General features: G+C 46.3%; 1 protein-coding gene across 2 annotated transcripts; it reads left to right on the top strand.

Moving 5' to 3' along the window:
• Positions 1-30,229: 30,229 nt before the first annotated feature.
• Positions 30,230-60,284, top strand: OTULINL (OTU deubiquitinase with linear linkage specificity like). Of its 2 annotated transcripts, none has more exons than XM_027980160.3 (8): positions 30,230-30,514; positions 52,612-52,771; positions 52,860-52,891; positions 52,991-53,082; positions 53,971-54,120; positions 56,203-56,331; positions 57,213-57,482; positions 58,488-60,284. In XM_027980160.3, the coding sequence occupies exons 1-8, from the start codon at positions 30,232-30,234 to the stop codon at positions 58,659-58,661; spliced, it is 1,290 nt and encodes a 429-aa protein (XP_027835961.2). In that variant the 5' UTR covers positions 30,230-30,231; the 3' UTR covers positions 58,662-60,284. The 2 variants fall into 2 exon arrangements, with proteins under 2 accessions (XP_027835961.2, XP_042089863.1); XM_042233929.2 differs by lacking the exon at positions 30,230-30,514 and adding an exon at positions 31,081-36,592.
• Positions 60,285-65,754: the final 5,470 nt, after the last annotated feature.

Here is a 65,754-nt window from a genome sequence, read left to right as displayed (position 1 = left end):
CTCTAGGAAATATGTTACCAGAATATCCAGTTAGCCAGGGCCTTGGGAGTAGGAAACAAGGTGGCCTTCGCCACCCAACAGCAGCAGAAGGCTTCCCATCCCATCTTTTCCTGTATCCCTTCTTTGCTGAATTGGTGATGAAATTGCAATTAAATGTTTGATAGTGAAAGCCTAGTGCCCAGTCAATTATAACACTTCAGGACTGCATATCCCACTCATCAGCTTGACTTGTACAAAAAAAAAAAAAATTTAAGAAAAAAATTAGAATTTGAGCATTATGTTTTTACTTGGGTAGAAGTCCTATTAATAGCAAGGTGTAATTTGGTGAAGGAATTTTATTAGTTAAGACAACCAAAGAGGGACTTCCCAGGCTGTCCAGTGGTTAAGACTTCGCCTTTCAGTTCAGGTGGCATAGACTCTATCCCTGGACAGGGAGCTAAGGAAACAGATATGATGTTGTAACAAATTCAATAAAGACTTTAAAAATTATTCCACCTTAAAAAAAAAAAAAAAAGACAACCAAAGATTGGAGAGACCAGTCTGTGAAAAAGTGGTGTCAGTGGTTTCAGTGAAGTTCTACAGGAGGGTCCAGGACATGGGGTGAACAGAAGTGAATGGAGGTGGGGGGTAGACATCTTTTCTTTTTGCTCTTTTTGACCACACTGCATGCCGGATCTTAGTTCCCTGGCCAAGGCTCAAACCCACGTATCCTGCAGTGGAAGGATAGAGTTTCATCCACTGGACCACCAGGGCAATGGGGTCATCTTTTCTGTCTTGGTTTCATATTAGGAGAGGACCCGTTTGCCTGGGGTGTTTCCTGGTTTAGCGCCCCAGGAACCCCCTCAGTCCAGGGCAAACAGGCACAACCGTTCAGCCTCCTAACCTCTGGAGTGGAAGTGATCAACCTGTGCACAGAGGAGTACCAGCCAGGTCCTGGCGCCCAGGGGCACTCTCCGACAGTGGTGGGGTCTCGATCTGTGAGTGGGCAGTGCTGGGCCTGACCATATCTGCCCGCACAGGCTTTGGGAGAGAAAACAGGGGAAGGCGGTAGGGTGGGGAAGGGGCGGGGGAGGGTCATTTCCCAAACAGAGCCCCACTAGTCCCCGATGGAAACTCTTCCAACCAGAGTGGTGTTTGTAAAACCCTGCTTTTATTTGGAGAAGGCTCCTTGTAAAATCCTTGAAAATGTTTCCTGTTTTCCATGAAGGAGGTCCCTGGAACCATTCCATGGGCTGTCATGGGGCCCCTTTCCTTTAGATTTTACTGTCTCTCTTCGCACCATATCAGAAGCTAAGCCAAACTGAAACATCACCCCTGTGGGGCAGGAGATAATCACGTGCTTAGTGTGAGACCCTTCCCCCAAGGATGGGGTGCCATCAGCCTGTGTCCTAAGCTGCAGGCTCACTGGCAGGACCTGGGGTCCCCCCTAGCCTCAGCAAAAGCACCACGTGGGCTAGTATGGAGCCGCACACAAGGTGCGGCCCTTCCTCACGTGTCCTCCAGCCATGGGGCTTTCAGCGAAGGCTGAACATGCCCGGGAGTGCCCACCGCCCGGCCTCCAGGTGCCTCAGCAGCCACGAAGGTGGACCCAAGACTCTGCACCCGGTTCCAAGGTCTGAGGTTCCTTCCACCCCACCAAGCAGTTCTCAGACACCTGGGTGTCCTGCAGGTCAGCTCAGTTCTGACACTGTTCACCCTCCACGGGGGATGGGCTGGCGCTGGGCGTTTCTCACATGGACACTTTTGAACATCCTTGATGTTAAAACTCGTCTCTCTAGCTTCATGTCCCCCCTGGGTTTTGGAAGTCACTGTTTGTAAGTTGATAAACGATGATCCCAACACGTTTTGTTCTGTCCAGTTTAACAGCACTGAGATTGGAAGGGGCTGCTATGCTATCATTCAAACACGATAAATACGTTGACTTGGAGGTGGCCTTTAAAAACAGAGTATCTCATGACATGTGCTCCCCAGACTTTCTGTTTGTTACAGCAATCTCATTCTCTGAGGAAGTGAGTTAGAAATGATACGGAATGATCTAGAAGATAGATGATAGATAGGTATTTTTTAAAGCAAGATGTAGAATGGGGTATAAAGTGTTCCTGTTTGCATTTCAAATATAAAAGGAAAAGGGCGACTCTAAACATGTGCATGCAGACCCTGGGGTGGAATTCAGACAGAAAGATGCAAAATGCTGGGGAGGGGACACAGGGGCTGAGTGTCCAAGGGGAGGACTTCCAGCTGTCTGTTCTTCGTGTGTGTTTTGGCTTTTGTAATAGATAAATCCATTTGAAAACTTCATCCTCTTAAATGCAGTTATTCTGGCCTGCTAATTCTGCCGTTATCCCAGTGCTCATGATTTTTTTTAGTCATTTCTCTAGTAGGAGTGGACCAAGTTACTTATATAATTTAAAAAGTGAAGGGATCATGTATTGCAGCCAGGTGCGGTGGGACAATTGTGTATACATCATACATCTACACAAATCCATACAGGGAGACACAGAGACACACACCTCCAAGGCAGAGCAGACCTTGCAGAGAGTCAGTGCTTTGGTTACTGAAGAAGTCCTTGCCAGGGCCCACAGTTCCCTTCCAAGCTGTATAAGAAAGAAGCCATTTCACTCTCTACTTCCTCTATAAATTCTCTATAAGTCCAACCCACTGTTCTTCAAACATGTGGGTTCTAGAAGGAGAAACTGAGATGGATCACCCTAGGTCTGTTCTGCTCTACCACCAGGACCCCGTCTCTCCTGGCCTCAGCTTCATTCATTTCAATAAATGCTACTTTCATTTTTTAAATCACATAAGTAACTTGGTCCACTCCTACGGCGGACCAAGAGGGTCGGGTAGGCTCCTGTGGGCTGCCTAGGACATTATTTCTCCGGTAACATGTTCTCGGAATACCAGACTTCCGGCCTCAGGCAGTTCACAGGTTAGAGGTCTACTTTGTCCCAGTGGATTTTTTCAGTGTTTGTCTGCGTTTCCTGTGGTGTGCTGATGGTTTATAAGCCAGACTCTCTAGCAGTTGCAGCGGGGGAAACACTCAGACTGGCCAAGCCCCAGAGTCTCTAAGCTGTGTGTTATTTATGGTGAGTTCCCATTGACATCATGCACTATACTTAGCTTCCCCTCACGTACTAACGTGATACTTTAAGTGGGATTTATTTCTTGGCATTTGACCTAAAAGGGAAAGCCTCAGGGTTATGCCTCTCACTGGGGAACACTGACAGAACTTTCCTTTCTCCTGGGTTCCCTCACCCTACTGCTCTCCACCAGGGTGCCCTTTCCCAGTAAAATCTCTTGCTTCATCAGCACATGTGTCTCCTCGGACAATTCATTTCCAAGTGTTAGACAAGAGCCCAGTTTTGGGCCCTGGAAGGGGTCCACCTTCTTGCAACAAATGGCAACTCTGCTGGGGACTCTTCTTCACTGTGACTGACATCCTGACCACTCGGGGTACTCAGGGGCCAGCTTGCCTGGACCAGACCCAGCAGCCACAGTTTGGGACCCTTCTGTCCCTGGTCTCCTCCTGACTCGGACAACTGGCCAGAGTGCCCTGGTCGGGTGAGGAACAGGAGACTTTACTGACTTCCCTTCCCTCTCTCTCTCCTCTCCTTAACCCTCTTATCCGCCCCATTTTTTCTAGTCCCTGGGGCCTGGGTGCAGGAATCTGGTCGAAGGGCCTCAGCCTCAGCTAAGAGGATTGGAGACTGATCCCCTCCTCTTGGCAGAGAACTCGAATTCTGGGCTTCCCTGATAGCTCAGTTGGTAAAGAATCTGTCTGCAATGCAGGAGACCCTGGTTTGATTCCTGGATTGGGAATGATCCCCTAGAGACGGGATACCCACTCTAGTATTCTTGGGTTTCCCTTGTGACTCAGCTGGTTAAAAGTCCACCTGCAATGTGGGAGATCTGGGTTCAATCCCTGAGCCAAAAGATCCCCTGGAGAAGGGAACAGCTACCCACTCCAGTATTCTGGCCTGGAAAATCCCATGGACAGTATGACCCATGGGGTCGCCAAGAGTCAGAAACGACTGAGTGACTTTCACTTTTCGTTACTGTACTCAGCAAGCCCTGCCATGCTTGTCTCACGTGGGTGACAATCTCCACTCACGTTCCCTCCCCCAGGCTGATGCTTCTGGAGCCTGATTCAGCTCAGCTGCTCTCCTTACCCCTGTCTCACGTTTCCTTCACTCCTGAAGATCCTTTATGATGAGAAAATGCACCCTCAAAGTGAAGGGGTGTCTATCTGCCCAGTGGCAAAGACAGCAATTGGGTTTCAGAGGGTATACTAAGTACTTCTGGAATTTCTTTTTTTTTTTTTTAATTTCTTTTATTGAAGAATAGTTAATTTGGCTTCCCTGGTAAAGAATGGTAAAGAATCCACCTGCAGTGGAGGACACCTGGGTTCGATCCCTGGGTCAAGAAGATCCCCCAGATAAGGGAATGGCTACCCACGCCACTATTCTTGCCTGGAGAGTTCCACAGACAGAGGAACCTGGTGAGCTATAGTTCATGGGGTCACAAAGAGCCAGGTATGCCTAAGCAACGAACATTGTCTTTGTCATTGTCATAGCTGATTTACAGTGTTGTATTAGTTTCTGGTGTGCAGCAAGGTGACTCAGTTACACATATGTGTGTCTTTATATATACACACACACACACATATACTTTTCATATTCTTTTCCATTATGATTTATTAAAGAATGTTGAACATAGTTCTTTGTGCTGTATAGTAGGACATTGTTGTTTATGCATTCTGTACATAATAGTTTGCATCTGCTAATCCCAAACTCCCAATCTGTCCCTCCCACCTGTCTGTTGTCTATGTCTATGAGTCTGTTTCTCTTTCATGGGTAAGTTTGTTTGTGAACTTATATATATATATGGCTATGCCGTGTGACATGCAGAATCTTAGTTCCCTGACCAGGGATCAAACCCATGCTCTCTATAGTAGAAGTGCAGAGTCTTAACCACTGGATTGCCAGGGAATTCCCTTGTGTCATATTTTAGATTTCACATATAAGTGGTATCATATGGTATTTGTTTTCCTCTTTCTGACCTACTTCGCTTGGTGCAATAGGCCCATCCTTGTTACTGTGCATGGCATATTTTATTCTTTTTTGTGCCTGAGTAGTACTTCATTGTGTCTCTGTACCACATCGTTATCCATTCACCTGTTGATGGACGTTTAGGCTGTTTCTACATCTCCGCTGTTGTGGATGTTGCTGCTATGAACACTGGGGTGCATGTATCTTTTCGAATTGTAGTTTTATAGGGACATATGCCCAGGAGAGGGATTGCTGGAGCATATGGTAACTCCATGTTTAGTTTTTTGAGGAATCTTCATACTGTTTTCCATAGTGACTGCACCAACTTATATTCCCACCAGCAATGTAAGAGGGTGCCCTTTTCTTTCTGGAGTTTTTTGACATGTCATCGGGCACAACATAAATTTATACTTCAAAGTCTGCCACAGAAATGGATTATAGATAAACAAGTCTTGAAGCAAATCTCAGACAAGAATATCTATAGTCTTAAAAGCAATCAGTGAGTGATTACTTACATTATGAATTTAATCTTTCAAAAAATTGTGTAAAAGTAACACAGTATTGCAGAAACTAAGAAGGAATTCAGTCACTAACATGACCCCTCTTGACATTTTGGATATTTATGATCATTTACCATTTATCCTATGCACATTTTGTATAGATGAATTTACAATCTGATGTCTTATTTCCTAAACTCTAAGTTGCTTCCATGTGCTTTAAAGTGTTAATATTTATAATTAGAATGGCTGTTAATTAGATTGCCTGTCGAACATGCCCTAATCTGTTGTGCAAATTGTCCCAGCTCTAGTCACTGGGAGCTCTTTTTGCTTGGCTCCTGTGTCCCTTTGACATACCCCTATGTTTGTTTGTTTTGGACTTGCTTACTTTCTGCTACTAAAGATGCTTCAGGTTCATCTTGTGTTTTCCCCACCCCAGGCGTTTCTCTAAGGCATTCTGGTTCCTTTAATTGGAGAATGTTTATTTAGAAACAAAGACCTTCGTACTAGTTTCATTGACTTTTAAAGAAATGTTTATTTACCTATTTGGCTGCATCGGGTTGCAGCACGCAGGATCTTCGTTGCAGAAAGGGCTTAGTTACCCCAGAGCACATGGGATCTTAGTTCCGCCACCACCACCCCTGCATTGCAAGACAGATTTTTAACCACTGGACCATCAGGGAAGTCCCTCCCTGACTTTCATCTAATGAAAGAGGTCCTATAAACCCAAGTGATACTGACCATTTTCCTAATTTGTTGTTGCTGCTGCTGCTGCTAAGTCACTTCAGTCGTGTCCGACTCTGTGTGACCCCATAGATGGCAGCCCACCAGGCTCCCCCGTCCCTGGGATTCTCCAGGCAAGAACACTGGAGTGGGTTGCCATTTCCTTCTCCAATGCATGAAAGTGAAGTCGCTCAGTTGTGTCTAACTCTTAGCAACCCCATGGACTGCAGCCTACCAGGCTCCTCTATCCATGGATTTTCCAGGCAAGAGTACTGGAGTGGGGTGCCATTGCCTTCTCCAAATTTGTTGTATAGGACATAATAAAGATAAAAGGAGAAATGCATTAAGAACAGAAAGAAAAAAAAATTAAAGTGAAAGGCTGATGATGACACAGTTAAAATACCAGACTCAGCCATGTCTAAAGCCAGAAGCTTTAGACAAACCAGTCCATCCTAAAGGAAATCAACCCTGAATACTCATTGGAAGGACTGATGCCGAAGCTCCAATACTTTGGCCACCAGAGGCGAAGAACTGACTCATTAGTAAAGACCCTGATGCTGGGAAAGATTGAAGGCAGGAGGAGAAGGGGACGACAGAGGACGAGATGGTTGGATGGCATCACCGACTTAATGGACGTGAGTTTGAGCAAGCTCCGGGAGTTGGTGAAGGACAGGGAGGCCTGGCATGCTGCAGTCCACGGGGTCACAAAGAGTCAGACACAACTGGGCGATGGAACAACAACAACAAAAGCCAGAAGCAACCCAGATGTGTTAGTAACATGAGCCATGAATTCCTTTTTTGTTAATGGCAATCTGAGTTATGTCTACGTCACTCCCAACTGCAAGAGTCACATACTTAAATAAACAACAACTTGCACAGGTTATTCAGTGGGGTTCTGTTATAAATCAAACCAGTGGTCTGATGGCAGCCAGTGTGCCCAGAAAAAAAACTCTCTACAAAACTCTATTTTGGTCCAGTCTGTACTTTTTTTCTCAATGCTCCAGACCCCTGGGTTTGCAGGGGGGTCTCTCCCCTCTTAACACTATGGAAATTCTGTGTCACGTCCCAGGTAGACCCAGTGAGCATCCTCTCAACAGTGAAGGCACAGGACACGGCCACGAGCCCAATATTTTGTCGGCTGCAGTGTTAACTAAATTTACAAATGCGTTTTGCCATCACAAGAAAATCATCAGGCCATGCTTAAACTATAGATGACCCCCACTGGGATGCTTTCTCATAGCTGGTTCCTGTATTTTCTGCCCTGTTTTTCAGACACTGTATGGCATAATAGCAATGCCCATCTGGACAATTCCAGCCTGCACAACTCCCACCAGCCTTTCCAGGCTCCAAAATCTCTGTAGAAACAGTGCCCAGAGCTCCTCCTGGTATCGTAACCGCTTACCAGCAGGCAGTCCTAAGAAGCGATGCCACAGACGACATCAGAGAATGGTTTCCTTCCAATGGACACTGGCCAGAAGGCTGGGGGTGGGAAATCCCCTAGCAGATCTGCAGAGACAGCTTGTCCTGACCACAGGAATAAACCAGAAGCTTCTAACAGGGCGGGAGTGGGGAGCGGAGTCCAGGGCAGCATGGGACAGTGAGGACTCTTCACCAGCTTCACACAAAATCTACTTTTGATCCCTGGCTGAAAGGGAAAGACTGGGACTAAGCAATGTCCCCCTCCAGGGTTAAGCACACAATGACACGTGTTAGAAATTCCAGTCCTCATTCTGGGGTCTCACATTACTAAGGGTCAGAGTGATCAGTAGCTAACTTTTGGGTGTGGGCAGTGGTGGAAGGGTGGTCCATTGTTTCCCTGTGATTATAGTCTGGGGGTCAGTACGGCTGTCAATGCCTGGTCGCCTTGGCGGGCTGCCCACAGAGCTTTCCTGGGGGCACAAGAGGAAGACAGAACATTCCAGACAGAGGCAGGGCTCCCGTCACCCCTGGCTTGTTGACTTCTCCTTCAGCAACTAGGAAACAAAACGTTTCCATCATTATGATGTAACGAGGAAGCTGTTTTTGAAATCCTGACTGATAAATTCTCCTCTTGGTCCCCCGGGGGTTGTTTCTCTTATTCCTTCTCCTTCTGGCAGCCTGGCCTTCAGGAGAAAAAAACAAAGAGCAGAAATGAGGCCAAAATAGGGAAGAAGGCCGATGATAAGAGAGGCCCCAACAGACTGAAGGGGGAGGAGAGTTCACTGCTTCTTGGGATCAAAATCCCAGGGGGACGGGGATGAATCGAAACACCAAGTTAGGGGAGAGAAGCGAGGCAGGAAATCCCCGAGCAGAATTCTGGCTCTGGCCTCTCCAGGGGCAGCCTGGGAAGAAGACCAAACGCCGAGGCTTCTGTGGGTATCAGGCTGCAGCCAGCCTCCATCAGCCTGATTAGAAGCTCAGCCTGGGGCATTCGTGTAGGCGGTCCCCACTCCTGCCAAGGCCCTGTTCCCTGCCAGGAGAGGAGGGACGCATCCAGACAGAAGGGTCTCTCTTTCTCTTTAGTTGCTAAGCCATGTTCAACTCTTGCAACCCCATGGATTGTAGCCCACCAGACTCCTCTGTCCATGGGATTCTCCAGGCAAGAACCCTGGAGTGGGTTGCCATTTCCTTCTCCAGGGGATCTTCCCGATCCAGGGATCGAACCTGGGTCTCCTGCACTGCAGGCAGATTCTTTACCGACTGAGCTACTAGGGAAGCCCAGATGGAAGGGGAGAGTGCCAACCCACATGCTTCGGCGTGATGGCAGAAGGACCTGAGAGCCAGCACTGGGACCCAGTGGGCCCGCAGGACAGGAGGGCGAGGACCAAGACCCAGGGCAATGCACACCATCTCCACCTCCAAGCTCCAGGCAGGGCTGGACACGAGGGAGCCTCTGGCATGCAGTCATCGACCCGTCTGTCTGCCAAGGAGACAGCGAGAACATGGAGAAAGGGTCATGGAGGCCCCTGGGCTCCTGCTGCACCCAGAACCCCATCATCTCGAAAGAGAGAAGAGAATGCTCCCAAGGAGGAAGGCATGGCCCTGGTGGAAACTAGAACTTCTACTTAGCATCTACCTGGAAGGAGAGGGAGTTAACCCCGGAGAACTTCATGCTGAGAAGAAGCTACATCCCTTTCATGAGTTCTGAACTTCAGTTCAGTTCAGTCCAGTCGCTCAGTCCTGTCCGACTCTTTGCGACCCCATGAATCGCAGCACGCCAGGCCTCCCTGTCCATCACCAACTCCCGGAGTCCACTCAGATTCACGTCCATCGAGTCTGTGATGCCATCCAGCCATCCCATCCTCGGTCGTCCCCTTCTTCTCCTGCCCCCAATCCCTCCCAGCATCAGAGTCTTTTCCAGTGAGTCAACTCTTCACATGAGGTGGCCAAAGTACTGGAGTTTCAGCTTTAGCATCATTCCTTCCAAAGAAATCCCAGGGCTGATCTCCTTCAGAATGGACTGGTTGGATCTCCTTGCAGTCCAAGGGACTCTCAAGAGTCTTCTCCAACACCACAGTTCAAAAGCATCCATTCTGAATTTAGCCATCAGCAAATATGGATCGCATGCCTACTGCAATGTGTGTGCCAGCAAGGAAAGACCAAGTTCCCACCCTGGTGTGGCTTAGATCCTTGCAGGGGAGACGAAAATATATTCACTATTTGGGAGGATGAAAGAAGAGCTTTTATGGTCTGTGTTAGGTCCCACCCCCAAATTCATATGCTGATGTCCTAACCCCCAGTACCGCGAATGTGACTGAATTTGGAGATAGAGCTTTTTTTTTTAAAAAAAATAAAAGATTTATTTCTTTTTGGCTGTGCTGGGTCTTTGTTTCTCCATGCAGGCTTTTTTCTAGTTGTGGCTTGCAGGCTTCTCTTGTAGATCACAGGCTCTAGGGAGTCTGTCTCTCTGAATTTGATCACTCTTGGTACCTCATGTAAGTAGAATCACACAGAATGTGTCCTTTTGTGACTGGCTTTTTTTTTTTTTTACTTAGCATAATGTCTTCAAGGTTCCTCCATGTTGCAGCCTGGGTCAGAATGTCCTTGCTTTTAAAGATAGTAATTGTCTATTGTAGTGTATATCACACTGTGGTTATCCAGTCATCTCTCAATGGCTAGTTGGGCTCTTTCCTCCTTTGGGGTATTGTGAATAATGTCTCTGTGTACATGAATCTGCAAATATCTGAGAACTTGCTTACTTTTCTTTTGGATGTATATACCCAGAAATGAAATTGCTGGATCATATGGAAGTTCTCTGGAGAAAGAAATGACTACCCACTCCAGTATTCTTGCCTAGAGAATCGCACAGAGAGGAGCCTGGTGGGCTACCGTCCATGGAGTTGCAGAGTGGGACACAACTGAGCAACTAATGCTTTAACTTTTCATGGAAATTCTATTTCTGAATCATATAACAAAAATAGAATTCCATATGAATTGTATGAATCATATTCTGGGTTTTTTTTTTTTTTTTTTTGAGGTGAGCTCTAAGTTTTTGAAAGCTAAGATCCAGCAACATGTTAGGTACACGGTGTGTTTTTTACTGTGAGAGAGGGTTCTACTTATTAAAAACCATGGTGTCATCACCTGCGCTTGCATGACAAACCCAACACACATCAGAGCAAGGATTCTCACCTTCCTAGGGGGACCATCAGTCCCCAGAACATTCATTTTAAATCCTCTACATAAAAATGCTTTTATTTATGGGAACTCAAGTATACCCAAATGCTATATCCTAGCTTAATAAATCTTAATAAAAATCTTCTTTTTGAAGATACTCTTATTTATTGTATGTTTTGCCTATAACTTCTAGCCAAAAACAACAACAAAATTCATGGTTTTTATTTATGATGACTCAGTTCATTGTTGTACTAAAGAGTAAATTATAACCCTTGGAGGAAATGACAGCCGGGTAATGCGGTGAGACGATTACCGTGGTCTGTTCACCCTCTTACATGCCCAGGAGGTGTGCACATTTTTGTTAATCGATTTATATGATCATCTCATAAATGGTGGCCAGCTTAATAGTAGTCATCTGAGTGTCAGTGACTCACCTCCGGCCACTAACCTGGTGATTCCTGAAAAATTACCCATAAGAATGTAAACTATATCCAAGCTTTAGCCCACTTTCTAAACAGAGAATCTGCCCACCAGAATCACCTGGAAACGTTAACCCACAGAAACCTCAGTCCCACTCCAATCTGCATCTTAGAATCTCTGGGGCTGGTGGCCTGGAATTTTGTTTTCCAAAAGCCCCTCGGATGATTCCAATTTGGAAAGGATTTAAACGAAAATAGCTTATAAAATAGAGTTCCAGTCCTTTCAGGGTAACTGGAATAACATATTGTTTAAGTCTGGTCTTTTTGCATTACAGGAGCTACTACTGCCCAGGGGGATTCCCTGGATGTCAAAAGACTGCACTGAGGATTAACCTGACGCCCAAAGAGCGTGAGAACAAGACGCCTTCCATCAGCGGGCAAGTCCTTTTGCCCTTTAGGACATTCTCCATCCATCGCTTTGTGCCCTGGTTCAGGGGTCAGCACGAGGGTCAGAAAGGCCTGCGGGCATCCTAATGGCCAGCCCTGGTTAGGGACTGATTTGCTTGTCTCCTCCTTTCCCACGCAGAAGCCTCAGTCTGCCCCGTGGGATACTGCACTTTTGTATTGGCTGGGGGAGGAAAAAGAGACCCCTACTCCCAGGACCCTGCCTGGCTCCCTTCCCTGGGTGTTGCACCTTGAACTCTCCTTGCCTTTCCTCTTCTTCATCAGCAGAGACTGAAGAAATTAAAAGTCCATGAGGCTCTCCCAGGAAAATAAATACACGGTTGTTGAAACTGTTCAGTTGCTCAGTCATGTCTGACTCTGTGACTGCATGGACTGCAGCACACCAGGCTTCCCTGTCCTTGACTGTCTACATGGGGAACTCAGTGATTGTCAGACTCTCCCTGTTTATATTCAAGCTGCCTGCAAATGACAGAAGCTGCCCGTTGCCTCTGACCTTCAAGTTGTTGCACAAGTGAATTTCCACCAGAAAATTCTCGGATTGCAGTTAGGACAATCTCAGCAGTTCTAAATTTCAACGCTTTCATTTATAGAGATTTGGAGGAAAGCCCTTCAGAAAAATATTTAAAGGGCTTTAGAATATTGTGCACATTTCTGCTTCTGCACACTGATGGTCTGAGTTTTGTCTTTGTACACGGAAGGGCTCCAGTTGCCCATAGGAGGCAAGCCATAGGAGGTGGGCAGCGGGCAGAAGAATGAGTCTGGAGAGCTAACCCAGTTTGCCATAACAAGCCTGAAATCAACCAAAAAAAAAAAAAGAGAGAGAGAGAAGCTGAATTTCTATGGTCACTGACAGCTGTCTGTTACTATTCTGTTTAAGGAAGCAAAGAAAGAAAAAAGAATGTCCGTGCTTGACTCTAGGGGTACTAGGCAATAGGACAAGGTAACGCTTATTCCATGATCTGTTTCTTCTTTCTGAGTGGCTGCTGAAATGTTTAATGAGACTTGGCTTCAGAGCAAACCAGTTAGAGCCGATGAGTGCCCAGGGTGGTGAACTCAGTTCCTCTCTGGTTTCCTGTGGGCCCTGTGGGCGAGCCTGTCGCTGGCACTGCTACCTGCTATAAAACTAATCTGAGGTCCTTCATCTTTGCCTTGTGTTTTTAGTCGGAGGTAATTAGGGTTCTTTCCTGCCCCACCTGCCCTTCTGCTCTGTTTGCCCAAACTGCTCCTGGGGCAAACAGCAGATGGTAGGGGTTGAACCAGTAGCTTCCCGGCTATGGGGCAGGTGAAGGTGAACTCGCTGCCGTGTGGGAACCGGAATGGGCGTGGACGGGCTTACCAGCAGTTCAAGCTGCCAACCCTAGAGTAAAAACCACAGGAAACTTGGGTTCTACCCCCTCTTCATTCAAAGTTCATTCAGGAGATGGCTGCTAACCATCCCCTGGAACCGAAGCCTGTTCCATCCTAAACGTGTCTGAAATGTGAGCTGCTGAGAAATACCTTGACCTGTAAGTGGGTCAGGAAAGCAATGAGCTAATTTACAATTTCTCTTTAGTTCTTCACAGGGATAAAGAAGACATGTGAAAGGCTGAAAAGAAGTAGAACAAGAGAATCAAGTGAGCAAAGAGTGGCAATTGACACGAAAGAGAAATGGCTGTTATGTGAGTGATGGAGGTGTTAGTTGATGCTAGGGTGGTGATCTACTGCAGTGTATAAATGGATGAAATCAACATACTGTACACTTCACATTTAAATAAGGGTATACGTCAATTATATCTCAGTAAGTTTGAAAAAAGAGGAGAGGAGAAGAAAAGGGATGGGGTAAGGGAGACTGTGGGACTCCCCTCCCTAAAGGATCAGGGCTCCAGGTGTCTTTGAGCTTCACTTTGTGGTGAAAGTGAAAGTCATTCAGTTGTGTCCAACTCTGTGACCCCATGGACTGTACGTAGCCTGCCAGACTCCTCTATCCAGGGAATTCTCCAGGCCAGAATACTGAGTGGGTAGCTGGTTCCCTTCTCCAGGGGATCTTCCCAACCCAGGGCTCTAACTCAAGTCTCCCACATTGCAGGCAGATTCTTTAGTCTCTGAGCATATGGCACCAGTTCAAATATTGCTTATTTTATCCACAGCAGTTTTTATTTTTCAAGATAATGATTTTGAGACAGAAATGTGTAATTCTTGAGTCACTGACCATGCTCAAAAAGAGGCCAAGCTTGAGACCAGCAACTTGCAGGTTCAAGAGACCATACCTAGGAGGAGATTAAGTACTTCTGGAGTCTCATATCCTCATACACTCACTGTGTTCATCTTTGGACTTAAATTGAAGCCAGTTCCTTAGATCTAGCAGCAATATCTGAGATACTTGGAGTCAAGAAAGGCTTCCAAATGTAGAACACAGGATTTGTTTACATTCAGTTCAGTTCAGTTCAATCGCTCAGTCATGTCTGACTCTTTGCGACCCCATGGACTGCAGCATGCCAGGCCTCCCTGTCCATCACCAACTCCTGGAATTTACTCAAACTCATGTCCATTGAGTCAGTGATGCCATCCAACTCTCTCATCCTCTGTTATCCCCTTCTCCTCTAGCCTTCAATCTTTCCCAGCATCAGAGTCTTTTCCAATGCGTCAGTTCTTCATATCAGGTGACCAAAGTATTGGAGTTTTAGCTTCAGCATCAGTCCTTCCAATGAATATTCAGAACTGATTTCCATTAAGATGGACTGGTTGGATTTCCTTGCTGCCCAAGGGACTCTCAAGAGTCTTCTCCAACACCACAATTCTTCAGCACTCAGCTTTCTTTATAGTCCATTGCATTGGCCAAAAAATCCGTTTGTGTTTTTCAACAAGCTGTTACAGAAAAACCTAAGTGAACTTCTTGGGTAGCCCAACACTAAAAATACAACGTTGATTGAATGACAATTCCCACTGGGATTCTGGCACTCAAAACCAAGTGGTCCTTCCCTGTACGTCATATAAATGACGCTCCACAGGGCGGATCCACCCTTTTTATCCAAATCTTTCGCCCTCCTGTGGTCCTCTGGGTGGAAGAGGTCCTCCTGGTGTAGTCAGAGGTGGTTCTTCAGACCAGGAGTTCCCAGGTTATACCCCCTTGTGATTCTGGAGCTCAGCCCGGGCAGACAAGCAAGCAGCAACCCTCTCTGGTGGTTCACACAACTCGGGAATGTTCTCTTGGCTTTCAGGGCAGAACCATGAGCATCACAAATGTCTCGCTTGTCCCTGGCAGGACCCTGGAGGGCTAGGATCAAAGGGAAAGCCATGTAGGGAGTTCATCTCAAGAACCGTGGCGAGAGAAGAAGGCTGGAGACTATTGAGCTCCTGGAAAATGGAAACTTTTTTCATTTTTCTCTGGCACAAACACATCCCCGCACTTCATGGCTGTTATTTTTAAGGTGTTTACATTTTTATGTACTGACATCTCAGCCCTGCCCTTGAACAGGGTGTGCTGCGGGGTATGGGGCCAGATCCCGGCTCCTGCCAGCGCACCGGCTGCCTCCACACTAGCTGGAGTTCCAGGGTCATCCTGAAGACAAACAGCTCTTTTTGCATTATGTTGTAAAGATGTTGATTTTAATGAAAACTGTTTTCCCTTTCCTTGTCTTTTGTCTGTGTCATCGCATTTTACTGTATGATGATTTAGGTTACTGTATGATTTAGGTTTGAGGGAGGCACGGGACTTTCTTTCTTGTGCTTATTTGCTGGCTCATATAATGGAGAAAGATAATTGATTTTTTTTTTTGAGGTCAAGACCCATTTATGGCTTTTCAGGGACTGCTGATAATGTTATATTTTTCCAAAATGCATTCTGGTGGAAATTTATATGTATATATTTAGTAAATAAATATCTATTTACTACATATACAACATAGTTGTATATATTTGTTATTGTTTAGTCATGTTTGACTCTTTGCGCCCCCTCTGGACTGCAGCCCACCAGGCTCTGTCCGTGGGATTCTCCAGGCAAGAATACTAGAGTGGGTTACCATTTCCTTCTCCAGGGATCTTCCCAACCCAGGGATCGAACCTCAGTCTTCTGCACTGGCAGGTGGATTCTTTACCACTGAGCCATCAGGGAAGTGCCCAGTCATGTATATGAAAGAAAAGGGTCTTCCCTGTGGCTCAGCTGGTAAAGAATCTGCCTGCAATGCAGGAGACCTGGGTTCACTCCCTGGGTTGGGGATCTCCTGGAGAAGGGAAAGGCTACCCACACCAGCATTCTAAATATGTATTTACTATTTTATATACACTATGTATATATAACGTAGTAAGTGTATATAACTTTAAAAACCACATAACTTTTAAAAAATAACTTTTACTAGAGTATACTTAATTTACAGTGTTGTTAGTTTCAGGTGTATAGAAAAGTGAATCAGTTATACATATATATCCACTCTTTTTAATTTTTTAATCTTAAAACATTTTTTTTCCCACTTCTTTTCTTATTTTTTTGGCCACAGTATGCAGTCATGTAGAATATTAGTCCCCCAACTAGGGACTGAACCGAGGCCTTAGGCAATGAAAACACAGACTCCTAACCACTGGACTGCCAGGAAATTCCCCTGGCCACTCTTTCAGATTCTTTTCCCATCTAGGTCACTACAGAGCATTGAGGAGAGTTCCCTGTGCGACACAGTAGGTCCTGCTTAGTTCTCTGTTTTATGTAATGTGCGTGTTCAGTCTCAGTCTGTGAATTTACCCCTCCCTGATTCCCCTCTGACAACCATAAGTTTAAAGACCACATCGTTTCTAAAAGCTTGTAGCAACAGCAAAACTCCCAAGCTTCTGGCTCTAAAATTTCAATTTCTTTTCCTAGTTCTTCTGGTATTTCTTTTCCTATTTCTAAATATCATGCCTTTTCAACTGTTTATCATTTTAGACATTATCTTTTGATTTCCTGACATGAGAGATGAAAATATCCGTTACTCTTTCTCACATTTTTATCTCCTCCCATCCCACTGGCTTGGTATTCACATTTTTTTTTTCCACCTGATTATAACAATGTCAATATTGCCTGTTGCTGAGCCAAGGTTTATGATGTTTCCCTTCTCGTATAACTGTTTGTTCTTCCTGGAGCTCATTGTCTCACTTTGCTCACTTGCTTGGTTTCCTACGTGCTCATATTTTATTTTTTTTCCGTGTGTGCCATTCACTCCACCGAGTGCCTACTGTATTATTTTCCAAATGCTCAAATGCATTAATACAAAACCAATTCCACTTTTCTCCCTGGAGGCCTCCCTTCTGGAGGCCTCCCTTCTGGAATCCTCCAGCTTCCTGTCTCAGCTGATCTGCCTGATCTCTAGACCAGCTGCACGCACAGCTGTCATCTGGGAACTTCCCTTGGTCATGCTCAGTGGTGTGATCAAGGCTGTCTTATCTCTGTCTCCATCCCTGGGGTTGGCCTGGCATCACGCTTACTGTAGACCCTTCCCAGTGAAGGCGGGGTACTAGGATATGCCACCCTCAAATGTGCCTCCTTGGCATATGGATTATTTTGTGCTAAAAACTTTGGAGATACAATTGAACTTATTTACAAAACAGAAATAGAGTCACAGATGTAGAAAACAAACTTATGGTTACCAAAGGGGAAGGGTGGGGTGTGGGGGGAATAAACTGGGAGAGTGGCACACATACACACTTCTGCTGCTAAGTCGCTTCAGTCGTTTCCAACTCTGTGCGACCCCATAGACGGCTGCCCATCAGGCTCCCCCACCCATAGGATTCTCCAGGCAAGAACACTGGAGTGGGTTGCCATTTCCCTCTCCAATGCGTGAAAGTGAAAAGTGAAAGGGAAGTCAATCAGTCGTGTCCGACTCTTAGCGACCCCATGGACCGCAGCCCACCAGGCTCCGCTGTCCATGGGATTTTCCATAAAATAGATAAGTAACAAAGACCTACTGTAGAGCACAGAGAACTCTACTCAACACTCTGTAATAACCTATGAGGGAAAAGAATCTTAAAAGAATAGATAAATGTATAACTGATTCACTTTCCTATACAGCAGAAAGTAACACAACATTGTAAATCAACTATTCCCCAATGAGTTGTATTTTTTTTTTTTAAAGACTAGGAATTAGCAGGCACGAGAAAAACCCTAAAGACAGGACACAAGTTGGTTTTTTTGGTAAAAGAAATTTATACGTTAGTAAACTTCCGCTGGTCATGAGGTCTCCCTCTCCTATACCAGTAAGACTCTCAACTCTTGTCAGTGGAGAAGGCATCAATTTAAATCTGCATAACAAACCTTGGCAAAACTCTATTAGTCTTTGCCCTGCTTCATTCCGCATTCCAAGGCCAAATTTGCCTTTTACTCCAGGTGTTTCTTGACTTCCTACTTTTGCATTCCAGTCCCCTATAATGAAAAGGACATCTTTTTTGGGTGTTAGTTCTAAAAGGTCTTGTAGGTCTTCATAAAACCGTTCAAGTTCAGCTTCTTCAGCGTTACTGGCTGGGGCACAGACTTGGATAACTGTGATATTGAATGGTTTGCCTTGGAGACGAACAGAGATCATTCTGTCATTTTGAGATTGCATCCAAGTACTGCATTTCGGACTTTTTTGTTGACCATGATAGCTACTCCATTTCTTCTGAGGGATTCCTGCCCGCAGTAGTAAATATAATGGTCATCTGAGTTAAATTCACCCATTCCAGTCCATTTTAGTTCACTGATTCCTAGAATGTCAATGTTCACCCTTGGCATCTCTTGTTTGACCACTTCCAATTTGCCTTGATTCATGGACCTGACATTCCAGGTTCCTATGCAATATTGCTCTTTACAGCATCTTATTTCTATCACCAGTCACATCCACAGCTGGGTATTGTTTTTGCTTTGGCTCCATCCCTTCATTCTTTCTGGAGTTGTTTCTCCACTGATCTCTGTACCATATTGGGTACCTAATGACTGGAGGAGTTCCTCTTTCAGTATCCTATCATTTTGCCTTTTCATACTGTTCATGGGGTTCTCAAGGCAAGAATACTGAAGTGGCTTGCCATTCCCTTCTCCTTTGACTGTGTGGATCACAATAAACTGTGGAAAATTCTGAAAGAGATGGGAATACCAGACCACCTAACCTGCCTCTTGAGAAACCTGTATGCAGATCAGGAAGCAACAATTAGAACTGGACATGGAACAACAGACTGGTTCCAAATAGGAAAAGGAGTACGTCAAGGCTGTATATTGTCACCCTGCTTATTTAACTTATATGCAGAGTACGTCATGAGAAACGCTGGACTGGAAGAAACACAAGCTGGAATCAAGATTGCCGGGAGAAATACCAATAACCTCAGATATGTAGATGACACCACCCTTATGGCAGAAAGTGAAGAGGAGCTAAAAAGCCTCTTGATGAAAGTGAAAGTGGAGAGTGAAAAAGTTGGCTTAAAGCTCAACATTCAGAAAATGAAGATCATGGCATGTGGTCCCATCACTTCATGGGAAATAGATGGAGAAACAGTGGAAACAGCGTCAGACTTTATTTTGGGGGGCTCCAAAATCACTGCAGATGGTGACTGCAGCCATGAAATTAAAAGACGCTTACTCCTTGGAAGAAAAGTTATGACCAACCTAGATAGCATATTCAAAAGCAGAGACATTGCTTTGCCGACTAAGGTCCGTCTAGTCAAGGCTATGGTTTTTCCTGTGGTCATGTATGGATGTGAGAGTTGGACTGTGAAGAAGGCTGAGCGCTGAAGAATTGATGCGTTTGAACTGTGGTGTTAGAGAAGACTCTTGAGAGTCCCTTGGACTGCAAGGAGATCCAACCAGTCCATTCTAAAGGAGATCAACCCTGGGGGATTTCTTTGGAAGGAATGATGCTAAAGCTGAAACTCCAGTACTTTGGCCACCTCATGCGAAGAGTTGACTCATTAGAAAAGACTTTGATGCTGGGAGGGATTGGGGGCAGGAGGAGAAGGGGACGACTGAGGATGAGATGGCTGGATGGCATCACTGACTCGATGGACGTGAGTCTTAGTGAACTCTGGGAGATGGTGATGGACAGGGAGGCCTGGCGTGCTGCGATTCATGGGGTCACAAAGAGTCGGACACAACTGAGCGACTGAACTGAACAAACCTTACTGCAGAGCCCTGGTTTAGCATGATTCCTAGTCACCGTCTCATAGTACCTCCCTTGCCCAGAAGCTGCAAACCCCTCTTCTTTGTTTAGCCTTGGGTGGTATACAAACCCCAACTCTAGCCACCTCTCTGGGCTACTCATCGCTGGGTATCCCCATATAATGACACATGAATGTGAGAAATCACTTCTGTTTTTCTCTTTTAATCTGTTTTTGCTGGTCTAATTTATAGGATTCCAGCTGGGGAACCTAATATGAGTATAGGAAAAAGATTTTTTTTTCTTGCCCTTTACTAGCAACCTTAGGGTAAAGTGACTTCTTTATTCTAATGTCCATATTCCAAACCCCGGGAAGGCTCCAGTTGGCTCTGTGTGGGTCACTGGCCCCTTCTTGACCCAAACAATGAAGTGCTCTAATGGACCTGTGATTTGCATCCCCTTTAAGACATCATAGAACTAGGGAGGGTGGGCATCGCCTGAGAGAAGGGGCCTAGCTGACCTATCCTGGATATCCACCACAATGCTGAACCAAGAACAGACCAGTGGAGGGGCATTCACTTGGGAGCAGGGGGACCAGACCTCTCTCTTGGTTATACCTACTCAGTAGTTGCAGGACCTTAAGAAAATTGATGGGCTTCTGTGCACCTCATAGTTCCGTCAAAGGAGGGTTCTAGAGTAGAGTTTGTGCTATTATCCAAGATTCTAAAATCTTATCCTCTGTCCAATAAGGGCTTGTAATGTGAATGGTACTCTGTCTTGGAGGCAAGTATAGATCACAAAACAATAATGGAAAAGAAATGTGAAACTGGAAAGTATATGCTCCAAAAGAATGATTTCCTTCATTAAACTTGTACTCTGGGCCAGGCATTGTTGAAAGTTTTATTTGGATTACCACGTTTTTAACATCCAAGAACTCTTTCCTTTTTTAAAAGCTTTTCATTGTGTATTGGGATATAGCCAATTAACAAACAATGTTATGATAGCTTCAGATAAACAGCAAAGGGACTCAGCCATACATATACATGTATCCATTCTCCTCCAAACTCCCCTCCCATCCAGGAATCCGCACAACATTGAGCAGAGTTGCCTGTGTTATGCAGTAGGTCCTTGTTGATTATCCATCTTAAATAGAGCAATGTGTACATGTCCATCCCAGACTCCCTAACTATCCTTTCCCCCTATCCTTCCCCCACCCCCACCGGGAAAAATAATCTCATTGGCAAAGTCCGTGTGTCTGTTTCTGCCAAGAACTCTTTCTTATTCTCCGATTAGTTCTGTTTCTAAGCATCTTGTTATATCCCTGTGCTTCTGTTCCCTCATCTATAAAATAGAGATAATAATCTTACCTACTTGGTGAGATCTTTGATGATAACCAAATGATACGATGTGTGTACCAGAAATATGATAACCATTCAGTATATCTTATTGAGATTGCTAATAACTATGCTTCTCCTTGGTTTCTTCATCGTGGGCATTTCAGGGGGAAGCTTTCTTTCTCTGTTCGTTTATCCCTTCTCTGTCTCCCTTCCCTCACTCAAAAATGTGATGTCATCTTTTTGCTGTTGTTGTTACCTACCGGTGTTTCTTCTTTGATTTTCCATTTCCTTGTTTTCCCTCTCTGGTATGGTTAGGGTAGAAGAGACAATGCCTTCAGGGAACCTGCCACTGTTAAACACTGCCTACCAGTTTTCAACTTCCGGTAATTTAAAATTTTTCGTTTTTATTGGCAAAATACATCACACAGGCCCAGTGTGGCTTGTCCTTACTTGTAGCGTTTGTGAGTTGAAATCAGTTTTCCCATTTTAATTTTTTTTAATTAAAAAAATTACGTATTCATCTGGCTGCACCAGGTGTTAGCTGCATCATGCGGGATCTTTCGTTGTGGCTCACAGACTCGAGTTACGGCAAGTGGGCTTCGTAGTTGCAGTGTGTGGGTTTAGTTACCCCAAGGCACATGGGGTCTTAGTTCTCTGGCCAGGAATCAAACCCATGTCCCCTGCCCTGCAAGGTGGATTCTTAACCACTGGACCACCAGGGAAATCCCAATTTTTGCATTTTTAAATGGTTGAAAAGTAATCAAAAGAAGACTATTTTGTGACATGTGAACATTATATAAAATTCGAGTTTCAGTGTTCCTAAATAAAGTTTGATTGGAACACAGCCACGCTCACTCCTCTATAAATTATCCTGGGCTGCTTTCATGACACAGTGGCAGAACTAAGTGGTTGACATGAAGGGTATGAGGCTTACAAAGCCTCAAATATTTACTGTCTGGCCCTTTAGAGGAAGTTTGCCCACCCTCTTACAGAACTGAAGGCCTGAACAATGACCTGGTCCACAAAAAGCATCAATCATGTATCAAACCAAACTCAGATAAAAGGGCCAAAACAAGGAGGCAAGATTGTCTACGAAATGAAACAGTCCCCCCAGTTTAAATAAAAAATAGCTTTTAATCGTATCACTCAGGATAACAGCTATTAATATTTTGGGGTTTATTCTTCCAATATTATTCTGTGCATAAATTTTTTTCTATAAAATTGGCTGCAAGGGGATTCCCTAGTAGCTCAGCTGGTAAAGAATCTGCCTACAATGCAGGAGATCCTGGTTCCTTTCCTGGGTTAGGAAGATCCCCTGGAGAAGGGATAGGCTACCCACTCCTTGGGCTTCCCTGGTGGCTTAGACAGTAAAGAATCCACCTGCAATGTGGGAGACCTGGGCTCGATCACTGGGTTGAGAAGACCTCCTGGAGGAGAGTGGCAACCCACTTCAGTATTCTTGCCTGGAAAATACCATGGACAGAGGAGGCTGGTGGGCTACAGTCCATGGGGTTGCAAAAAGTCAGACACAACTGAGTGGCTAAGCACACAAGCAGTTCCCTCATGGTCTGTTGGTTAAGAATCTGCCTTACAATGAAAGGGACGTGGGTTCGATTCTAGTCGGGAAACTAAGATCCCACATGCTACATAGAAACTCGGCCCACACATGCAACTACTGAGCTCACACGCCCCATCTAGAGAGTCCATGGGCTGCAATGAAAGACCTTGCATGATGCAGCTAAGACCCAGTGAACAAATAAATAAAAATACTTTAAAAATTTGGTTGTATACACTGTACTAGTATTATTTCAGTTGTGACTGATAGTAAACCTATCTTCATTAGGCTAAAGCTAAAATAGGTGGGGGAGTAAGGGGAGTTTTTTGGCTCACGCAACTGTGAGACACAGAAGTATTACTGCTTTAGGAATGGCTGAATCAAGGAGCTCAAACAATTTACTAGGGTTCTTTCTCCATCTTTTGGTTCTACTTCCTCCATACACATGTATTTCCAGTGTCAGTCAATATCTTTGACACTATGAGTTTTATTTGTTTCCTCATATGTAATCATTTACATGCACCGCGATTTTTTAAGACAACCTGTTGAAGGAAATTTTCATCTCAGAATCATGATTAGAGGAGGAGATGGGATATGAGAAGTCATCCAGCACCTTCTATTCCTTTTACAGTAAAAGGAATCGAGACCCAGAATGGATAAGCCATTTTCCATTATCTTTCAAGTCATCACTGGAAGCTGAAGCTCCAATACTTTGGTCACATGATGTGAAGAGCCAACTCATTGGAAAAGACCCTGATGCTCGGAAAGATTAAGGGCAGGAGGAGAAGAGGGCAGCAGAGGATGAAATGGTTGGATGGCATCACCAACTCAATGGACATGAATTTGAGCAAGCTCCAGAAGACAGTGAAGGACAGGGGAGCCTGGTGTGCTGCAGTCCATGGGGTCACAGGGTCAGACATGACTGAGTGACCGAACAGCAACAGATTGATGGTGGGGAACCAGATCTAGGTGATTCCAAGGTTGACTCTTCCACCTGCTCTCTTTTAAATGTCAACCCTGAAGCAAAATGTCAGGCAGTCAATTAACAGAGGGTGCCTGCCCAGCAAGCCTGAAAACTTAATGATTCAAAGAAAAAGAGCAATCTGGTTTTCTTGCCTACTCCTGGATTTATTTCCAAAAGTGAGGGTGGGTGGGGGCAGACAAAGCCACAAAGGCTGCTGTGTGTTTGTTCCTCTTCAGCTAAATATAAAAATATGCTTTGTTGGCTAATCAGAACCGCAAGCCCAGTAACACATCTAAAAGTTTTTGAGATTGTGTCTCTTCATGTGTTTTTTCTTAACTATCCAATTATACAGAAAAATTGTTTTCTCATTTGTATATTTCATGTGGTAAGGCTCCTGCTGTTCGTGTCATCTCAAAGAGCTTACCAGGCACGAAAGAGGAAGGGCCATCCTTCAGGAAACCAATTTTTCTGACAAGGACGTCCAGAGCCCATTTGCAGAGAAAGAGAAGGAATTTATTAGCAAACTCTGTGAGCCCAGCAATGAGGAGGCAAGTGGAAGATAAGCCCTTGAGAGAGGTGTGTCTGTATTCTGCAAGAGCTCACGTTGTTGCTGTTATTGTTCAGTTGCTAAGTTGTGTCCAACTCTTTGTGACCCCATAGACTGCAGCATGCCAGGCTTCCCTGTCCTTCACCATCTCCTGGAGTTTACTAAAACTCACATTCATTGAATTGATGATGCCATTCAACCATCTCATCCTCTGTTGCCCTTTTCTCCTCCTGCCCTCAGTCTTTGCCAGCATCAGGGTCTTTTCCAATGGATCGGCTCTTCATATCAGGTGGCCAAAATATTCGAGTTTTAGCTTCAGCATCAGTTCTTCCAATGAATATTCAGGGTCCACTAGACACTAAGCAGGAGACCCAGGGGAGACTGAGACCTTGTCCCTGGCCTCAGGAGCTCATGGTTAAGTGTGGACAGACAAGTGCTGGCTGCAGTGGGAATGATGGGAATACAAAGGAGGGCAGTGGAGCCAGTTGCTAACTCATCATGGGTGGTCCAGAAGTGCTCCCCAAAGGCTAGTAGGCTTGAGCAGAATCTGGAAGGACCCCTAGAGTCAGCCAGGTGAAAGCACACCCAGGCAGTGCAAGGTCAAAGGCCAGAGATGGTAAGCAAGTACAGCTCTATGCAAACTACAGGCAGGACCGATATCAGGAATTTGGGAATGAGTGAAACTTCCCAGGTGGCTCAGTGGTAAAGAACCCACCCACCAATGCAGGAGACAAGAGTTCGATCCCTGGGTTGGGACGATACCCTGGAGAAGGAAATGTTAACCCACTCCAGTATTCTTGCCTGGGCAATCTCATGGACAGAAGAGCCTGGTGGGCTACAGTGCATGGGGTTGCAAAGAGCTGGACACGACTGAGAGGCTGAGCACACATGAAGCCATCTAAGTTGCCAAGAAAAAAAGGAAACACTAAGTTCTGTTCTGCTGCTGCTGCTAAGTCGCTTCAGTCGTGTCCGATTCTGTGCGACCCCGTAAACAGAAGCCCACCAGGCTCCCCAGTCCGTGGGATTCTCCTGGCAAGAACACTAGAGTGGGTTGCCATTTCCTTCTCCAATGCATGAAAGTGAAAAGTGAAAGGGAAGTCGCTCAGTCTGGGCATATACAAAATCATGAAGTTCTTCTCCACACCTACCACCCCCGCATCTTTCACTTCCCTGTATGGCTCTCAGCTGACCTCCTTTATCCTTCTCGCCAGCTCTTACACTCTCTTTCCCAGGGGATCTTCCCGACCCAGGGATTGAACCCAAGTCTCTTGGGTCTCCTGCATTTGCAAGTGGATTCTTTACCTTGCGCCACCTGGGAGCCTTAAGTAATACATGCTGAACAATTAATAGAGACTGGCAGTTCATGAGTGCTCAACTAAATTCTGCCATTATCATCATCATCACAATTAACCTATTAACCTCTATACATTGCCTCTATTAGAAAAAGTGACCCTACCTGATACAGTGCAGAATGGAAGTAAAGATAAGGGTTACTCAAATTTTAACTTTTATGGATATCAACAGTGATGCCACTATGTCTTCAAAGACAATAAATTGTCAAAGGACTTAATCATTTCTCCAAAGAAGATGCTACACATGTTTAATAAGCACATCAAAAGATGCTCAGCATCCCTAATCATTAGGAAAATGTAAATGTGAACTACAGTAAGATATCACTTCACACCCATTTGGATGGATATTATTTTAAAAAATTGAAAATAACGTGCCTGTGAGGATGTGGAGGAAATATAATCTTTATGCATTGTTGGTGGAAGTGTTTTCTGCAGTGGAAAAAGTATGACTGTTTTGTGACTGTTCCTCCAAACTGATATGATCCAGCAATTCCGCTTCTAAGTTTATATTCAAAAGAATTGAAAACAGAGGCTCCAACAGTTATTTGTACACTTAGGATCATGGCAGTATTATTTACAATAGCTAGAAGGTGGAAACAACCTGTGTCCATTGAAGGATAAGCAAACTGTAACCTATATATCCCACGAAATATTATTCAGCTTTGAAAAGGAAGGCTAGTATGACATGTGTTACAATAGCAATGCACCTTGAAGACATCAACAGACTAAAATAAGCTAGTCACCAAAGGATAAAGGCTGTAGGATTCCATTTGAGGAAGCTAGAGTAGCCATATTGAGAAAATAGTTCAAAGGCAGACAGTAGAGTGATGATTGCTAGGGCAGGGGCTGAGGGAGGGGGAAGATGAAAGAATTTTGAGAGATGGATGGTTGGTGATATTTGCACAACACAATGATGTGAATATACTTAGTGCCACTCAACTATACACTTAAAAATAATGAAATGGTAAATTTCATGTTATGTATTCTTTACCACCAAAAAAAAAGACAATGAATTTGGATAAGGGCAGTTGGAAGTGAACACAGGTGGGAAAATTCCATGGGTTCTTAGTTGGAAGTCTTATCATTGCCTTCACTCACGCACTGACTCATGTTCTCATTCAGTGACTACTGAATAAGTACCTTTCAGTGCCAAGTAAAGTTCTTGGTGCAGGAATTATAGCAACTCCCTCTGCAATCTCTCAGTTAAGAGGGGGATATTTAACTAGAAGTCAGTCAACCAAGCAAACTCTCAGTAAAAATGAAAGTTGCGATTATTGCCCAAATGCGTCATGGGTTCCACTGTTCTCAGAACAAATGTCAACTTGTCCTAGCCCGAGACTGACCCAGATGTGAATGAGTGACCCTTGAGTAATGTGAAAAGTTTGGCATTGCAATGGAAAATACATTTTGCAATGTCTTCAGTGCTTCTGGACATTCACATTCCATTCTCAGAGTTCAAATGGTCAAGAAAACTTTATGAAAACAAAAAGTCTGAGAAAATATTTGCTACAATTTATTGACCACGCATCTCTCTCTCTCTCTCCACCCCTCCCCTATTTCTGTTTCTTTATCTTTTTTCCCTTCTCGTTCTTTCTTCTGATGTGGACCATATCAAGATCATCCATGTGACTAACTGGAGTAGCCATTGCCCCTGGCTACTCATTCCAAACTCTCCAGCATCACAATCAAGTGATGTGCTTCTAGGCATTGGCTTTGTCTTCAGTGGTTTGAAGGTTGATATTTTGGTGAGTGTAATATATCTGCGTCAACATTTCAGCTGAGATAATTGCTACAGGTATCTTCATGAGTGTGACCTTTATGAGAGTATGATCTCGCACCATACTCTCAATGTACCCATGGAACATATCCAAGCTCTACCTAATAGGTCCATGATATATGGTTTTAATGGGCTTCCCTGGTAGCTCAGCTGGTAAAGAATCCGCCTGCAATGCAGGAGACCCTGGTTCGATTCCCTCAGTGGGGGAGATGCCCTGGAGAAGGGATAGGCTACTTACTCGAGTATTCTTGGGCTTCCCTGGTTGTTCCGATGGTAAAGATTCCATGAGACCTGGGTTCGATCCCTGGGTTGGGAAGATCCCCTGGAGGAGGACATGGTAACCCATCCCAGTATTCTTGCCTGGAGAATTCCCATGGACAGAGGGAGCCTGGCGGGCTCATGGGATCGCAAAGAGTCAGACACAACTGAGCGACAAAGGACAACACAGTATGTGATTTTAATATGCTGGCTCAATGATAGTTATTTTTCTAATGCATTACCAGCTTGGTAGTTTTTTTAAAGCCTATGTATTCAAGCTCTGATATAATGTAGAAGGCAAAAATTGGTGTCAGTAAAAGCAACAAAGTTTTGTCTACATACAAAAAAAAAAAAAAAATTTCAAGCCCTGAGCTAGGCACTAAGGATTCTAGATCATAATTTTTATCTGCAAAAATCTCATATTCCAGGTCAGTAAAAGTTTTGATAACCTTGTAATTGTTAAGACAGGTAGTAAATCACACATGGGTAGGCCAGAAGGTCAATCAGAAACCTCTATGCATAGTCACATCCTTGATTAGATTAATATTTATGTGGTTCTTATTATGTGCCAAGCATTAGTCTAAGGGTTTAGGGCATATCTAATCACTTCATCCCCATAACAACCCCCTAAGGAAGATACTCACTTGAGCTTCATTTTATGATGAACAAACTGAGGCACAAAAAGTTTAAATAATTGAGCAAGTTCATATGGCTAGTATGCAGCCAGACCAGACAGTCTGGCTTCAAGGCCTAGATCTGTAAATACCACACGAAGAGGCTTCCACTTAGCTTTCAGACTATCAGTGAACATGACAGCAAACCAAACCAAGAAACCCTGATTGTAAATTAATTGAAAGGATTCTAGGCTGAGTCCCAACAGCTGTGTTCATCAATTTTATCTTGTGGGAGGAGGGGAAAGTTACTGGCTGATTTGTTTTGTAGTTAAAGGACTCAAGCAAATTTTATTTTATCACAAGAAATTAGTCCTGGTATTTTCAGCCTCTAGAATAGACAATTTGTACTCATCATGGCTCATAACTTTAATTACACACAACAATTTTAAGTCCTTTAATTTGTATGAGTAACAAGGCTCTATACACGCAAGTCATGGTTTATGGCTGTAGAAAACTACCCCTCTAGGTTAAAATCTGATTTGGATAGAAGGATTTTTTTTTTTTCCTAAACATGCAGCAGAATTTGGGAACATTTTTATTATCTTCTGTGAATCATGGGTTGCAGAATGGTGGGGCAGTGGAGAGATCAAACCTAGGTTTAAACTCTGCACTAGCATTTACTGAGCCTCAGTTTCCTTATGTTTAAACTGGAGATATCAAGAGTACCTACCTCATGGGCCAGTGTGAGGATTAGATCAAATAATATGTAAAATGATACATAAAAGGATTACCAAAGTGCCTGGCCTGATGTCAGCTATTGGCAAACGTCCGGCACTACATTAATTGCTGTTTCTCTGATTCAGAATTTCCCTGGAGTTACCAAAGACCAGAGAACATGGGGACATGGATACTTGCAGACATTGCCCTAAGTACTGGAGCTACCTAAAATGCCAGGGTGTTTTCCACATCGTTCTTTAGTTAACGGAGTTTTTCAAAAGGTGCCAAACCATGTCACGTGCAAGCCTGTTTGTCTCTGAAATTGTGTGTATTGGAGAAAGAGGAAGTGTTCACCAAGATTTTAATTTTCTTCCTTTTTCTCCGGAAAAAAAAAAAAAAGTCATGTTACTATAAAATCAGGGATGAAAGATCCTTGTTGTGAGTGCCTCCCTATTGTCGGACTGTTTATTTTTACTATTTGCTACTCCTTTATTTTTTCCTTTACTGTTAAACCACTTTAAGAAGTGATCAATTTTGTCAATAACCTCTCCTAAAGTAAACTAAAGGAAATCAGTCCTGAATATTCATTGTAAGGACTGATGCTGAAGCTGAAACTCCAATACTTTGGCCACCTGATGCGAAGAGCTGACTCACTGGAAAAGACTCTGATGCTGGGAAAGATCGAAGGCGGGAGAAGGGGACGACAGAGGATGAGGTGGTTGCGGGGCATCACCGACTCAATGGACATGAGTTTGAGTGAACTCTGGGAGTTGGTGGCGGACAGGGAGGTCTGGCGTGCTGCAGTCCATGGGGTAGCAAAGAGTCGGACACGACTGAGCGACGGAACTGAAAGTAAACTGAGTTCTAAGTAAGCACATCGCCATTCCACTGAGTCAGGGGAAATAAAGATCAGAAAAAAAACAGCCCAATCTAGTGGGTCAGGCCCCGGGTCGACAGCTGGATTCCAGTCTCGCCCTCCCATCGCCGTGACCGATTAGCGGCTTAACCTTTGGGCCAGGGAAAAGAATCCTGCAACCTTGCCACTGAGGTAACCCTCTCTCCCACATCATCCCACTCAGCAGGCTTCTTTCCTTCCCACTCAATGGGCCTCCGATATAAAGCTCCAGGGAGATAGAGGATCCCGCCAGGTGGCACTGCTAGGATAGTTCCTGAGACGAGGGTCTGCATCCCAGCAGTAGCTGCCCACATCCCAGCGGAGCACACTGCGGCTCTCCGCCGCTCGGGCTGGGGAATCCAGAAAGGCGCGGAGGCCCCGCCCATCCATCCAGCCCCTCCCAGATGACCCGGCCCCCGACGCGGCGCGGCCTCCCATTGGCATTCCGGCGCGTCCGTCGAACCCCTGGGGCGCCCGGGGGCGGGAGCACAGACCGCGTTCCCCGCCCCGCGGCTCCAGCGCCCACCAGCCAGCCGCCGGGGAGCGAGCCGCGGGCGCCGGCCGGCGGCCGCCGCGTCTGTCAGACCCAGCGGGCGAAGCTCCGCGCCGGTCGGCAGCGCGCGGCCGGCATGGCGGCGCGGAAGAGCCCCGCGCAGGAGCGGGAGCGGCCTCGCGAGCACGCCTCAGGTGGGCCCCGGGCCGGCGGGGCGGGCAGCCAGGAACGCGCTCTCCTGGTCGGCGCAGCCTTTGGCGTCGGGAGGCCCGGGACCGGCGGTCCGAGGGGTGGGGAGTCGCGGCGGGGTGGGGAGGGGAACCGGCTGCAGGGTTGGGGCGGCCGTCGGCGGGGCGCATCTCTGTCAGGAGGAGGCAAGGCTGGTGCGGGTCTCGAGGCGGCAAGCGACCAGCTGAGGCGGCGCTGGCCGGTTCCCGGACAGAGAGAGCGCGGGCTCTATCTGGGGTGCGGTGTGACGGGGTTTGGCGGGGCCTCACCGGCGCCGACGAGCGGCGGCGTCCCCTCCGAGCTCTCTCTCTCTCTGGGTCGTTGTCGGAGGGAAGTGGACGAGTTTCGCGCTTTGCCGGCAGAGGATGTGGTCCACACCTTCGCGGCAGTCGAGACCCGATGAACGAACGGAGAAAACTCCCGGGTTTTGAAACAAAAACAAACAAACCCGAAAACTGTCACCGGGGGCAGGTCGCCAGGGTCTCCGCCCTCGTCGGATGAGGGGAGAGGGGTGTCCCTCCCTCCTTTGAGCCCCAAGTTTGAGGAAGGAGAGCTGCCTTTCAGCTTGGAGCACGTTCCCGTTTGCGTGTTTCCCTGGAAGCCACCCCAGGGGTGAGAACCCACCCATCGGTGCATTTGGGGAGAGCGCGCGCCTATTGCAGCTTCGATGGGAAATTGTTAGGACAGTTTCTTAACTGGGGATTCTTGGTCCGTGCAGGAGCTTTTACTTCACACAGCAGACTGTTGGGTGTGGTGGGGAAACAGCAGGGTTCTCAGTTAGGACAGGAGTTTTAGACATCGTTCCGCCCAGGACCGTGTGCCTAGACGCCTACCATTCCGGACTTCTGGATCCTGGTCCCTAAAAACGAAGGCACACCGCTAAGCTGATCATCAAGCCCCTCTCAGTCAAGACATCTGGTGATTGACGTGCCTCCCACTCCCAAAAGTTTGGAGAACGATCTCATTTTTCAACCTTTCTGCACCTTGGATTGTTATAGAATTAGCCAAATATTTCCTGTGGGTGTATTCATCTGAACTTTTTATTATGTGATTTTTCTTCCCTTCTCCGTGGCTTATTTTGGCAAAGAGAGCAAAGATGGAAGTGGAGGTAGGGGTACAACTGGAAAAAGCTAGCTGGAGAGGCGGAAAGATGTCTTACTCTGGGCTTAATGGAGTTGCCAGGAATTTTCCCTGCCAACGCACCAAGTTCAGGGTGTGCCAGCGCTATGAGCGCAAAGAGAATTCTTTCCTCGGCCCCAGCCCATGGATATTGCAGTCCGTGTGTCAGTGGAAGAGTGTGATTCAAAGATCAGGTTATGGAAAACTTTCTCCAAAACATAACCTCCATACTTTCCCTTCTTTGCTGGTCATGTTTGGGGGTGAGGGGATGGGGAATGGGGGACGGACAAAGTTTTAAAACCAGTTGCCAAAGCTGGGGTGGAGACAGGTGTTTTTTTGTTTTGTTTTTTTTTGTTTCGATTTTTTTTTACCTGCCCTTAAGACTTTCGTTTGGTAAGAGACCAAGATTCACTTTTGAGAATAGTGAATGTTAACAAGTATCATCTGCCGGTAATAAAACAGACAACAGCAAAAAACCCACTGAACAGACAGGGATGGAAGGAGTTTTTTGGTAGCCATTTTAAACTATGTCTTTTTAAGTATTTGGATACTAAGAATCATGAACTAAACATGCCAGTATTACGGGAAAGACACTGTCAGCAGCAGAATATTAGACCAGGAAGAGGCACCATGGGTCATTTGCAGAAGATGGGAAGAAGCAGGGAAGCGGGACTAAGCTCACCAGTCCCAGTGTTCCCCTGGTGGATCTGGTGTTTGAGGAAGGGCTGTATGCCTGCCACTCCATGGGGCTCCTCTAGCTTCTGGCCACCATGCAAGGTATTTGACTTCCTGTTAGTTCGGGCACTGCTGGAGTTTCCTGCTGAGGCCCATTTCCATTTGTTTAGTACAAAGGATAGGGAATAAATGAGCTTTCAACGGTGTACTCAGGAGCCACAGGGCTCCCTGTGGTCCCTGGGAGTTGACCTGGGGGACACAAATGTCTGGTGTGGAAAGGGGTGGGGCCCCAAAGCCAAGTCCCCTCACTCCAGCTCCACATAAACAACCTGTGTTTCTTTTCTTGTTTTATGTGTTGTTCTGGGTAATATTTTGTTTGGGGAAAAGAGTCCAGTGCTAAACAAAGAGTTTAGAGATAATGGTAATGGCTAATATGTTTGAGTGCTGTTTGTGTCTTTCTTATGTATAAAGAGCCTAGAACCATTGGCCCTAATAAGCCCTCAAAGGTTAGCTGCTATCTTATAGTGATCATTATACTAGAAAGTAGTTATTTTTATTCCCATATTATGAAACTGCGCCCCGCACAAACTTGTAGATGCCCCCAATTTCCCATTTAACTAACTTTCCTGTTCATTAAAATGTGTATTCCTCCATATCATGGATTCTGTTATTCCAGAGCCATTCAGGGGTGACCTACTTTATGTTTGAAGCAGGTGTTTTCTGACCCGCCCTACGCAGCCTCTGGCCTGGTTCCTGGGGTCATCACAGGTACCACCCTGGGCAGGCAGATGAGTTTTCCTGCAGAGCGTCTCTGTGTTTCACGCGAGAGGGCAAATCAGAAGAGCTGGCAGCTCGACGGCAGGTGGAGGCTGAGGGTGGTAGGGCACACCCAGCCGCTCCTCCTAGCGGACTGCAGAGGGGAGCTGAGAACCGACAGCTTGTCCCATTGCCTGTGCCTTCAAGGCCTTTGCTGTCAGGAGCGGAGCCATGCACAGGGGATCCTGGGAGGGACCGTGGTGGCAGGGAGCAGAGGAGTGATTGGCTCTCATGCTCTGTGAGCTGCTTGTAACCTTGAAGAGAGAGGTTTCCTTTCCTTAAGAAAACAGTTTGAAGGCTGAGGAAGAAGAAAACAAACACTGCAATTGAAAACACATGCCCACACCAGAAGCCCACAACAGAATGCTTAAAATTTTGCAAGTAGTCCACAGCTGCTATTTATGTCGGCCTGTTTGTGTCCCACTTTTATTCTTCTACTCTTCCGTGTCTCTGTGTGTGTGTTAGTCGCTCAGTCGTGTCCGACTCTCTGTGACTCCATGGACTGCTGCCCGCCAGGCTCCTCTGTCCATGGAATTCTCCAGACAAGAACACTGGAGTGGGTTGCCATTTCCTTCTCCAGTGGGAAATTTAGTAGTAGTAAGTTTAGTTGCTAAGTCGTGTCCCATTCTTGCGACCCCACAGACTGTAGCCTGTCAGGTTCTGCTGTCCATGGGATTCTCCAGGCAAGAACACTGGAGTGGGTTGCCATTTCCTTCTCCAATGCATGAAAGTGAAAAGTGAAAGTGAGGTCGCTCAGTCGTGTCCGATTCTTAGCGACCCCATGGACTGCAGCCTACCAGACTCCTCCATCCATGGGATTTTTCAGGCAAGAGTACTGGAGTGGGGTGCCATTGCCTTCTCCGCTGTATCTGTGAGATGGACTAAATACCAAATAAAAGGTAAACTATGGTACCATGTGTTTTAGCTAAGTAGAAACTCTTGATTGGCACAATTGCTGAATTTGAAAGTGACATTTTTTCCCTGGCTCCTGTGAGTGGGTGAGTGCAGTCTCCAGCCCCTAGGCTGTCCCTGCCACAGTAACAGCGGGTATGGTGCTGGACTCAGAGACACTGCTCATGGAGAGTGTTACATAATCTTTACAACCACCACCCTGTGACGCCCAGGATGGTCATGGAATTTCCTCAGAGTTTCCAGCTAGTAAGTGGTGGCCAGGATTCAAATTGGGCAGCCTGGCCCCTCCCACAACAGATTCTTAACTATCCGCCTGCTTCTGTTTCCTGAAACAGTCAGACTGATAACTGGGAGCACTCTGGTTTCTGAGGCTTGTTGTTGTTGCTAAGTCACTTCCAACTCTTTGTGACCCCATGGGCTGCAGCATGCCAGGCTTCCCGGTCCTTCACTGTCTCCCAGAGTTTGCTCAAACTCATGTCCATTGAGTCGATGATCCCCTCCAACCATCTCATCCTCTGTCATCCTTTCTCCTCCTGCTCTCAGTCTTTCCCAGCATCAGGGACTGTTCCAGTGAGTTGGCTCTTTGCATGAGGTGGCCAAAATATTGCAGCTTCAACTTCAGCATCAGTCCTTCCAATGTCCAATGGGCTGATTTCCTGTAGGATTAACTGGTTTGATCTCCTTGCTCTCCAAGGAAGTCTCAAGAGTCTTCTCCAGTGCCATAGTTCGAAAGCATCAATTCTTTGGCACTCAGCCTTCTTTACGGTCCAAGTCTTATATCCATACATAACTATTGGAAAAACCATCACTTCCAAGGTTACCTCGTCACAGTTAAGCTGTTCTAAAGTAAAGCTGAGTTATCATTTTCATACCATTGTTGTTTAAGGGAACTCACAGGTCTATGTACGGAAGAAGATTATGAAAACGTCACCATTTTCGAGCTAAAACTTCTACACGTGTGTTTCTTTATACACAGCTTTGAAGTCTCTATGTACCTTTTAAAAGAGTTAATGGAGTTTTTGACCTTTCTCTCCTGTCCCCTTGAATCCTCTGGTAAATGTTCAGTTACTTAGGACAATCTGTTCTCAAAACAGAGGCTGTATATACATTTATTGATTTGTAATTAGTTTAATGGAAAAACATTTAAATGTCACTTTACCTTAAGTCAACAGGGAAAAACTTTTGTGTATGTACTCATTTTTCCAGTGACCTTTTATACGAGTCACACTCTATTTTTCTACTTTTTCATTTAATCGAGCCAGAATAGACAGGTGGCGTCATGTTTAAAATAAGAGGATAATGAAACGCTTATGTTCATTTTTAGAAGACTGAAGACCATTGTCTGTTAGTACTGTTGCTGGGATTCCCAGGTAATAAACAACAATCCCAGAAATAGCACGTAGAACGCTACGCTCAATAAATTTCTGAATTAAGAATTTAATAGTAAGTATTGTTGATTTAACCAGGTGACTCTGACTTTAAGTGTTTGTGGAATTGTTGATGCATAGTCATTTAAAACACCTTATTATCGCTTTCTCTGCTTATCCTGTAACTGATTTTTTTTAACCTGGGTCATGTTTTTAAGTGTTTATTGAATTTGTTACAATATTGCTTCCATTTTACCTTTCAGTTTTTTGGTGGTGAGGCATTTGGGATCCTAGCTCCCTGACCAGGAATCCAACCTGTACCCCCTGCGTTGGAAGGTGAAGTCTTAGCCGCTGGCCACCAGGGAAGTCCCCGTGTTACTTATTTTTTATTGAATCTTAGTGAGGGTTAATCTTCCTGCGGGCTTCCCAGGTGGCACTAGTGGTAAAGAATCCACCTGCCAACCCGCCCCCGAGAAAAGGGCATGGCAACTCATTCTAGTATTCTTGCCTGGAGAATCCCACAGACAGAGGAGCCTGGTGGGCTACAGTCCATGGGGTCGCCAAAAGTCGAACGCAACTGAAGTGACTTAGCAGCTCACACAGTCTTCCAGCAGATGGAGAAATCAGTTTCTCAGGAGAGTCCTCTCCCAATTCAGAGAGAAGCAGAATCCCAGCCCCTCTTCCAAGCACCAGTAGCCGCCTGGATACCTAGGTTTGGCCTCCTGGGTGGGGTTTCAGTGCCTGCAGCCCCCAGAGCTTTCAGGAGCCTTCCCAGCCTGGCCTGGCCCCAGCCTGCAGGGCTCCGGCACCCCAGGTGGACTCTGTGCCTTGGGCCCCACCTCAAAGGTCAAGGTGGATGTCAGATGTCAAGCCCAGGCAGCTGAAAGGGACCCAACACACTGGGGTTCTCAGTCTCTGGCCCATCAGACAGGCTGTCCTGGAGGCGCTGCCCTGATTGCAGGGGTGGGGGGCAGGAGCCCCACCCATTTTTGTAAATCTTGTTAACTGTGAATCAAATACAGTTGTCTTTTTCTCTTGAAAGGAAGTGAGCCATGCGTCCTGCATCCTGCCTTCTCGCATGTCCCTTACAGTGGACCTGTACTCCTTTCCCACCACGCCTTGTGGGCACAGGCCTCATCCCCAGAGGCTCAGGAGGTGAGGTGGGCAGGGACACAGGCTGTCAACCACCTGTAAACCTGCCTCTAAGCTAGGCCAGAGAGGGTTCCCCAGAACGTTTGATCTTTCAGGTTGAGAGAAGTGAACTGAACTTCTTCCTGGTCTTAGAGTAACACAAAGCACACCGTGGATATGTTTCCTGACCTGTGATTGGTTGTTGAGTTGCCAAGTTGTGTCCAACCTACTCTTGCGACTGCATGGACTTGTAGCCTGCCAGGCTCCTCTGTCCGTGGGATTCTCTAGGCAAGAATACTGGAGTGGGTTGCCATTTCCTTCTCCAGGGGCTCTTTCTCACCCAGGAATCAAACCCAGGTCTCCTGCCTTGAGGCAGATTCTTTACCATCTGAGCTATGAGGGAATCCCATAGAAAGGCCTCAACTATTTTCTTCTTTGGTAAGTTATTTTTTGTTTTAATTTGGCTGCGCTGGGTCTTAGTTGCGGCCCCTGGGATCTTCAGTCTTCGCTGTGGCATGCAGGATCTTTAGTTACGGCGTGCGAGGTCTTTCAGGGGCAGCATTTGGACCCTTCCTTGCAGCGCGTGAGGTCTAGTTTCCTGACCAGTGCTCAAACCCGGACCCCCTGCCTCGGGAGCGTGGAGGCTCAGCCACTGGACTGCCAGGGCAGAGGTCCCAGGAAGGCCTCAGCTTTGCTGTGAGAGCTCTGAACGGCCAGGAAACCTGGATGCTCTGTGTCCTCCAGATTGGCTGCCAGGACAGGTGAGAGGACGGGGGAAGTGGGAGAGATGGCCAGGCAGTGTGCTGAGGATCCTCAGTCAGCATCCAGGTGTGAAGGGCTGCTGGCGCTGATGCCATCGGGCTGGATCAGCTACGTCTCATTCTACTTGCTGCTTGACCGGTGAACTGGGAGTTAGGTTCATAGCTAAGGCTGCCCGGAATCTTGAAATGCAGATGTAGCCAACGGAATTATTCATATCCATGTGGCGTCCCTCAGTTTTTGCACCTGAAGCCCTGAGAGACTCGGCTCTATTGATTCCTTCCTCTGAAATCTGAAGTGGAGAGAAAAATCACTCAACCTGAGAGCAAGTTTATTAGATGGGTTCATCCCTCTGTTTTGTTCCCTAAACATTGGTTAAACCCCATTTGGGGTTCTCAGCTGACTGTCAGGACAAGGACTAGTACAGACACCATTTATTCACCTACCTAGTACTGCCCTAGGAGAAGGCAATGGCGGCCCACTCCAGTATTCTTGCCTGGAAAGTCAAATGGGTGGAGGAGCCTGGTAGGCTGCAGTCCATGGGGTCGCTGAGGGTAGGAAACAACTGAGCGACTTCACTTTTACTTTTTACTTTCATACATTGGAGAAGGAAATGGCAACCCACTCCAGTGTTCTTGCCTGGAGAATCACAGGGACAGGGGAGCCTGGTGGGCTGTCTTCTATGGGGTCGCACAGAGTTGGACACGACTGACGTGACTTAGCAGCAGCAGCAGCAGCAGCAGCACTGCCCTGTTCCTCGTGCTTTGGTATTCCAGCGTCGTCTCCCACGTGGGCCTCACTGATGCATTCACAGTTTGGGCCTATCACATGTGCAGCTGCAGACCCCTCATGCCTGCCCCAGGCTCCTCAAGCTTCCTCTTTTGTTTCTTGCTGCCTTTGAGAAACGGGTCGCCTCCACGGAGGCCTTTGTGGGAAAGGCTGTGCTCTCAGGTCAACGTATGATAGACCTGCAGACCTGGGCACGGGCGTCTTGGGGGCAGAGTCTATGCTGGCATTTGTCGAGGGCTCGTGTGTCTTCTGTCCACGCTCGGGGCATCTTGCCTGTGGTGCAAGTTTTGAGTAATGTTTTGAGTCTGACTTGTTTTTTTTTAAGTAGTGAAAACTTATATTTGAAATTAGCCAGCTGGACTCAGTTTAGATGATCCAATCTTGTTGGCAATATCCAAAGCGTCACAGGCAGGAGCCAGTCGAGCACAGGCCACCTTCTGTCCATCAGGCCTGGTCCGGGTGTTGACCTTAGCCACGTCAGTGTCACAGCCTGTTGAACTGGGTGCTTGTTGGCCCTGATGTCCACAGCAAACACGTGGGTGGTTGTCTTCTCCTTTCTTCACAACTGACTCGGTGGTGAAGAGGGAATCTGATGATGGCCTAGTGGTCAAGTTTGTTTTTCCTAGGGGTGCTCTCTCAAGGATATTTGGGCTGCCTCCTGAGCTGCAGTGTTCTGGGCCACCAGAAGGCGGGTGACATCCGGGTCTTCTTTATCTTGTGGCTGTGGATGCCTCTCAACACGCTTTCTTGGCCTCCAAGCCTTTGCTTTGGCTTCAGCTTTGGGAGAGGCAGGGACTGCCTTCTTCACTCTCTGCGCCACCTTTCATGAATCAAAAAAATCTCAAGTCTAGTTTAACTTCAGTTGTTTCACAGTTTCTTAAAATCCTGTCCCTTGTACCACCACGTGACAATTCCACCTGCGTAACTCTGAAACGTGTTAACATGAAGAGACCTTTGGAGGATGACGGGGAATGGTGGTAACTGGCCTGGCCTCCTTGGGTCTGGAGGGGAGGGTGCTGAGTTCCAGGTTGCTCAGCCATCTAGGACCAGATCCAGAGTCAAGTTCCTGACTCCCTGGGGCCTGCCTATTCCTCTGCCTTGATGCCATCCCACTGGGTGACAGCTTCACAGCCTCACTTCCTGCTTTATATTGACATGAGTGTAATTAAGGGAAGGGAAAACAGACTGGTGGCCTACCCTTTCTGGCATGCATGTTACACGCCAGAAGGGACAGGCAAGATAAAGACAGTTAGGATCAGGGTGGTGGGATAACAGAGCAACCTGGAAGAAGTGAATCAAGTTTATTTCTCTCATGGCAGAGTTTAGAGGTGGCTCCCCTCAGCTAGAAGGGGCTCCATGGTGTCAGAGGCTGAGGCTCCTTCCACTTCGTTTCCACCCTGCATGGCTTTTACACCTACAGCTCCTTCTTGACCCAACATGGCTGCTGAATGTCATTCATCACACCTACATTCCAGCTGGTAGGGAGGAAGAAGGGCTCTTTACATGGCTAGACCCACACGTAGGGAGGGTGGAATGTAGTCTTTATTCTGAGGAGCTGCATATCCAGCCAAAGTCAAGATTCTGTTTCTGTGGAAGAAGAGCGAACAGTCCTGGGGTCGGCTGGCAGTCTGTCCTGGAGACACATGGACTGGATCTGACTGCACTGATTCATTTTATTTATTCGATAAATATTTATGAACTGTCTACTGTGTTTCTAGGGCCCAAGAAAGCAGAGTGAAAACAGAAACAATCCCAGTCCTTAAGACATGTACCTACACGGGGAGACAGACCCTAATCAAACACAAACACAGTTGTGTAAACTGCGATGAGTACCATGAAGGAAGAGGACTCCACGTGCTGTGAGAGAGCAGAGCCGGGGCTGGGATGGGGTCGGAGAAGCTTGACCCTGGGAAGTGACCTCTGAGCGGAGAGCTGGAGAGTGAGTAGAGTGAGGAGCATCCCAGACAGAGACGAGTGTGTCCCAATGACAGGCGTGGAGGCAGGGGTGAGCGTTGATGGAGATGCTGAGGGCAGCCAGTCATCTTGGAGCAAAGAGGTCTGAAGAGGTGAGAGAGCAGGGAGGAATCAGGGTCAGGCCCGGGGGTAGGGAGAGCACCCATCCCGGCTTACCTGGGACAGTGGGTGTCCTTGGATGAGGAACTCTCAGTGCTGAAACTGGGGAGGTCCCAGGAAAGTCAGAAGGAGTGGGTCACCCTCCCTGGAGGTCATTAATATACAGTTAGTCATTAATATACATTAATATACAGTTGGGCTCCTATATTATTAGTTATAGCACAACTCCTTTTTTGGTCGGTGTAGCTCACAGCCTTGGGAAAACAGCCACTGACTGGTGAAAGTAGCCCCTCGCCTTGGCCAAAGGGAAAGAGGTACAAAGCACAGGGGGCTCTTAAACTTGTTGGATGACATGACCAGGGAGACTTTTTTATCTGTGCAGTTTCCTCTAAGGGTAATTTTGGAGATTAACTGGCAGGTGATGATATATTTGAGCTAACAGAAACAGACAAGGATGGAGGAAGCCCCAACTCCAGAGCAGTGTTTCTCAGCACCAGCAATGCATTGGAACCATCTGGGAATTTTTTTTAAAAAAGGCGCCAGGACCCCAGCCAGTAAATGAGATTCTCCACAGGTAGGGCCAGGGCCAGGGCAATTCCCTGCTCCATGGTAGCACCTCTGAGGCTTTGGTGAACACATGACTTGCGGGGACTATTGTAGATCACAGATTCTGCCTCCATGGGGCCCAACCATTGTATTTATGAATGCCCAGGTGATAAGGATGTTGCTGGTCAATAGACTTTGTGTTGTTGTTCGTTCGCAAAGTCGTGTCCAACTCTTGGTGACCCCGTGGACTGCAGCACGCCAGTTTCCCCTGTCCTTCACCAACTCCTGGAGCTTGCTCAAACTCATGCCCATTGAATCAGTGATCCCATCCAACCATCTCATCCTCTGCCATCCCCTTCTCCTCCTGCCTTCTCTCTTTCCCAGCATCAGGGTCTTTTCCAATGAGTTGGCTCTTCGCATCATGTGACCAAAGTATTGGAGCTACAGTATCAGTCCTTCCAATGAGTATTCAGGGTTGATTTCCTTTAGGGTTGATTGGTTTGATCTTCTTGCGTTCCAGGGGACTCTCAAGAGTCTTCTCCAACATCACAGTTCAAAAGCATCAATTCTTTGGCACTCAGCCTTCTTTATGGTCCCACTCTCGCATCCATACATGACTGCTGGAAAAACCATGGATTTGACTACATGGACCTTTGTCGGCAAAGACTTTGAGTACGATGTTCTGTAATGTTTGATGGGTTTGTTTGGGAGCCTCTGCTTTCTTTTTAGGAGAGCAGATCTGAGAGACCATGTTAGGGTAGAAGGTCCTTGAGAGACTAGAGAGGGAGGACAGGGAGGCCCCCGCCCTGGGCTCCCGTCACTTGTGGGCCCAGCCTGACTTCTCAGTTGGTTCCAGCGGTGCTTGGGGTCATGTGGTGAGGCTGGTTCCTGGTTCCAGGAGAATCAGCTCTCGGAGGCTTCTGGCTGGGATGGTGCAGTAAGCGATGTTTCATTGCCTTCTCACTTGTTTAGAGGCCTCTCTAGCTGACCCCACTGGCTGCCAGGATGTGGGTCTTTCCAACAACTAAGAAAAGCCTGAAAGATTTTTTTAAAATGACACATCCATGTGAAAAAAAAAAAAAAAAACCAATCAACAAAAAACACCCACCACTGACCTCAGACTGGAAAATGGTGCTGGAGAAGGGAAGCCAATTAGAAGGATTATGTGACAGAGGCCAGATGATTCTGAGGAATGGAAAAATCACTGCAGGGCGAAAGTGGCTCATCTCAGAGTGTCCTTTTATTTCTCCCTGGGTCATGTCTTCATGCATGGTCTGTGTTGGGATGTGGAAGACAAGCTTGATCTTTAAAGGTCTAAGAGTTAAGAAGGGGACAGAGCGCCACAGAAGCCGTGGCGGGTGGGAGCAGTGAGCCGAGTCCAGCGATGTGAAGTTTCGCGGGGATATGTGCCGGCTCCTGGGACTCAGAGAGCTTGCCCCGTGATATGGATAAGCCCTTGCTTCCCTCCCCAGGTTCTGAACTTACCAATAGGTAGACACCGGAGTCAGGGATTTTTTTTTTTTAATGTCAGCTGGGTAGTAAAATCCTATGTCTTAGGTGGTGTGGCCACGTGGGTTAGCGGGCAGTGCCTGAGGTGTGCTCACCCCGCAGAGGTCAGGCCTCTCTCCCAGAGAGTCGGCCTCCCCCCAGGCCCCTCTCTGCAGGCAGGCAGTAGTGGGTTCAGCTGAGTGGAGAGTCTGAACCCCTGGTGTCAGGTAGTCTCCCGCCTTCAAGAAAGATCCCCTGGAGAGGAAATGGCAACCCACTCCAGTATTCTTGCCTGGAAAATTCCATAGACTGAGGAGACTGGTAGGCTACAGTCCATGTCGAAAACGACTAAATGATTTCACTTTCAAAAAAGAGCAAGGGGAGAGGGGCGGAGGCCAGTACCAGACCTCCAGGAAAGTTCTTCCACCTGGAGATTTGGGGACATGGGGGCCGAGAGCGCCTGCCCACCTCTCCCCCTTCAGCAGACGGGGAGCAGCAGGTCTCAAGGGCTTCAGGTCGATGGCGGGCTGACTACTAACACAGCCACAGGCTGCATTAATGCGAATGGATCAGTGAGACCGAGTCTGGTCAACCACAGCTCATGGGCCACTCAATTTTTCTGTGGCTTGCAACCTATAAAAGGTCTTTACATTTTTTTTAATAGTTAGGGGGAAAAAAAATCAAAAGAGGAATGCCTTTTCCTGACATGTGAAACTTACTTGAAATTCAGATTTCAGCATCCCTAGGAAAGTTTTCTTGGGACACTGCCCTGTTGTGTATTGTCCGATGGCTGCTTCCACTCCTCCAGGGGCCGATGTGAGCAGGTGGGATGGAGGCCAGATGGCCGGCAGTGCCTGGAATCTTCCCTCTCTGGCCCTGCACGGAAAGCTTGCTGACTCCGCTGGAGAGTGAAGCAGTGGTCACGTGGTTGATGGCTCCCCTGCTTGCGTCACACCCAGGACAGTGTGTTCCAGCCCATGGTCACACTTTAAGTTGGGGTGGGTCCCCAAAAGGGTCACAGGGATGGTGAAGAGGCCTCCCTCCCACCCCGCCACCCCGCACCAAACCATGTCAAGTGAGGCCTGGTGGGGAGAACCGGGGTGTCTGAGCCAGAAGAGGAAAAGGCACTGTGGGAATGCCAGCTGCCTTCAGAGTTCGTGCTCGTTAACTGTTTTGAATTCTTGGAAGAGAAGTACTCAGGGAAGGCAGTTGTGTAGTTAATTCAAGGGGCACTGACCTTGAGTCGGAGCATGCGGGTTCAAGTTCAGGCTTCTGCTTGCTTTCTCCAGGCTTCAAAGATGAAGTGCATGTACACCAGTGGCCAGGTCCACAGTGAATTAAGGCTCAGCTTTCACCTCAGAGGGGCTTTCTGGCCCATAGGAGACACAGTCATGAATACAGTGAACCGGAACCCACCTGCAATGTGGACAGCGTTGGCGGGGGGTGGGGTCAAGGGGTACCGGGGGAGGGATTCATCCTGCCAAGGGGCTGGTGTGACTTGGACCTCAGAGAACAAGTAGAATTCCAGCCCAGAGCATCCTGTGTCCCTGTGAAATGGTCACTAATCTGAGAAGCTGTCGTGAGGGAGGGGGCTTGGACATGTTCCTCGTGACCCCAAGCAGTGACAACGCAGGTGGTGGTGACAGGTCTGCTCATGCCAGCCTCTTGCTTCCAGTCCGGCGGGGGGTGGCTTTCCTTGCTCTTCAGCATCAGCGTCTCCTAAGGGGATGCAGCCTTGCTGGTCTCCCCTCAATTTCCCATCCAGGCTCTGGGTCCCAGCCCCGCCTCACATCCTCAGGGGAGCCTCCCCCAGCTCGGGTCCAGGTCAGGTCCCTGTGTTACCCCCACCAGTGTCCTCTGCACGGCCTTGGTCGTGCTGCAGACACATGAGGACAGTCTATCCAGGTGTGAATGGACGGAGGAACATCCAGTCTTTCCAGTTCACCATGGTGGCATTGGTACCCGGCCTACAGAGCAGCGTCATCTGTAGTCGTAGAATAGTGATACATCTGGTCGTTGGAGAAACACCCAGAAAAGGAAATGGGCTTCCATCAGCGGGGGGTGAGTTTCCACCCCAGAGGCGTGGAGACACTGATGGTGACCACTTGGAGGGGCTCAGCCGACAGCTTGCACAGATTCACGGCCTGTGTGTTGTGAGCACACTCGGGGCTTCCTGTGTCTCATTACCACCCTCCCGCATCACTGTTGGTCTCCACTGCTGGGGAGACTCTTGGGGCTGACTCATCTGAGGTTCTGCAGCTAGAAAATGACAGAATAAAGACTGGGTCCTAGGCTTATTCCGCCAGCCTAAGGATGTGCCCAGTACATGAAGATACTGAGCTATGATGTTATTAAAAACGTGGTATATTCCCCTGCTTATTTAACTTATATGCAGAGTACATCATGAGAAACGCTGGGCTGGAAGAAGCACAAGCTGGAATCAAGATTGCTGGGAGAAATATCAATAACCTCAGATATGCAGATGACACCACCCTTATGGCAGAAAATGAAGAGGAACTAAAAAGCCCCTTGATGAAAGTGAAAGAGAGTGAAAAAGTTGGCTTAAAGCTCAACATTCAGAAAACTAAGATCATGGCATCTGGTCCCATCACTTCATGAGAAATAGATGGGAAACAGTGGAAACAGTGTCAGACTTTATTTTTGGGGGCTCCAAAATCACTGCAGATGGTGATTGCCATGAAATTAAAAGACACATTTCTTGGAAGGAAAGTTATGACCAACCTAGATAGCATATTCAAAGGCAGAGACATTACTTTGCCAACAAAGGTCTGTTTAGTCAAGGCTATGGATTTTCCAGTGGTCATGTATGGATGTGAGAGTTGGACTGTGAAGAAGCCTGAGCACCGAAAAATTGATGCTTTTGAACTATGGTGTTGGAGAAGACTCTTGAGAGTCCCTTGAACTGCAAGGAGATCCAACCAGTCCATCCAAAGGAGATCAGTCCTGGGTGTTCGTTGGAAGGACTAATGCTGAAGCTGAAACTCCAATACTTTGGCCACCTCATGTGAAGAGTTGACTCATTGGAAAAGACCCTGATGCTGGGAGGGATTGGGGGCAAGAGGAGAAGGTGATGGCAGAGGATGAGATGGCTGGATGGCATCACCAACTCAACGGACATGAGTTTGGGTAAACTCCAGGAGTTGGTGATGGACAGGGATGCCTGGCATGCTGCAATTCATGGGGTTGCAAACAGTCGGACACGACTGAGCAACTGAACTCAACAGTCCTCTTGGTGTTGGCAAGGAGCATTTCCTGCTGCATTTGTTGAACTCTGGGTTGGCAGGAAGGAGCCTGGGGTAGACGTGCCCAGTCCTGTGGGATGTGGACTGTGTACCTAGCTTGAAGTCAGTTGTCTCTCAGGGCTATGGTCCTGTGACTCACTGGTCACGACTTTCAAGATAAAAAGCTTGCACGTTGGCGGTTCTCTTCCTCAGTGATACTGATCTTGTCGTCGTTGGTTATAGAACTTTACTAAATGAAGACTGTTGTTTCTTAAGCAGGACTAATGCCTGAAATCCAAAAGTGTAGAAAGTCTTTGGAGCTCACCGTTTCCAAGATTTGTAAAGAGGTTATTTGTTCTCTCTCCCCCATAACTGACACAGAAACAACCAAATAACCTGTGGTTTTGCTTGAGCCTGAGGCTGTGCTGGTTGTTACAAACCCAGGCTGTCACCCTGCTGTGCTGACCGACGTTCTGAACATCTCCAGCAGTCTTCTAGGGCTCCAGACTATTCAGAAAACTTGATGACCTAACAAGATTTGTTCTGTGTGTTTATCATTCTGTTTCCACATTGCTTCATTTATTCCTCTGGATGAACAAACCACATTTTGCTTTATGTCTCAGAACTCAGCTCTGAGAGAGTCAACCCACCGGGGCAGACAGTGTGAGGACTCTGTGTTATTCTGAGTCCTGGCGGGGCCCCGACACCAGGACGTGTAACCTGTGGGCCTAGACAAGCTGACAAGTAACCTTTCCCAGCAGCAGAGCATCGTGCCACTGGACCCTGAACTCCCTGGAGCCAGAGACTGTGTCTTTTCACATCAGTGCCTGCCAGTCCAGCTCCCAGCCCAGGGTGGGAAGTAGAATAACCAAGGGATGAGGGGCAGGGGCCTTCCGGGGCCCCTCCCTGTCCACTGAACCACGTGGCCTCAGTTGACTCCTCTCTTTGGCACCCCCACCCCTCCACCAGCCCTGCTACAGAGAGCCTGCAGGGATGTCCTGGGGCAGGGAGCCTTTCCCACCCCCTCTCCTTGATTGCTTCCTAACCCATTGGTCTCTCTTGGCCAGTCTCCTGCTAATTAACCAGAATATGGCCTTGAAGCTGATAGAAATAGCTGTTGTATTTTTGAAGCTGATAGAAATAGCTGTTGTATTTTTGAAGCTGATAGAAATAGCTGTTGTATTTTTTAAGTTTAAAAGTATTTTTGACCTTGAAGTTTCAGGGCTTTTTACAATTATTTTGTATTGGGGTATCAGTTCAGTTCAGTCGCTCAGTTGTGTCTGACTCTGTGACCCAAACGGATAGCAGCACACTAGGCCTCCTTGTCCATCACCAACTCCCGGAGCGTACTCAAATTCATGTCCATCGAGTCGGTGATGCCATCCAACCATCTCATCCTCTGTGATCCCCTTCTCCTCCTGCCCTCAGTCTTTCCCAGCATCAGGGTCTTTTCCAGTAAGTCCTTTCTTCACATCAGGTAGCCAAAGGATTGGAGCTTCATCATCAGTCATTCCAATGAATGTTCAGGGTTGATTTCTTTGAGGATGGACTGGTTGGATCTCCTTGCAGTCCAAGGAACTCTCAAGAGTCTTCTCTAACACCACAGTTCAAAAGCAACAATTCTTCAGCCCTCAGCTTTCTTTATGGTCCAGCTCTCACATCCATACATGACTACTGGAAAAACCATAGCTTTGACTAGACGGACCTTTGTCAACAAAGTAATGTCTCTGCTTTTTAATACGCTGTCTAGGTTTGTCATAGCTCTTCTTCTAAGGAGCAACTGTCTTTTAATTTTATGGCTGCAGTCACCATCTGCAGTGATTTTGGAGCCCAAGAAAGTAAAATCTGCCACTGTTTCCTTTTTTCCCCCATTGATTTGCCACGAAGTGATGGGACCGGGTGCCATGATCTTTGTTTTCTGAATGTTGAGTTTTAAGCCAGCTTCTTCCATTCTCCTCTTTCACTTTCATCAAGAGGCTCTTTGGTTCCTCCTGGCTTTCTGGGTTAGTTGGAGTATAGCCAATTAGCAATGTCCTGCTAGTTTCAAGTGAACAGCAAAGGGACTCAGCCATACATAAACATGTGTCCGTTCTCCCCTGAACTCTCTTCCCATCCAGGCTGCCACATCACACTGAGCAGAATTCCAAGGGCTGTTGTTCGGTCGCTCAGTCGTTGTCTGACTCTTTGCTCCCTCAGGGACTGCAACACCAGGCTTCCCTGCCCTTCACTGTCTCCTGGAGTTTGCTCAGATTCGTGTCCATTGAGTTGACGATGCCATCCAAGGAGCAGAGTTCCGCTGGCTGTAAGGCAGGACTTTGAAGTTTTTAACAAGGTGATTTTACCACGTGATCTGTCCCAAACATCTAAATTAAACTGCCTTTTCTGTCTTGTAGCTCAGGCCTAGCTTCCACCGCCCAACCACCCCCCACGCCCACTCTGTAGCCCTTCATCTGCCACCTCTGCTTCAGGAGGGTGGCAGTGGGCCGGGGCCCCGGGGGCAGAGGAGCTGAGGGTAGGGGGAGTAGCGACCTGGGGGGAGTGGACAGGGTAGAGGCAGGAGGCCAGCCAGACCCTGGGGGTCTCCAGGAGAGTGAGCCTGAGCCTCAGGGCAAAAGGGCTATCAGTGTCATCACTCAAGTTTCCGGCTCTTCTGTGTCTTTTTAAGTTTTGTTTTCAGGTTTGTTTTTTTTCTTTTTGGTTTCCTGTTTGAATTATTTCAGTTTTGGTACATTCTAGTGAACAGAAACAAAAAATTCTGAGTAGAATTTTGCCACACACAAAAAATCCAGGAGCTTTTAATTTTTTCAGTTGTAGCTAGTGGTCTCGTCAGTCACAGGTGGGATGCTAGTGTCAAGGTGGCCACACTCTGGGCTGCAGGAGGCTCTGGCATCGTCACCCAAGGAGATCACAGCTCCCTGGGTGTTCCTTTCGGGCGTGTGTGTGTGTGTATGTGTGTGTGTGTGTGTGTGGTGGGAGAAATGGAGTCTCCGCAGGTGGTACTGCTGGGGATGGGGTTGTGGGGAACGCGTGAGACCTAGTTCACCCACTTTCCAGCATCACAGAAATGCCCCATACTTTATATATTGCCTCATTTTCAGCCACCACCCAGGTGGTCCAGCCCAAAAGTGTTAAAGAAATCTCATTTTTATCTCTTGATGAGCCTTAAAAAGGATCAAATCCATAATTCCTGGCAGCGCTCGCTTTTCTTCACTGCCAGACTCCCCCCGCCCTGCCCCCCAGTTCCCCTTGTTTCTGACCCTTGTTCTCCGTCCTCTGTTGATTATGTTGAAAGACTAAGTCCCTGATAGTGGAACTTCTTTTCCTGTTAGTCCAGGGGGCTCCCCCCGAAGGCCAGCTCATTTGTGAGGGTGCCGGGTAGTGGAGGGGAAGTGGGGCAGGCGGGTGCTGACTTCCGTCTGTCTGGCTGGCCCGGGGGATCCCAGGAAGAGTCTGACGTGGAAGATCTTATCCCCTCTCAGCTGCTTTTGGGGAAATGAGATCTGACTCACGAGATCGTCAAAGCTGTGATCATGATAGTCTTCTGCTCGGCGCCTCACTTGTGTTGTTCTCCTCTGTGTCTGTCATTTGGAGTTGTAATCCTGTTACAGGATAATTTTTTTTTTTAAATTTTCTTTTTAAAGAGTCTATTTTCCACTTGCTGTAGCAGAGCTGATTAAGGGTCCACTCAGCTCTGTCCTTCAGAGGCAGGTTGGGGAGTGATACGGTGTCCAGCATGACCTTGCCCGGGTTTGGACTCCAGCTTTACGGGTTATTTAATCTTTCTCTCCCTTGAAGTGTCCTCAGGTGATAAAATAATAATGAACATGGGCTGGGTACTTCCTGTGCACCTGACTGCGAGCTCAGCCTTCAACTGTCTAGCAGCTCCAAGAGGCGGGTATTACCAGGGTAATGGTAACAGCGCTCCCTGCATCCTGGAACTGGGGGTCCTGCCCTGCCCCCTGGGGTGAAGGAACAGACACTTTGGGGCATAGAGTCCCCCACCCCATGTACAACAGGATCAGGGCAGGAGCAAATGAGATAATTCCTATGAAACACTTGCCACAGAGTCTGACACGAAGCTCAAATTGTAGCTCTTTTAATTAATTTAATTAAAAATCATACTTTTTCCTACTAAAACACTGTGTTTCCTCTCCTTTGACTGAGAAGCCGCATTCCTGATAATGTTTGCTTATGAAGTTGTATGAACACCTCCGGTCATCTCTAAGTCGCAGGTCCAAGTCCTGCTGGTACCCACAGCAGCGCCCACGGTCCACTCCCTGGCCCTTCTTGGTCTGAGTTATTGACCGACACCTGTGGGTGCCCTGGGCCGAGTGAATACAAGGACTTTAGGCTGCTGTTCCCATTTTTCCCGAGAAGGGGCTGTTTAGGCCTCACATGATTTTTTCTGATAAGTTGATCAGATCGTCCTTTCTCCAAGTTTGGAGGCGGGGTTTAATTTTGAGGATTAGGGCAGGAGGCTAGGGAAGTCCATGCGTGTGGGTGCAGGTGTGGGTGTGAGGAGACCATAGTCTGCAGTGGGTCTCCATGGAGGCCCTGGCAGCTGCTGAGAGGGCTCAGGCTCAGGAGAAACCCCCATTTCAGGGGTCTCAAATGCCCCGAGGGGCAGGGCAGTACCTTTTAAGAATGGAGTATGTTGGTTGGAGTCCGTGACCAATGAGAGCCATGCCCAATGGAGGCTCCAGCCCAGGGCCTGGAAGCGCTCCATGTCCACAGAAAACCAGGATGACCCAGTGGGATGTAGGCAGATGCTCTACAGGGGTCCCCAACTTCCAGGGTTTAATGTCTGAGGATCTGGGGTGGAGCTGATGTAATAACAGAAATACACTGCACAGTAAATGTGCTTGAATCATCCCCCCTCCCTAGTCTGTGGAAAAAAATTCTTCCATGAAACCTGGTGCCAAAAAGGTTGGGGACCGCTGCTCTAAAAGGCTCTTCATGGAAGAAGAAAGGTGAGTGTGTTACTGTGAGAAAAGCATCACCAGTCCTGGCTTTCGGGAAACGGAGGCTCGTCTGTGGTGGGAGTGTTAACCGACGGTTTGCTTCGGGAGGCATCCTGGCAACATCTGTCACAGCTGAAAGTGTGCACACATCTGGACCCAGAGTTCCCTCTTATAGAAATTATCCTAAAAGACACCATGAGTCCACAGGGCTGGTGGAGGGGAATGTTTGTAAGATGCGGAAACAATCCAAATGCTCATCAACCAGTCAGTGACTATGTGCACATACAATGATCCACCTTTTTACTGTGATGTTACATACACATCCTTTCAGAGGAATACCGTAGAGTTTTTAGTAAAAATCTTACCTTATAGGTGCAAATGCATTACAGCTTACATTTTGAAACAGTTCATTAAAATTTTTCAGAAATTGCTGCTGCTGCTGCTGCTGCTAAGTCACTTCAGTTTTGTCCAACTCTGTGCGACCCCATAGACGGCAGCCCACCAGCCTCCCCCGTCCCTGTGATTCTCCAGGCAAGAACACTGGAGTGGGTTGCCATTTCCTTCTCCAATGCATGAAAGTGAAAATTGATTAGCTGCTAATGATATATTTACTCTAGTCATAAATGTCTAGGCAAGAGTAAATATATAATTAGCAGCTAATCAATTGTTCTGAACAGATATGCACCTGCTCTTGAAAATGTACTTGTCCATAATTACTTGTTAGCATGTTAGCATTGGGGAAACATCTTAAAGGGTATGTGATGTACCCTTTCTTTACTGAGAGTATATATATTTCCTTCTAGAGAATGTATATCAACTTTATTGCTTATGATTAAAATTGTAAATTCCAAATCCATGAGGCTTTGACTCCAGTTAATCATTGGATTTTTTTTTTTACTAAGGGAGGGAACTGCTTCACAGTGAACCCCAGGAGGTTTGGCGACTATCCAAAAGTTCTCTTCCTTATTTGTACTTCAGCATTTTACATCTTTGAACATAATACAATCAGGAATCTGTTGCAGATAGTAAAATATTGCAAGTTCTCAGTTTGAGCTCTCTGGGCCAATGAATTATCCCTCTGGTCACAGGAATCGTAGTGGACCCCATAAGCTGCACACCTATGTCCACACATGTCTCTTCCACGTGGCCCCCTTTCTGGAAACGATGTCCCTCTTCGTGCCTGCAGTCTGAGCCTCGTCCTGGGCTCAGGTGATGCCCTGTGTCATGGCCTGTCATGACCGAGAAGTATCAGCATGGGCAAGGTGGAGGGGGCACGGCCTGAGGTCCCCGGGGTTAGGGCTGGGTGCTGAGCAGACCCCCTTGATCATTCTTGGATTTAACAGATCTTCTACACAGGGTGAGGTGCACTGGGCTGGTTCTTAACTAATTTCATTTCCTCGTTGTCCAGCAAGGTCAGTATTTTGACTCTCATTTTATAGTCAAGACAATCTAGGGTCAAAGAAGTGAAGGATCCCACCGTCACACAGCTGAATAAGACGGGAAAGATGGGTTTTATATTCAGCTTTGAGGGATTCTGAAACCCATGCTCTTTATGTTTCCTATTCCTCTTGAATTTTGTAGGACAAAGATATGTATGACACTGATTATTCAATATTTAGATTGAATTTTTAAATGCTCTAAAAATGTCTATCTAAATCAGTGATGACTCTTTACAGGTAAAATTATCCAGTGTATTTTCTTCCCCTTAAATAAAGCTGCTGCTGCTGCTAAGTCACTTCAGTCATGTCCAACTCTGTGCGACCCCATAGACGGCAGCCCACCAGGCTCCCCCGTCCCTGGGATTCTCCAGGCAAGAACACTGGAGTGGGTTGCCATTGCCTTCTCCAATGCATGAAAGGGAAAAGTGAAAGTGAAGTCGCTCAGTCATGTCCGACTCTTAGCGACCCCATGGACTGCAGCCTACCAGGCTCCTCCGTCCATGGGATTTTCCAGGCCATTGCCTTCTCTGTTAAATAAAGCAGGCTTGTGTAATTGTACTTCATGATTTTTTTTTTATTGAAGTCTAGTTGATTTACAGTGTTAATTTCTGCTGTACAGCAAAGTGAGTCAGTTATACACATATATACATACCTTTCTATATTCTTTTCCATTATGGTTTATCCCAGGATGTTGAGTATAGTTCCCTGTGTGCTATAGTATTATTATTATTATTACATTTTTGTAGGAAATGACCAAGTTCACTCCTGGACACTAGTCACCAGCCAAGCCTTAGATACCGCGTGGAGAGTGGTGAAGGGGTCAGTGACCTTGGCAGTTTCGCTCTTGGCAGCCATCCTCTGCTACTTCAGAAGGCTGCATCTGCATTTAGGGCACCGGCTGAAATGGTATGTGGCTCTGTCATCTTTAAATTTCAGAAATGCCCTCGCTGTTAAAAATAGAATTTTGATGTTACTATTTCCATTTATCTTTTAGGTGGATTGGATATCTGCAGAGAAGATTCAAAAGTAAATATTTTCACGCCTGTGTTTCCTTATTTTAAGAGAGGGTTCAAGAAGGGAAAGGGAAGGGAAAATTCACTGCCGTGTATTTTCGGTTTGGTTCAGGGAACCTCAGCGTGGAGGCGGAAGTTGATTTACTCAGTTATTGTGCAAGAGAGTGGAAAGGAGAGACACCCCATGCCAAGCTGATGAGGAAGGTGTGTGTCTGTTTATTCAGGTCGTGGTGGATGGAGAATTTGTGTGTAAAAATCAGGAAGCTTGCATTCCACTATGCTTTACCAAATATGGAGCCAGGAACAACCATGGCTGCAGTTAAAAGCCAAACAGCCGCTAGGCATCACCTTCAGACCTTTCACCTAGCACTGGGGCCTTCGAGGACTTGGGTAAATTAGGCCTGTAATTTCAGGACACTTGAGCATTGTACCCTCTTCAGCTCTCTCCTGGCCAGGAGTATTAAAACATCTGCAAGGGGCTTCCCTGGTGGTCCAGTGGCTAAGACTCCCAGTGCAGGAGGCCTGGGTTCAATCCATGGTCAGGGAACTAGATCCCACATGCTGCAACTAAGAGCCAGTGCAACCAAATAAAGATATATTTTTAATCTGCACATGCATTGGAGACTTCTGTCCTTGAAGGGATCAGGCACCTTGACATAAAATATTTTGAGGGTTTTTTTTTTAGAACTTTCCATCAGACCAGTCTTGGTAAATATCCTCAGCTCTTGTCACTGGCAAAAGCCAAAAAAAGTCAAAAAGGAAAAAGAAGTACTTTCCAATTACTCTTTAGCATGGACTTAAAAGTACATATAATAGTTTTTACTGCAGTCAGGTTGTAGCCATCCTCTCCCCACAATGACATTCCCTGACTGGGCTTCCAGGAAGTTATCAACTAAAATAGCATCACATGGACTCTGCACACACAAAAGCCACTTGAAAATTACATGTGGTCACATTCATAACCGATACTGGTTCTGTTTCTGTTGTCCACTTTATTTGGGAGTAGTGCCTTGCTAAAGATGCCATGAATTAGCTTCCTTTAGTCTCTTGTCCAGTGGAATTAATAACAGCTTTTTCCTCTGGTGCCAATAGGCTTACGAGGAGCTGTTTTGGCGGCGGCATATTAAATGTGTTCGACAAGTCAGGAGAGACAACTATGATGCCCTGAGGTCGGTGCTGTTTCAGATCTTCAGCCGGGGCCTCGCTTTCCCATCCTGGATGAAAGAAAAGGATATCGTGAAGGTACGTTAGGTCCTCACGCTGGAAATTTGGCAAAAGTCATGCTGATAGGAACTGCAACACAGAGTCTGGGGTCTTCTGCGGGTGGTTTTGTATTGTACACAAGGTGTCAGGAGATTGAAGGTCCTTTAGCTCAGTCCTCTGTCTGTCTTGCCAGTTTGCAAAGAAATCATCTCAGATAGTCGTACTCAATTTTGTTTGTAATGCCAGCATTTTTTCTTGAGAAGGGCGTCTGTCTTTTGTAAGTAAAGTCCTTTAATCCACGTTTCTGCTCTGGCTATTTGAGCATTGACAAGCACAGTGTGTAAGCGCCATCCCAAAGATGTCCTCATATCCCTTTTTTGTCAATCGTCTCTCACCCCAGGCATCCACTGATAGGTTTTCTGTCCCTTTAGTTTTGCCTTTTCCAGAATGTCAGAGAAATGGAATGACCCATTGTGTAGACTTTTGAATCTGCCCTTTTCACTTAGCATAATGCATTTGCAGATCGTCTGTGTTGTTCCATGGATTTGTAGTTCAGTGCTTTTATTGTTGAGTGGTGTTCCTTCATATGAATAGAAGACATCTTGTTTATCCATTCATGCTTAAGGTGAAGGATATGTGGATTGCTTCCAGTTTTTAACAGTTATGAATAAGGCTGTTACAAATATTCCAATTCAGGATTTTATATGAATGTAAGTTTTCATTCCTTTTGGGTAAATACCTAGGAATGAGATTGCTGGGTCACATGACAGGTTTTTCTTTAGCTTTGTAAGAACCTGCCAAGTCTTTTCCTAAGCGGCTCTGCCATTTTGCCTTCCCGCCAATAACAAGTGAGTTCCAGGTGTGCTACCTTCTCAGATTTTTTGTTTGCTTTTTAGCCATTCTAATAAGGATGCATTTGTATCACTGCTTTTGGTTTGCATTCCTCTAACAGGTAATGATATTGAACACCTTTTCAGGTGCTAATTTGCCACCCACATTGCCTCCTTGGAGAAGTCTTAGTTCAAATCCTTTGCCCAATTTTTTAAATTGAGTTTTGAGGGTTCTTTATATATTCTGAATACAAGTGCTTTATCAGATACACCATTTGCAAAGATTTTTGCCCAGCCAGTGCCTGTTTTTTTTTTTTTATGACAGTGCCAGGCAATATATTCTTGATGAATAACCTTAATTTTTATTTGAATGTAATATGCTTATTACATAAGTGTGAGCAAACTCTAGGAGATAGTGAAGGACAGGGAAACCTGGCATGCTGCAGTCCATGGGGTCACAAAGAGTCGGACATGACTTAGCAACTGAATGACAACAATATGCCTAACCACAGATGCACATTTAAGGATGGAGAAGCAAAGAAATATAAAGTATATGCATATATATAACTCCACATGGTCTATTTCCTTAACATCTTTTACTTAGAGTTGTTTTATTGGTAGTTTAGTTTAACGTAGCAGTTGTCAAGTGTATGCTGTGTGCCAGCCCTGCTGCTAGTTGCTGAGGACAGAGAACATAGCCAAGACCCTGGGGTCCACAAGCTCAGCAGGGTGGAAGGTGGATCAGATGCTCACAGTGGATCTGATTTTTATGCATGCCATGATCATATTTAATCCAACAAGAGTCCTGAAAAATGGATAGGATTGTCCTTCATTTACGGTGGAGGATGTGCTAAGAGGTAACATAACTAGCGCTGGTTGAGTAACCTCTCAGCAGACCAGTGAAGAGCTAGGTTTGAACCACAGAAAGCATCCTTCTATAATCCATGTGTTCCCTGATGTAGTGGGTTGGCCAGTTACTCTAATGATGTTTGGTTAAACATAATTTCTAAATGGATATACCTAGGAAGTCTGGGAAGTGTTTTATGTAAAAAGATTGTTTCTGTAGACATAGTGTTCATTCATGTTTTCATCTGTTGTAAAACTGAATCAAGAAGGTGACCCAAATCAATCCACAAATCTAAACAGAGACTATGTTTTACTTAACTGTCATTACAATCTTTTACACTGACGAATTCTAAATGAGCTAAGATTACCCGCTGTGCCATATTCCGAGCTGTGTGTCAGACACGCTGAGATACTGACCACTGTTGGCATCTACTTCCTTTTCAAGCTTCCTGAAAAACTGCTCTTTTCGCAAGGTTGTAATTGGATCCAGCAGTACAGTTTTGGTCCTGAGAAGTATACGGGTTCCAATGTGTTTGGAAAATTACGCAAATGTGTGGAATTACTGAAAACACAGGTGAGTCTCCAGGGGAAAAAGACGAAGAATAAAAGCATGCATCCCACACGCGGCCGCTTGCCTCCCGTGTCAAGCATGTCACTGTGTGTCCCGTGAGAAGGAAGTGCAGGCAGAAACACTCGTCTAGTAACTGACCATTTCCTTTCCTGCTCTTCGTTCTCCTCGCAAATAATGATCGAGAGCAATGTTGTTCTACATGGTTGTTAGGTCAGTTATGGCTAACTAGCCAGCCAACCTTAACAATCACATACTTTTGTTTTTCTAGAAAAATGTGGTATGAGGTCCAGACAAGACAGTGGGAGATGCCCTTTAGAATGCACCCTGTTAGTAACTTGGGGGCAGCACAGATATTATCATTTGACTAGGAGTTTTTCCTGCTTTTTACTAGACACAGATTTTAGATTGTTGAAATGAGTCCTCCTTGGGAAATGCCATTTCAGTGCCACGGCTTTCTGATCTGTAAAACTAATAAAATGAGTAGTCTCAACCCTGTAACGTTATTATGAGGATTTAATGAGCAAATACCCATAGATTGCTTTATACTCCAGTGGTGAAGTGGTGAAGAATGCTAATTAGTACTCTTTGTCACTGGACTATCCTTTGTGTAATCCAACATCCTTAGAGGTAGCTTTAGGAGGCTGATTTCTTTAGTAGTCTACCTAGTAGGCAGTGTATTTTTGAAAAAATATCTAAACTACTTTGTTGTTGTAAAAGTAATCAATACTTAGGATTACAACAATCAGTGTCAAAAGATATGAGATGAAAAGTTCATGGGTCCCCTCATTAATCCCTGGTTTGTTTTACAAGTACTTTAAAGATTATGCAATGGTGTGTGTATTGACCTTTCCCTTCTAAGTTTCACTGAACATCTGTGTTTTTAGTGGACTGAATTTAGTGGAATTAAAGATTATCACAAGAGAGGAAGTATGTGCAACATCCTTTTTTCTGATGCTCTCCTGGAATGTAAACTTTACGAAGCCCTGAAGTTCATCATGCTCTATCAAGTCACCGAGGTTTATGAACAAATGAAGACCAAAAAGGTCATCCCCAGTCTTTTTCGACTCCTGTTTACCCGGGAAACCTCATCTGACCCCTTGAGCTTCATGATGAATCACCTGAACTCTGTCGGCGACACGTGTGGACTGGAGCAGGTAAACGGGGCAGAAGAATCGTGTGTCTGATGAAGGACAGTGCTGGCAATACTTCAGCATGTAGGTGACTGCAGTTTACTGTCAGCAGTGATAAAACCCACTGCAAAGAGTGGCATGCGTGCTGAGTCGCTTCAGTCGTGTCCGACTCTGTCACTTCATGGACTGTGGCCCATGAGGCTCCTCTGTCCATGGAATTCTCCAGGCAAGAATACTGGAAAGGGTCGCCATTGCCTCCTGCAGGGAATCTTCCTGGACCAGGGATTGAACCTGGGTCTCCTGCATTGGCAGGCGGATTCTTTACCACTGAGCCATCCGGGAATCCCGCAAAGAGGTGGCGGGTGGGTATACCGCCCTCCAGTCAGGAAGACAGATACAAGCCTTCCTGCCCCACACCAGCTGCTGTGTCTTTGCAGTCCGGTGGCCAGCCAGCAGCAGTGCCAGGCACCTGTCTGACCTTCACGCTGCCTCTCAGGTGGGAACAGGCTCTCCCACTACAGAGGTTACCTGGCAGGAAGTCCAGGTGCGAACTGAGAGAACATTTGGGAAAGCATGTGGTACTTAGTGCAGGTAAAGAGAAGTTATTGAAACTTTGAAAGTCCAGACAATGCTTTTCTATGCCCATAGCAAAGGGGCTTTGTTTTGCTTTGCTTTCCTAGGAGGTACTCAAAATTACCTGACATTTTAATAAAAATTAATTCATTTAAAATGATTTTTTTTTTAAAGTTGGAAAACAGGATAACTCTTATTTGCAAGCATTCCTTTATATTTTTTCCAAACAGCTTGCCCTGTGATCCCCCTACGGAGACCTTTCTCTCTTTGTCCCCTACCTTCCACGCAGACGTTTTCCACGCCTGTCCCCAGTTCCACACCCACGCACGGTTCACATGTAGGTCTGGCCACGAGCCCATCATATCACGAGCTGCAGAACACTCTCCCTCCGCTGGAGGGGAAGGCGGGCATTTGGGAATGTGCACCCGTGACCTTTCTTTCATCTCCTCCCCACAGATTGATATGTTTGTACTCGGATACTCCCTGGAAGTAAAGATAAAAGTGTTCAGACTGTTCAAGTTTAACTCCAGAGACTTTGAAGTCTGCTACCCAGAGGAGTCGCTCAGGGAGTGGCCGGAGATCTCCCTGCTGACCGAGAACGACCGCCACTACCACATTCCTGTCTTTTAAGTCAGGCTGGACTGGGCACCAGCTCTCGCCAGTGACAGAAGTCACCCTTGCAAGTAACGTTTCTAGAAAACCAAAGCTAGCATTGCTGCCCGGGAAGGAGTTGGGACCTCCCTGTCCAGGAGCACAAGTACCCTGGACAGGGGACCCCCACGGTGCCTTTCCTCTGTTCTCACTGGTTTCCTCCAGCGCAGCTGCACTAACGGGTTTGTGGGCTGGTGGTTTGACCTTGTTGGTGAAGACTCTGGTCACTTCACACACAATAGGGCACAAGGACATTTAGTTTGAACAAGAACAACAACAGGAAAAAAGTGAGAAGAAAAGGACTACGGGAAAAGGACTAAAGGGAAAGAATTTCTTTGGCTGTAACCTTTATGTTCTTCCTAGGAATCTTGTCTTTGACTGATTTGGGATCTTCATAAACATGGCCTTATTTTATAAGCATTACCTTCCCAGGAACCTCTGTGGTATATTGATTTTCCAGAACCCTTTGATTAACTTTAAAATTGTGTGTGTGTGTTTATACTCACATGCACATATACATGTATAGTTTTATATATACATATCTAAACACGTACATACACATAGCCACTACTTTGTAATGTTGTACAATTTGTTGTATATCTCTTTTTTTGTTTTAAACTGTTGCATCTGGCCAGTTTAATATGTTTTATATAGACCAAAAAGAGACATTCTACAGATTAAGGCAACTGAATGACATTTATGGAACTGTCACAAAAATATTAAACTGGTGTATTTTATGTGTATTTACATGTGTATTTAATTTGTGTAGGTCAAAATTATGCTTGCCTTCCCCCTACTCCCCCCCCCGCCCACTCCGTATCTGTATTCTAATCCCGGGAACCTGTGAATAGGTTGGGTTAAACGACCAAGGAGAATAAGATTGCAGGTGGAACTAAAGTACTAATCCACTAACTTTGAAATAGAGAGAGTGGTGTGGGTTCTCCAGGTGGGCCCAGTGTAATCACAAGGGTCCTTAAAGTAGAAGAGGGGACTTGGGAGAGTATCAGTCAGGGGGAGATAGGAGGAAGCGACGAACGGTGAGACAGAGACGGACCAAGGCAGCGGTTTTGTTCACTGAAGCAGCTACAAGGAGGACGTTACTGCAGTTACATGAAGGAGCCACAAGCCAAAGACCGTGGGGGGCCTCTGGAAGCTAGAAAAGGCCAGAGAACACGTTCTCCCCTAGAGCCTCAGGCAGCAACAAGGCCCTGCCAACAGTTTGATTTTAGGCCCGTGGAACCCGTGTCAGGCCTCTAACCTAGAGACCTGTGAGATGATAAACGTGTTGTTAAGTTGCTAAGTTTGTGGTTCGTGTTACAGCCACCGTAGACAACTAACATACTCAGGCTCACTAACTTCTGGTCGTCTCTATTTTGGAAATATTTTTCCAGTTTATTTTGGCAGTCTTTATTTTGGAGGTACTTTGCTAGTCCCATTTTGTATTTTGGCAAATACAAAGTAACTTTAAAAATCCTGGCTAATGGGATACTATTTCAAAGTTAGAAACCCCTTCTAAGAATGACTGACTTATTAACATGTTTGATGCTAATGTTTTCTCATGTTTCCATATGTTTACTGTAAATAAAAAGGAGGTATGTTAAATGCTGCAGTCTATGAAACTAACATTTAGATTCTTCTGTAATGGGGACACTCACCTGCATTTACCACATAAGCCAGTGTTGGGCCTGCTGCCATTTTGTCCTCTGGGTGAAGAGCTGAAGAGTTTCAAGCTCAGACCCAGGGGCTTTGCAATACCTTGAGAGCCACACGAAGCAGGATCTCTACAGCCTTTCTTGATTTCTACAGCCCTTGCCTGCATCTGTGGGTTTTCATAACCCCTGGGCTTCCCTGGTGGCTCAGTGGGTAAAGAATCTGCCCACAATTCAGGAGACCTGGGTGGTTGGGAAGATCCCCTGGAGGAGGGCATGGCAACCCACTCCAGTATTCTTGTCTGGAGAATCCCCACGGACAGAGGAGCCTGGTGGGCTACAGTCCATGCAGTCACACAGAGTCTGACATGACTGAAGCAACTTAGCATGGCATGGGCAGCTTATAACTTGTCACGTTATCAGCCCATGATGTTTATCCTTAACCGTGCTGGGGGATGGGGCAGGTGGGAAAAGGATTCTTTAAATAGAGGGGCAAGACCAAATTGTGAAAACATTTAAATATGATAATAGTGAAAGTAAAAAATAAGACTCCAGTAGTTACTGTGTTTGGGGGAAAACAGCAAACCAGAAGATTTTAGGGGACGAGGTATTGGATGTTTCTGTTTTTAATTCAGTTGTATGATGAACGTAACAAACTAATTAGAAGGAACTATATATAAATTAGCACCATTTTTAAATGCTAGATCCCTGGGTCAGAAAGATCCCCTGGAGAAGGAAATGGCAACCCACTCCAGTATTCTTGCCTGGGAAATCCCATGGACAGAGGAGCCTGACAGGCTACAGTCCATGGGGTCACAGAAGAGTCAGACATCACTTAGAGGTTAAACAACAACAGCTTATTTAAACATGGGATGTGTTCTAAGAAGCATTCCTGAAGTACAGAAATATTGTTTTCACTGAAATAGCCTTTTTGTAAACAAAGAATATTTCTTGCTTCTAACTTATAAAACCTCAGATGGAACATCTAGATAGAACCAAATACAGGTTGGTAGTTAAAACTAAGAGTATAGTGTTTTACTGTTCTGTTTTGCTCACCCTTGAGTTTGAAAAGGTAGAGTGAAGGTCAAACCAGTAATGCTAGGGGACTTCATGGACAGCATACAACTTGACTCCATTGCTCCTTAGCATACATCAACAAGTCTATATGGACAAACCCAAAAGCTTGAGACTTCTCTGGCCCCGTGTTTTGTTATCACCATCATCCCCAAAGACAGAATCTGGGAAACAACTGGGGAACCACCGCATGTACCTGCCAGTCTCAGCTTGTGTCCACCTCTCAGCATGTCCACGGACTTCCTGTGGGTGCTGGCCTCTCTGTTGGACCGGCTTTGTGGGAAGGGCCCCGGGACTAGGTGATGAGGAGTTGGTGCAAACTGACAACGGGGGTGAAAACCTAAAAAGCTGCACAAATATTCTGGAACTTTCAGTGTGTGAATCTAAGTAGACACATTTATGACTTACTTGAAGATTCCCTAGAGGAGGAGATGGCAACCCACTCCAGTATTCTTGCCTGGAAAATCCCATGAACAGAGGAACCTGGCAGGCTACAATCCATGGGGTTGCAAGCGTTGGACATGACTGAGCACACATACTATATCACACTATATAAAAAAAAAAAACAGATGAGGTGATATTTGGTGAAAATGTTATAAAATATTCATATAGCTAAATAAGAAAGATAAATATGTGTTTCTCTCTCATCAGGAGCTAGCCTTAGGTGTAATTAAGCATGATTAAAGGAAAAGCTCAGCACTGGTGTATATTTGACCTATGTTTAATACATTAGTCATAAAATGGTGAACGAGAAATTAACTTTCCCACCTGGTTTATATTTCATGGGGTAAGAGTGGACACTTCAGTCTGCTTGTGAGACCAGGTGTGTTATTAGTTGTGTTTTTGGTTGTCCCTCCTGAGTCCCCGTCTTCATGCAAGCACACTGAAGACACTCCATGCACTGCACAGGAAGAGGAAATGTCACACGATTCTCTTTTTAAAGCAGGAAGTAAAGTGCCTTTTCCCCTTTGAACATTGTGGCAGAGCAGTGCTTGCGAAGCTATCTGTGGTGAGTGTGGTGATGGACCCGGTTTTTGAATTTCCCATTCTTGGCAGATGGTCACTTTTGTAAAAGTAAAATGTTGCACTGAGATCGGATTGCTATGAGTTTCTCAACACTTGCTCTCAGTTCCTGTACACATTCTTGCAGACAAGCAGAAAGAGCTTGCAATGTGGCACTCGTCTATACAGTGCACTGAAACGGGAGTTTCAGGCAAGAATCAATGTATTCTGATGTTATTTCTCTGGGAGTTTGGGATTTTGCCAGCATGAGAGGGCGGTGCTTTTGTTTTGCTATTGGGCCAACCAAGGCCACTGTGTGGAGTTGTCTGGTGTGCGCCTTGCTCAGGACACCTGACTGAAGAGGTGCGTGGGGGCTGGGGTCTCTCTTCTGAGTCATGACCCTCTGCTTGGCAGAGCTCCTTGGATCAGTCATCAGACGGTCCCAGTTACATTTGCTACTTTTTGAGAAGTCTTCCATGGGTTTCTACCTTATCTCAGCAGAAATTAGCAAGAACCTCCTTTTGATTTCAGTTTTTTTTTTTTTTTTCTGATTTCAGTTCTTTATGCTTAACAAGAATCTTCACATTTATTTCTTTACTGGATTTCAAGCTCCTGTGGGAAGGAGTGTAGGTCTTATATCACTGTGACTAGACCAGTGCTCACATAATAGCAAATGAATTCCAAATCACAAGTTGATAATGAAAGCCATATGCAGCTGTTAATCTTCTTAAAGAAGCAAAGAATCATAGTGTGATGATTTCCTTCCTTCCTTCCTTTTTTATTGATCCCAAACTTGAAGAGACCAAGTTTTTAGATGGAGTCTTGGGAAGAGAAGCTTCCTGAATTTAGTGATACCTCAACATATTCATCAAGTCAGAGTGACCTATGAAATGGCCACAGTAGACATAAGAGGTCAAATCAAGTATGGCTAACATTTTATCTGAAGTGAGGTTAAAATTAACCAATAACATCTAGTTCATTGAGAAACAGGTTCTCAAACAAATATGGCTCATGAAAGAACTTTATTTATTGGGGTCACGGACTCCTAAGAGCGAGCAGAACCTTAAGATGTCCGGAGAACACACGTCCCATGTTCCCTCTGCTGTAGAAGAGGCCTGACCCCAGCCTGGACTCCGCAGAGCCTCCAGGCAGGTCCTAGGTAGAGGCAGCGGGGTAGGGTGGGGCTGGTGTGGCAAACAGGGCACAAGGGCATAGCAGCCTGGATCCACAAAGCCATGGCAGGTACGCCGGAGCCCCGCTCGGGTGTTTATCAAAGTCAGAAGCTGAAGGACTAACCCCTTGGCGTGCATGACTGAAATCAGGAAAAATGGAGGCCTGGAAGCTTATCACCAGCACAGAGCAAATAACTTCTGGTGGCAAACAGGATAGGAGAGAGTTCTCAAACATCAGGTGGCTTTTAAGGTCTCTTCTCCACTGGACACATCCATTTTGCGCCTTGGTTACTGAGGGTCTTCATGCATCTGAAAGACACTGTGCTCAGCCTTCACAGGCCCCGTGGATGGCGGGCTAATGAGGGCACAGGTTCGATGTCTGTAATAGGGAAGAGATTTGAGCACAGCGGTGAATTTCAATTCTATGTGGGGTTTTAGTGAGAATGACAAAGGTTTATGAGCTTCAGTTGCTGTTTTATGATTAATATGAAATACTGCCCAAGCCTCAGTCAGTCTTGCCAGAAATGCAAGAAATATGTTTCTAACATATTTTGGGTTCTGTTCCAGCTGTTTGGTGGTAAGGACAGAAAACCACTTAAGTCAGTTTGATAAGGAGAATTCCACAGACCAACAGGGCAGGAAATACAGCCAGACCTCCCGGAAGGCGCGCCTGGGACCTGAGAGCCAAGAATGAAAGTTTCCAGCTGCATCTCTCACGAGTCACGGAGAGATGGTCTCATCGCTCCAGATTTCCCACCTCTGTAAGTAATTCTCTCTTTCCCTTCTTCTCTTTGTCTCTCTTCACCTCTGTCTCCCGCTCTCCACCCTTTCAGCACACAAGGCTGCTCCTGCCACTGAGGGAAGCTACAGCTTAGTTCATGAGTTAAAAAAGCCGGAGAAGTAGAATCTGATTGGCTCAACCTGCGATGGCCGATGAACCACGTGCACGGCTCTAACCAATCATCTGTGACCTGGGTAGGGGGACCAGGTGCCTGCAGCATAGATTCGAGGTTTCCTGGGAATTTGGTGTGATCAGGGCGTGCCTCAAGCTATTAAATACACATGGGGTTTTTCACAGCTCAGGTGCACAGAAGAATCAGCATTCAGAGCACCTGGTAATTAAGGTTGGTAACAATTAGCATCTCACTAACAGAAATGTTAATGAGCTTTTTGGAGAATAAAAACAAATGTGGTGGTATCAAAGGCTAGGGTGACAATCACACAAGGTTGGCCTCATGAGGCAGTTTTCTCAGTGGTTGGAGGGAAGATAGGAAAAAAAAGTTACAGGTGTCCAGAGTAATCCCTTCACCGGCAGGTTTGTTGCTATTGATATGTCTAGATAAATAGCTGAGAAGACACACACGTGCTGCTTTAGAAACATGATCTCAAGTCTCCTGAGCTTTTCTGCAGCGTTCTGATGGAAAGAGATTTATGGTTCTTTGTCCTCTAAACCTCACCTATGTGCATTTTCAGCCGAACTTTTGACCTGCGGTTGGCTAGCTCTGTAAAGTACTCTGGCTCCAGTACTTTAATTCCACGCTGTAAAGGGTGAATTTGACATTGTCTGCTTCCTCCAGGTTCCATGACGACTTCCTTAATTTGTTGTTCTCTTTGTGTCCTGGATAGTAAATTCTTACCGGCAGTGGAAATTGGCTTCTGCACTCTTAAGCATAAGCACCAAGGTTAACTCTGATTGCCTGGCACCCCACGCACAGAATTCCCAACAGCTCTACCACAGGTTAATGTTTACTGTAACGAGATATTGTTTTCCCTATGCTTCTTTAAAAAAAAATAATTTGTTGTTTATGGTTGACTGGGTGGGTCTCCGTAGCAGTGCACAGGCTCTTTGTTGCTGCATGAGGGCTTCCTCTAGTTGGGGAGAACACAGGCTTCTCACTGCAGTGCTTTTCTTGTGGAGCACAGGCTCTGGAGCCCACAGGCTTCAGTCGTTACAGCACATGCGCTCAGTACTTGTGGCATAGGGGCTTAGTAGCTGCAGCACATGTGCTCAGTACTTGTGGCATGGGGACTTAGTAGCTGCAGCACATGAGCTGAGTACTTGCAGCACGGGGGCTTAGTAGCTGCAGCACATGAGCTCAGTACTTGCAGTACGGGGGCTTAGTAGCTGCAGCACATGAGCTCAGTACTTGCGGCACAGGGGCTTAGTAGCTGCAG

This window comes from Ovis aries, chromosome 16 (genome assembly GCF_016772045.2).
Source record: "Ovis aries strain OAR_USU_Benz2616 breed Rambouillet chromosome 16, ARS-UI_Ramb_v3.0, whole genome shotgun sequence".
Classification (NCBI taxonomy): domain Eukaryota; kingdom Metazoa; phylum Chordata; class Mammalia; order Artiodactyla; family Bovidae; genus Ovis; species Ovis aries.
This window is presented reverse-complemented; position numbering and strand designations above follow the sequence as displayed.

What these genes read in the sequence shown, in the direction of transcription:
- OTULINL (XM_027980160.3), top strand. Translation starts at nt 30,232, where the DNA reads ATGACCCGGCCCCCGACGCGGCGCGGCCTCCCATTGGCATTCCGGCGC. An exon ending in ATGCCAAGCTGATGAGGAAG is followed by an intron (nt 53,083 to 53,970) that starts GTGTGTGTCTGT and finishes TGGTGCCAATAG; the next exon opens with GCTTACGAGGAGCTGTTTTG. An exon ending in ACACGTGTGGACTGGAGCAG is followed by an intron (nt 57,483 to 58,487) that starts GTAAACGGGGCA and finishes TCCTCCCCACAG; the next exon opens with ATTGATATGTTTGTACTCGG.